This window comes from Lagenorhynchus albirostris, chromosome 9 (genome assembly GCF_949774975.1).
Source record: "Lagenorhynchus albirostris chromosome 9, mLagAlb1.1, whole genome shotgun sequence".
Taxonomy (NCBI): Eukaryota; Metazoa; Chordata; class Mammalia; order Artiodactyla; family Delphinidae; genus Lagenorhynchus; species Lagenorhynchus albirostris.
This window is the reverse complement of record NC_083103.1, coordinates 15905239-15977327: the sequence shown is the minus strand read 5'-3', so window position 1 is coordinate 15977327 and position 72089 is coordinate 15905239. Positions and strand designations below refer to the sequence as shown.

General features: G+C 41.3%; 2 protein-coding genes across 6 annotated transcripts in view; both read left to right on the top strand.

Moving 5' to 3' along the window:
- Positions 1-25971, top strand: part of HSD17B12 (hydroxysteroid 17-beta dehydrogenase 12) — a 179620-nt gene extending 153649 nt beyond the window's left edge. For 3 of the 5 annotated variants that reach the window (XM_060159367.1, XM_060159366.1, XM_060159368.1), the window contains 2 exons: positions 14354-14503; positions 14762-15798. In XM_060159367.1, the coding sequence (XP_060015350.1) occupies positions 14354-14503; positions 14762-14866 (255 nt within the window). In that variant the 3' untranslated portion in view covers positions 14867-15798. Of the gene's footprint in view, positions 1-14353; positions 14504-14761; positions 15799-25851 lie in introns of those variants that run through there. The other 2 variants (XM_060159370.1, XM_060159369.1) reach the window with 2 other exon arrangements.
- A 6432-nt stretch (positions 25972-32403) lies between these two features.
- On the top strand, positions 32404-68299 carry ALKBH3 (alkB homolog 3, alpha-ketoglutarate dependent dioxygenase). Its single transcript, XM_060159365.1, has 10 exons — positions 32404-32559; positions 34193-34341; positions 34583-34686; positions 35503-35537; positions 38245-38292; positions 40541-40644; positions 42239-42327; positions 49062-49271; positions 66029-66127; positions 66885-68299. Exons 2-10 carry the CDS (start codon positions 34263-34265, stop codon positions 66960-66962), a joined length of 846 nt encoding a protein of 281 aa, XP_060015348.1. The 5' UTR covers positions 32404-32559; positions 34193-34262; the 3' UTR covers positions 66963-68299.
- Positions 68300-72089: the final 3790 nt, after the last annotated feature.

The window sequence follows — 72089 nt, the reverse complement described above, 5'->3', positions numbered from 1 at the left end:
ATCACATCCAGAGACACATGATATCCATCTGCCCCTTATTGCTGATGTTGATTTCGACCCCTCAGTTAAGGGGTTACCCAGTTTCTCTGCTGTAGCGTTACTGTTTTTTTCCCTTGCACTAATAAGCAGTCTGTGGGGAGACACTTTGAAAACCACGCAGATGTCCTGCCCCCTCTCACAGTTTCCCCTAGATTTAGCATCCAGCAATGAATGACTCTTCACAAACCTGCCTTATGAAGAGCTTTTTGATGCTAAAGAATTCATGAAGCCCTGGATATTTACCCATTTCAAAGTAAGAAGTCTTAGCTCCCTCAGTCCAGGCTGTGGTTTTATGCAGACCACATTGATTACTGGTGTGCTTAGAGGTGGTGAGGAAAGGATGCTGAGCCTAGTCAGCAGACCAAGGTTTTAGTTCTGGTATCACCCCTCCGTGGTCTAACCCACAGAAAGCTGCTTCATTACCTTGAGACTCGGCCTCCCCCTGTAGCACGTGGGGACACGTGATAACGCATATATAAATAAAACATGGGAAACTCTGAAACATGAGCATGAAGTAAGGAAAGAAACTTGCATTTATTGACTATCTACAGTATGCCCCATGTCTTCACTTATTTTGTTATCTCATTTAAGATAGATGTTAACCTAGTCCCATTTTACAGACAGAAAGCCAAGAATCAATAGGAATCATGTAACTTGCCTAAGGTCAGTGAGTGCCTGCCACTGGCCAGCTCTTCAGCCAGGCAGGGAGGCAACGAGTGAGTAAGACATGGTTCTGACCTCAGGGCACCCACAGAGAGAGCCAGATATTTAAACACATTACATCGACAAGGGATAGTAAGTCCAAAACCAGAGGTGTATATTTTGTTCCACGTTTCTTCAGTCAAGAAATACTGAGCGGGGACTACTAGGGAGGTGGGGATGCAATAGCAAAAAGACAGACGAAGTCCCTGCTGTGTCAGAGTTTATATTTAGTGGGAAGGAGACAGACAATAGCAAGCAGACGAACACATGAATATGATTATTCTACATAGTGATCCGCTCTGTGAAGGACCTAAAGGAGGCTGCTGTGTTGGGTAATGTGGGGAGGTATGGGGAATTTAACCATCTGGATTGACCGTGAGGGTTTGAATAACGCCATGATCTGTGCTCTTTCTGCCATGCCCTCCTGCTTCTCCCTGGGGTGTTACTCTGCACCATAGTTTTCTTCCTTGGAGCTGCGAAGCCAGGTCTCTGGAAGTGCTGTCAACAAGGAGATCATTTGCTAACTGAAACCATCGCATGAGGTTTAGTTTGCCTGACCTTTTACCAGAGGAAAGGTGAGGACACAGGTGGAGACCCCCCCACCCCCAGACCCAGAGAAGGCGGGTGTAGGTTTCAGCCGGTCTGGCCTGAAAACGAAGGGGGCTTCTCACTCTTAGCACAAAGATTACAAAAGAATATTTACCATAATGGAGAAATTCTTTGGGCCCCGTTCTCTTAAAGTCCTATCTTCCAGTGCTTTGTTGCTTTTTGGTGATGAGAGTTGGTGGTTTTGCTAATTCGGTTAAAAATGTAGTTTTTAGTCAGAATAAATTTAGAAAACAAATCGGACAAATTGAGATGAGGGAGCAAGCAAAATTCCAGTTTATCTTGTTAATGAAAGAAGATATTCCTCGTTTGTATTTTGTTAAAACATTTTATCGCTTAGAGTAATCATACAGATCTACTGGGCTTCAAAGAGCTAGATAGCTAAACACAGAAAAATTCGCATCGGGACTGAAAACGTAAGTCCTCATCCATCTTTCTTGTTAATTGCCAAGGACAATAAAAGAAGGTAATGGCCTGTGTCTTTAGTGCAAATGGAGTCTAAATACAGAGAACTATAAAGCAACAGAAAGATTCTCACAGGAAATATTCATATCTAGTCAACTGCACCAACTTTGAGAAATGGCTGGAGAATAGTAAAATTAGTCCTGTTGGGATCATTGGACCCAGACCGCTTCCAACTAGGTGAATCCTCATTTTTGTCAGTGCTAATGGCTTTTTTCCTTGGCCTTTTACAGCAGTGTTATACCACAGGAACTAAAAACCTAAGATGTCCCTTAGTCCTTCAAAGCACATTAAATCTGTATCCAGAAAGGACTCAGATATCCAGCTGGTTACCACAGTCATTTTCTATAGAAAATGGTGTTCTTACCCCTCTTACAGGATATAAAAACTCAGCCAAGTTTTTTCTTTCTAAATCCATTCTGAAAATTATAAATATTAGAAAACTTAGAAAAGAATTCTAATACATACCAGAGTTTAAATCTCACACTCTTTAACTGACATTTTTTTTTTCAATCCTCATAGTAATAGAATAGGGAAGATGCTATATCCCCCAAGGAAGAAAATAAATCTCAGTATTTTGCTCACGATCTCACGACCAGTAAGTGGTCAAGTGGAATTTGAATCCAAGTCTGTGATTTCAAAGCTGAAGTTTTCTCCCCACCCCCCGTATCCAGCTTATTCTTTCTCTTACACCGCAGATTCAGTCCATCAGGGAATCTCACTGACTGTAGTTGACCCTTTAAACACATCCACTGTCTGACCGCTTCTCATGACTGCCACTGTGATCTCTTGCCCTGGACCTTTTGCAGCATCTTCCTATGTGGCCTCCCTACTCCCACCCTTGATAATAGCCCCACCCCCACCCCCCCACCCCAGTCTGTGATCTCTTTAAAGCATAATCCAGGTCATCTTACTCCTCTGCTGAAAACTCTTCTGTGGCTTTTCATCTCTTTCAGAGTAAAACCAAGAGTTCTTGTGACCCACCGTGTTCTGACTGCAGATGTTCCACATTAGCATGTGCCCCCCTACACACACCCCGCTATTTCTCTGGCCTCCTTGCAGTACTCAAACACTCTGAGCACACTCACACCTCAGGCCCTTTGCACTTGCTCTTCTTTCAGTCTAAGGCTCTTTATCCAGGTATCTTTTTGGCTTGCTCTCTCCCTTCATTGAGATCTTTGCTTATATGTGACCATATTACTTACATGTCACCGTTATCCCAGAGGCCTTTCTTGATCACCTGCAGGAACAGCCTCCATCACCTCCACCCTTTACTCAGGTTTATTTTTCTTCTTCCTTTTTATCATCACCTGCCAATATTGTAGACATTCTTTTAACCATTTGTTTGTAGGCTGTGTGCACCAGCCCCCCTTTCCCCCCACTAAAATGTAAGCTCAGTAAGATCAGGGACTTTATCCTTGTCCATAACTGTATTCTGAGTGCCTAAAACAGTGTTCTAGTAGGCGCTCAGGAAAGACTTGTTAAATACATGCTGTTTTGTGAGCTAACACTGTTTTCCCTTTTGTTCTTTGAATGTTAACATACGAATTCCACATATGTGGAGGCAGGTCATTTGTAAGATTATCAGCCAGCCAGTGTCGATCAAGGATTTTTTCGTGTAGAGCACAACATTTTAACTCCTTCATTTTGGGCTTAGGTGCTAAGGTTTATACCTAATGTTACTGTGGGGCCTTTGCTCATTGCCATGTTATCAGGGATCTCTGTTCCATCAGAATGATTCCTTTTTCCCAACATTTTCTAGTAAGGCCAAGGGTTTCTACCAATGAGATAATCAAGGGCCCTTTTGTGGAAATGCTCATCTTGTGGTCTGCAAGTGAAATAATACAAACTCCAAAACTAGGCTCTATGCATACAGTTATTCAGATCCTGAAATGGAGGATGAATATACAGACTGAAGGAGAAAAGATTCCCTGAAATGCTTCATAGGAGCCTCAGCCTCTGCCTTAAGAACACGTGCTGAGGCTTGTTCCGGGCAGCTTTCCCAACGACCTGAGTGCGGACTGATTGGGACCCGCCAGGTGGTGGGAAATGACAGGATAGAAATCCACTGAGGAGCTGATGACAGAGACTTCCGGGAAGATGGCGGAAGAGTAAGACGCGGAGATCACCTTCCTCACCACAGATACACCAGAAATACATCTACGCATGGAACAACTCCTACGGAGCACCTACTGAACACTGGCAGAAGACCTCAGACCTCCCAAAAGGCAAGGAACCCCCCACGTACCTGGTTAGGGCAAAAGAAAAAACTAAACAGAGACAATAGGATAGGGACGGGTCCTGCACCAGCGGGAGAGAGCTGTGAAGGAGGAAAAGTGTCCACACACTAGGAAGCCCCTTCGCGGGTGGAGACTTCGGGAGGTGGAGTTGGGGAGCTTGGGAGCCGCGGAGGAGAGCACAGCAACAGGGGTGCGGAGGGCAAAGCGGACAGATTCCAGCGCAGAGGATCGGGCCGACCGGCACTCACCAGCGGAGAGGCTTGTCTGCTCGCCCGCCGGGGCAGGCAGGACTGGGAGCTGAGGCTCCGGCTTTTGTCGGAGCGCCGGGAGAGGACTGAGGTTGCTGGCGTGAACACAGCCTGCAGGGCGTTGGTGCACCGCGGCTAGCCGGGAGAGAGTCCGGGGAGGGGTCTGGACCTGCCGAAGAGGCAAGAAACTTTTACGTCCCTCTTTGTTTCCTGATGCACGAGGAGAGGAGATTAAGAAAGCTGCTTGAGAGAGCTCCAGGGATGGGCGCGAGCTGCGGCTAAAAGTGCAGAGCCCAGAGACAGACATGAGACGCTAAGGCCGCTGCTGCCGCCACCAGGAGGCCTGTGTGCGAACACAGGTCACTGGCCACACGCCCTTCCGGGGAGCCTGTGCAGCCCGCCACTGCCAGGGTCCCGGGATCCAGGGACAACTCCCCCGGGAGAACGCACGGCGCGCCTCAGGCTGCAATGTCACGCCGGCCTCTGCCGCCCCACACTCCGTGACCCTCCCTACCCCCCGGCCTGAGTGAGCCAGAGCCTCCGAATTAGCGGCTCCTTTAACCCCGTCCTGTCTGAGCAAAGAACAGACGCCCTCCGGCGACCTACACGCACGGGCGGGGCCAAATCCAAAGCTGAGCCCCTGGGAACTGTGAGAACAAAGAAGAGAAAGGGAAATCTCTCCCAGCAGCCTCAGAAGCAGCGGATTAAAGCTCCACAATCAACTTGATATACCCTGCATCTGTGGAATACCTGAATAGACAACGAATCATCCCAAATTAAGGAGCCCTGTGGATGAAAGGCTCTTGGTGCTGCAGCCAGGAGTCAGTGCTGTGCCTCTGAGGTGGGAGAGCCAACTTCAGGACACTGGTCCACAAGAGGCCTCCCAGCTGCACATAATATCAAACAGCAAAAATCTCCGAGAGATCTCCATCTCAATGCTAGCACCCAGCTTCACTCAACGACCAGCAAGCTACAGTGCTGGACGTCCTATGCCAAACAACTAGCAAGACAGGAACACAACCCCACCCATTAGCAGAGAGGCTGCCCAAAATCATAATAAGTCTACAGACACCCCAAAACACACCACCAGACGTGGACCTGCCCACCAGAAAGACAAGATCCAGCCTCAGCCACCAGAACACAGGCACTAGTACCCTCCACCAGGAAGCCTACACAACCCACTGAACCAACCTTAGCCACTGGGGACAGACACAAAAAACAACAGGAACTACGAACCTTCAGGCTGCAAAAAAGGAGACCCCAAACACAGTAAGATAAGCAAAATGAAAAGACAGAAAAACACACAGCAGATGAAGGAGCAAGATAAAAACCCACCAGACCTAACAAATGAAGAGGAAATAGGCAGTCTACCTGAAAAAGAATTCAGAATAATGATAGTAAGGTTGATCCGAAATCTTGGAGATAGAATGGACAATAGAATGGACAAAATGCAAGAATCAGTTAACAAGGACCTAGAAGAACTAAAGATGAAACAAGCAACGATGAACAACACAATAAATGAAATTAAAAGTACTCTAGATGGGATCAATAGCAGAATAACTGAGGCAGAAGAACGGATAAGTGACCTGGAAGATAAAATAGCGGAAATAACTACTGCAGAGCAGAATAAAGAAAAAAGAATGAAAAGAACTGAGGACAGTCTCAGAGACCTCTGGGACAACATTAAACGCACCAACATTCGAATTATAGGGGTTCCAGAAGAAGAAGAGAACAAGAAAGGGACTGAGAAAATATTTGAAGAGATTATAGTTGAAAACTTCCCTAATATGGGAAAGGAAATAGTTAATCAAGTCCAGGAAGCACAGAGAGTCCCATACAGGATAAATCCAAGGAGAAATACTCCAAGACACATGTTAATCAAACTGTCAAAAATTAAATACAAAGAAAACATTAAGAGCAGCAAGGGAAAAACAACAAATAACACACAAGGGAATCCCCATAAGGTTAACAGCTGATCTTTCAGCAGAAACTCTGCAAGCCAGAAGGGAGTGGCAGGACACATTGAAAGTGTTGAAGGAGAAAAACCTGCAACCAAGATTACTCTACCCAGCAAGGATCTCATTCAGATTTGATGGAGAAATTAAAACCTTTACAGACAAGCAAAAGCTGAGAGAGTTCAGCACCACCAAACCAGCTCTACAACAACTGCTAAAGGAACTTCTCTAGGCAAGAAACACAAAAGAAGGAAAAGACCTACAATAACAAACCCAAAACAATTAAGAAAATGGGAATGGGATCACACATATCGATAATTACCTTAAATGTAAATGGACTAAATGCTCCCACCAAAAGACACAGATTGGCTGAATGGATACAAAAACAAGACCCATATATTTGCTGTCAACAAGAGACCCACTTCAGACCTAGAGACACATACAGACTGAATGTAAGGGGATGGAAATAAGTATTTCATGCAAATGGAAACCAAAAGAAAGCTGGAGTAGCAATTCTCATATCAGACAAAATAGACTTTAAAACAAAGACTATTAGAAGAGACAAAGAAGGACACTACATAATGATCAAGGGATCGATCCAAGAGGAAGATATAACAATTGTAAATATTTATGCACCCAACATAGGTGCACCTCAATACATAAGGCAAATACTGACAACCATAAAAGGGGAAATCGACAGTAACACATTCATAGTAGGGGACTTTAACACCCCACTTTCACCAATGGACAGATCATCCAAAATGAAAATAAATAAGGAAACACAAGCTTTAAATGATACATTAAACGAGATGGAGTTAATTGATATTTATAGGACATTCCATCCAAAAACAACAGAATACACATTTTTCTCAAGTGCTCATGGAACATTCTCCAGGATAGATCATATCTTGGGTCACAAATCAAGCCTTGGTAAATTTAAGAAAATTGAAATTGTATCAAGTATCTTTTCCGACCACAACGCTATGAGACTCGATATCAATTACAGGAGAAGATCTGTAAAAAATACAAACACATAGAGGCTAAACAATACACTACTTAATAACGAAGTGATCACTGAAGAAATCAAAGAGGAAATCAAAAAATACCTAGAAACAAATGACAATGGAGACACGATGACTCAAAATCTATGGGATGCAGCAAAAGCAGTTCTAAGAGGGAAGTTTATAGCAATACAATCTTACCTTAAGAAACAGGAAACATCTCGAATAAACAACCTAACCTTGCACCTAAAGCAATTAGAGAAAGAAGAACAAAAAAACCCCAAAGTTAGCAGAAGGAAAGAAATCATAAAAATCAGATCAGAAATAAATGAAAAAGAAATGAAGGAAACGATAGCAAAGATCAATAAAACTAAAAGCTGGTTCTTTGAAAGGATAAACAAAATTGATAAACCATTAGCCAGACTCATCAAGAAAAAAAGGGAGAAGACTCAAATCAATAGAATTAGAAATGAAAAAGGAGAAGTAACAACTGACACTGCAGAAATACAAAAGACCATGAGAGATTACTACAAGCAACTCTATGCCAATAAAATGGACAACCTGGAAGAAATGGACAAATTCTTAGAAAGGCACAACCTGCCAAGACTGAATCAGGAAGAAATAGAAAATATGAACAGACCAATCACAAGCACTGAAGTTGAAACTGTGATTAAAAATCTTCCAACAAGCAAATGCCCAGGACCAGATGGCTTCACAGGCGAATTCTATCAAACATTTAGAGAAGAGCTATCACCTATCCTTCTCAGACTCTTCCAAAATATAGCAGAGGGAGGAACACTCCCCAACTCATTCTACGAGGCCACCATCACCCTGATACCAAAACCAGACAAGGATATCATAAAGAAAGAAAACTACAGGCCAATATCACTGATGAACATAGATGCAAAGATCCTCAACAAAATACTAGCAAACAGAATCCAACAGCACATTAAAAGGATCATACACCATGATCAAGTGGGGTTTATTCCAGGAATGCAAGGATTCTTCAATATACGCAAATCAATCAACGTGATACACCATATTAACAAATTGAAGGAGAAAAACCATATGATCATCTCAATAGATGCAGAGAAAGCTTTTGACAAAATTCAACACCCATTTATGATAAAAACCCTGCAGAAAGTAGGCATAGAGGGAACTTTCCTCAACATAATAAAGGCCATATATGACAAACCCACAGCCAACATCGTCCTCAATGGTGAAAAACTGAAAGCATTTCCACTAAGATCAGGAACAAGACAAGGTTGCCCACTCTCACCACTCTTATTCAACATAGTTTTGGAAGTTTTAGCCACAGCAATCAGAGAAGAAAAGGAAATAAAAGGAATCCAAATTGGAAAAGAAGAAGTAAAGCTGTCACTGTTTGCAGATGACATGATACTATACATAGAGAATCCTAAAGATGCTACCAGAAAACTACTAGAGCTAATCAATGAATTCGGTAAAGTAGCAGGATACAAAATTAATGCACAGAAATCTCTGGCATTCCTATACACTAAGGATGAAAAATCTGAACGTGAAATCAAGAAAACACTCCCATTTACCATTGCAACAAAAAGAATAAAATACCTAGGAATAAACCTACCTAAGGAGACAAAAGACCTGTATGCAGAAAATTATAAGACACTGATGAAAGAAATTAAAGATGATACAAATAGATGGAAAGATATACCATGTTCTTGGATTGGAAGAATCAACATTGTGAAAATGACTCTACTACCCAAAGCAATCTACAGATTCAATGCAATCCCTATGAAACTACCACTGGCATTTTTCACAGAACTAGAACAAAAAATTTCACAATTTGGAAACACAAAAGACCCCGGACAGCCAAAGCAATCTTGAGAACGAAAAATGGAGCTGGAGGAATCAGGCTTCCTGACTTCAGACTATACTACAAAGCTACAGTAATCAAGACAGTATGGTACTGGCACAAAAACAGAAAGATAGATCAATGGAACAGGATAGAAAGCCCAGAGATAAACCCACGCACATATGGTCACCTTATCTTTGACAAAGGAGGCAGAAATGTACAGTGGAGAAAGGACAGCCTATTCAATAAGTGGTGCTGGGAAAACTGGACAGCTACATGTAAAAGTATGAGATTAGATCACTCCCTAACACCATACACAAAAATAAGCTCAAAATGGATTAAAGATCTAAATGTAAGGCCAGAAACTATCAAACTCTTAGAGGAAAACATAGGCAGAACACTCTATGACATAAATCACAGCAAGGTCCTTTTTGACCCACCTCCTAGAGAAATGGAAATAAAAACAGAAGTAAACAAATGGGACCTAATGAAACTTCAAAGCTTTTGCACAGCAAAGGAAACCATAAAGAAGACCAAAAGACAACCCTCAGAATGGGAGAAAATATTTGCAAATGAAGCAACTGACAAAGGATTAATCTCCAAAATTTATAAGCAGCTCATGCAGCTTAATAACAAAAAAACAAACAACCCAATCCAAAAATGGGCAGAAGACCTAAATAGACATTTCTCCAAAGAAGATATACAGAGTGCCAACAAACACATGAAAGAATGCTCAACATCACTAATCATTAGAGAAATGCAAATCAAAACTACAATGAGATATCATCTCACACCAGTCAGAATGGCCATCATCAAAAAATCTAGAAACAATAAATGCTGGAGAGGGTGTGGAGAAAAGGGAACCCTCTTACACTGTTGGTGGGAATGTAAATTGATACAGCCACTGTGGAGAACAGTATGGAGGTTCCTTAAAAAGCTACAAATAGAACTACCATATGACCCAGCAATCCCACTACTGGGCATATACCCTGAGAAAACCATAATTCAAAAAGAGTCATGTACCAAAATGTTCATTGCAGCTCTGTTTACAATAGCCCAGAGATGGAAACAACCTAAGTGTCCATCATCGGATGAATGGATAAAGAAGATGTGGCACATATATACAATGGAATATTACTCAGCCATAAAAAGAGACGAAATTGAGCTATTTGTAATGAGGTGGATAGACCTAGAGTCTGTCATACAGAGTGAAGTAAGTCAGAAAGAGAGAGACAAATACCGTATGCTAACACATATATATGGAATTTAAGAAAAAAAAATGTCATGAAAAACCTAGGGGTGAAACAGGAATAAAGACACAGACTTACTAGAGAACGGACTTGAGGCTATGGGGAGGGGCAAGGGTAAACGGTGACAAAGCGATAAAGAGGCATGGACATATATACACTACCAAACGTAAGGTAGATAGCTAGTGGGAAGCAGCCGCATAGCACAGGGAGATCAGCTCGGTGCTTTGTGACCGCCTGGAGGGGTGGGATAGGGAGGGTGGGAGGGAGGGAGACGCAAGCGGGAAGAGATATGGGAACATATGTATATATATAACTGATTCATTTTGTTGTGAAGCTGAAACTAACATACCATTGTAAAGCAATTATACTCCAATAAAGATGTTTAAAAAAAAAAAAAAGAACACGTGCTGACTTCACTGGTGAACTTAGCGCTCATAAAAGGCAGATTATACCCCGTCTTGAGAATTCCGTGTTGTGTAAATAGACTGGAGCCTGGCGTTCTCTGGACCCATGTTTCCCAAAGCATGGGTGTGAGTTGTCCTGGTCATTTTTAAATTTGAGAAGCCATATTTAGTACACAGATGACAGCATGAAGGATGTGCTACTACATGAAGTTAGAAGGGTCAGTGTTTGATTCTTGAATATCTGCCATGCAGCCCTGGGCATCCATCTTTCTCTTGTTCTGTGACATTAAGTTGTAATAACCTTCTTGTTCCTGAATCGAGGCCCCCTAAACTGTTCCCTAAAGACCAGATACCTCAGCAAGCTACTCAGTGGGTGAGAAAAAAGGATACCAAGTTTGTTTCCAGGGATCTTTTCAATAGGCTGAGCAAGGACAAAAAAGCTTTGCTTTATGGGCTGGTTAATTATTTTCAGTTTGGGATTCTAAGTGCAAAGACCAGGGCACTTGCCTGCATGGGCAGCTGTCAAGGTTCACGCTGTTTCCGAGCTGGCAGTATTTATAGTGGCAAATTGTTGAGCATAAGAAACTTTTAAAAATTTGTTCTGCCCAAAATACTCCCTACGAAAGTATGGGTATCTTCTTAACCTGTTCACTGTAATGTTTCCCTGAGTAGACCAGAAAAGTGGATTAATTATCATTTATTGGGTTTTTGTTTAACTGTTTAAGGATGTACCTAGATGACATTTTGACATATAAGATAAAGATATTTCTTTTAAAAAAAAAGATATTTCTTTATTTTTACATAACTTGAAATTCTCCTTCTTTTAAAATTCTGAGTAACTAAGACCTGTAAACTAAGACTTTGTTTAGATAGATAACCTTGCTTAAGCTCTAGAATATCTAAAATTGTGGTTTAAACTCTCATGCATTGTCAGCTTCCTCCTGTCATTAATTTTCTGGGCAGCAGCAGTAGAAAGGGACCCCAGTACTATATTCAGTGCTGTCCATAATGAAGTGTTCTGTTGCTAATTCATTCAGTAGATCGTCTTAGCACTCCTATTACATGCTAGGCAATGGCAGTGGCTAAGCATTGGCAACATAATGGTGAATAAGACTGTGTCGTCACAGAGCTTATGCTCTAGAAATCGATACTGTCGGTGATTGGATCTCGTTTTCTGTACTTAAGTTTAGCCTTCCTTCTGCCACTGCTTCACACATTTCCACTGTTTGAACCGTGCTGGCTGAACTACTGCCGTTCCATGAGAACATCCTGCTCTGTCTCCTTTTCTTTGCCCCTGCTGTTCCCATTACAAAATGTTCTTCCCTTATGTGTTTACCTGGCAAATTCCTCCACATTATTAAGACTTAGCTCAAAAGTTATTTCATCTCTGAATCCTTTCCATCCTCTGCTAGGCCATGTTAACTGCTTTGATTTTAAACCATTGTAGAGATAAATACCCTTTCCAGAATAGAATGTACATGCGTCTGTTGTCCCCACCTCAAGAGCCAGGACCTTCTCGACTAGCTGGATGGTTTAGCTGAATGATGAGTTTGTTAACTTGTGGCACCATCAAGTGGTTCAGCCAAGCAGTGCGACTTCGTTCTTCTGCAAAATCAGAACAGTCTGATTTATGCCACATAGAGAGGGAGGGGGGATTAGAATACCTACTTACGTAATTGGAAGGTATAATGAGTGGACCACCTTTATGTTGAGAAGCTCAATAATGTACAGTACTCTTGGCAGGCTTGTGATCAATATATGGGAAGGTTTTTGTTTTTGTTTTAATCTTTATTTTTTTTTGTAGCCAGGAAACCTGGGTCATAGAGGTGTGATGGGGTTTGCTTACGGCCCTTCACTGCCAGAGTCAGAGTATATGCAGACACTCTCTTTGCTTTGTTTGCTGCTCAGCTTGAACAAACTTTTCTTTCCCTACCCATTGGCAGAGCCTCATGAGCTCTGCATTTCATGTTGTACATTAATCTGGGATCTCTCTTTGGTTTGTGCTCTCATATACTGGATTCTTGCAGCAACGTGGGTTTAAAAATAAAGACCTGCTTGACCAAAAAAAAAAAAAATTGTTTAAGTGAGGAATAAGTGTAGAGTAATAATTCCAATATACAAATTCTCAAAACCAAAAGTCACCTAATCAAAGTTGGCCCAGGTATTGAAGTACTTTGGGGAAGTTACTTTACTTAGTGTGGGTTTGTGGCTGCAGGGACTAAGAAGGAGAAAGTTGGAGAGTAACAGTGGTTAGGCCCTTGGGTTCATGGTTCTAACAGGCGGGCTGAAGTTTCAGCTCACCTGTTAAGGAGGGTGACTCATACTTGGGAATGGGAAAAATACAAAATAAAACAAAAGAGATATGGGAACTCCCCAGCTCTTGGCAGGAAGAAAATCTATAGTTTGGAGTACATCTCAATTTTATTTCTGCCTTTAGTAATGAAGTTTTTGATTTTGACCACCATGTGTTGAAACAGATCCTCTTCCTTAATAGAAGTTTCATTGTAATTTATACCCCTTCCTTTCATACATGTCAGATAAACAGAATACATTCACTCCTTGGTGTACAACCATGCCCAAGTAATTTCAAACTACAGAAGGAACTGCTTGTGTCATGACTCAGGAGTCGTTGTAATAGGGTTTCCTTGCATTCTGTGTTGAAGCATATCCAAAATATAGCAAGCATAAGAAATAAAGAAACAGCTCCCCTAACCTAAAAGGTAGTGTCCAGCTTTGCATCCCACACCACTTCTGTGAAGCGTCTGTTAGTTACCCAAGCTGTTTCCATACTGTTATCCCGTCTCCCCCAACAAAGAAAAAAGAAAAGAGTGGTGGTCCTATCTTATCAATAGCAAAGTTTATAAAACTCAGAAGCAGAATGGTAAGAAACTAGGGAAGAAAAGTGGTAGCCCAAAGCTAAAATGAAATGTTTATTTTAGAGGGACCAAAACTGATAGAACAAGCTTAATAACCATAAAGTATGGAGGAAATTATTATTATCTCTTTAGGGGCATAAAATGTCAAAAATCTCCTATGTGGTGGTTCTGTAACTATATTGTTTAGTCAGAGTAGAAAGCACCCGGCCCCAAATCTCTGCTCTCTAGATTTGTTTAATGCCTTCTTTTTAAAGACTGAAAAAGGTATGTTTCTGCTTATCTTTAATACTTTCTCTAGTCTCAAACTCTGTTGTATTGACAGACTGTATTTTTTTGCGGTATGCAGGCCTCTCACTGTTGTGGCCTCTCCCGTTGCGGAGCACAGGCTCCGGACGCACAGGCTCACGGGCCCAGCCGCTCCGCGGCATGTGGGATCTTCCCAGACCGGGACGCGAACCCATGTCCCCTGCGTCAGCAGGCGGACTCTCAACCACTGCGCCACCAGGGAAGCCCAACAGATTGTTTTTATACAACTTGTTTTATGCTATCGTTTGTTCTATCAAGGTAGCTCTTAGATAGCTGCTTCTCTTTTGCTTCTCTCTCTCTAAAGATACAAACTTTAGAGTTTTTCAGAATGTTTCTGCCACTAAGAGCAATCAAACATCAGTGTGAATTGAGTTTGTGGCCTTCCTAATCAGTGGCATGTTTTTTTGGGGGGGGTATGTTGCCATTCTAGAGTGTCCTGCCCTACTTTGTAGCTACGAAACTGGCTAAAATTCGAAAGCCAACTTTGGATAAGCCCTCTTCAGAGACGTTTGTGAAGTCTGCCATTAAAACTGTTGGCGTGCAATCCCGAACCAACGGATACCTGATCCATTCTCTTATGGTATGTAGATTTTTAAGTTCCAGATCAGTACTTTGGTTTGGGGTTTTCTTTCCCATCGAGTCACAAAATAGTATGTGGTATATTAGCATATATACATTGTCTAGACTTACTAGCAAGGCATCTGTTTTCAACGTACACCCAAGAACTCTAAAATCTACCTATAAATAAAACAACAATATAGTAAAACATAAGATCATATGTTTCAAATGAGTTCAAATTGTAAGCCTTAATTGCATATCTCCCCATTTCTTTCCCTAGGCCTCAGTAATCTCAAGCCTGCCTTCCTGGTTGTATTTTAAATTGACCATGAATTTAGGCAACTCCACCCGGGCTCGCTATCTGAAGAAAATTAAGAAGAACTAAGCATTGGTAACTGTGTTGAGTAACTTGACCAGATGTTCCAGCCTAGGCATGTTTGCTGCAAGGTGCCCAGCATCTCCAAATCTTCAGTTGTCATGTTAATTAACAGTTACTGATAAAGCTAAATGTCATAATTGAGAGGAAAGCAGAGTTGCTTTCAGGAGTTCCTGACATATATTCTGGATGCTACCAGGAGTTATTTTGAAATGTAACATAAATGCCCCTATCAAATAGATACAGAACTAACATTAGCAAGAACTGCTTACTAGGAAGGAACAATTATAACAAATCACTGAATGATAGAGTCAGATGTAAGGCTTAAGATTTCATCTGGTCCAAAATGCCAGTGATGATTATGCTTGTATTTTCTCTGAAACATACTTTAAAAAGTAACGGCCAGCTATCCTTTTTTGTTTTGAACACTTTGAGGGAGTGGGGGTTAATTGATTTACTTATGGGAGGACACACTGCAATTTGCATAGCACTCTGTAAGGTTTTCTAAAAGTATGTCTTGGTTTGTACATTTATATGGAACTTTCCTTTCTCAAGGGTAGCTAATGACGTAAAAATAGTGATGAAACACAGAGTTATTTTTGACACATGCCCACTAAAATATGCTTTCCTCTAATACGTATGCCTTCTCAGTTTAAATGTATGTAAATACTGAATGCTATATGGTATGATTTATAAAGGTAAATGGGCCAAAATGTACATTGATGGGCAGCTCCATCAGTGCCACTAAAACTCTGACCCAGCAAGGTGGCCTGCTTGGACCCCAGCTTCTTTGTTTCTGCACTGCACCAATACTGCTCACATATGTGACACCAGGCTACTCTTAGAACAATGATGATATTAGAGTAGTGGCATTATACTTTTAAATAGGTACCCTATAGATATTGATACAATTAGTTTTAATAAAAGATGTTATAACCATGGTGTTGATTGAAAATATATTCCTTTGGTGCTTGAAATTAAGCCCATTTTTGCACTGGTTTAATATAAATTAAGACTTACTTTTATTCTGCTACATAACTTGTTTGGGAAACTTGCTAAGAAATTAATTCAATGTTGTGAAACATGCAACACAGAAGGTAGGTCTTTACCTAGGCTATGGTTCCCAGGCTCTGAGATTTAAGCATCAGGAAATCTGCAGATAAATAAATAAAATTTTTAATTGGGGTATTTAAGTGTTTCTAGCTTTTAAACTTGCCAGCTAAGGACATAAAACAAAAACAGAAAAACCCAAATTACCATCTGCTATTGGCATTATTATATAAAAGAAAAGACATTTTAGCATCCCCAAAATAGGAAGAACATAATCTCAGAATAAAGAATAAATTTAGCTTTACGAAAAACACATTGCCTTTCTCTCTCTCTCATTTTGTTGTAGAAATGGTGAAATCACAATGACCTGGGCAATATATTATTTGCTTTCACACATTTGTTGGTTAATTGTTGTGGTGGTGGTTTTTGCTGGACAGTTGGTAGAGAGGGGGAGGGATTGGTTTGCAAGTATACAAAATACTTCACCTTTTATCCCGTCTAGAAAATAGCTGTAATCTGGCTAGGAAATCCCTTAGCAATCTCAAAACTTGTGAGCTGTGGCTTTGACTGCTTCAGCTCAGCAAGTATCCTCTTGTATTCAACACTCAAGGTTGAAGATGATAACATGAAAATCTATGTTTCCAGGCACATGAAAGAAAAATTATACTAAAAGAGAAACCAATGTTCTCAAAAACCTTCAAAATAGTGAAGCATAATTTTTAGACTTAACTTTATATTGACTTGATTTTATAGTCTGATGTGTGCTAGATAAGGTTTGAACTCAAAGAGCAGAGTAGAAGATTAGTATTGATGATTACTGTAGAATCAGCTCTCCTCACAACATAGAAAACTGGGTTTTAATTTATTGTTCTTTCATTGTCCTTTCAGTACAATAGCATGGGGGAGGGAGGCCAGGAGAGGAATTGCCCTGCACACAGAATGATGTGTGCCATTTTGATTTGTCCTTATGTCAGGCCCATGTGCACTGGCAATAAATAAAGATGATATTGGTCTCTGTTTCCTCAAATGTGGTCCTGCCCCAAAGAGATGAATTCTGAGTTCTCACTTGATATTTATCGCATCAAAATACAATAGAAGTGAACTTTATATAGAGTGAACATCAATGCCAATACCAATACGAATGGTGCTGATTCAGTGTAAAAGAGGAGATTTACTGTGATAATAATACCTTATGAGAATGAAATGAGCTTAAGTAGTACTATAATTTCTGAAGTCTGTTGATACCAAAAATTACCTGATATTTTGGTGGTCCTGGATTTTGCTACTTTGCTCTGTAGTTTACCAGTATCAAAACAAATGATCAAAGCTTTTTATTTAATATGTTAGAAACTAATTAATTAAATTTTAAGGACTCACTACTTTGTGACATTCCAATATTTTTAGATTAGCATATTTGTTACTCCTGATGCAAAACATATAAGTATAGACAGAATTAAAGTTCCCTTGTGGAAATGTAATTCTTTCTATTGAGATTTATATGGAAACATCTAGAAATGGAACACTGTCTAGCATGAACACAAACTTAATAGATGAAAAAAATTTTAATGTGATAAACAGCATAGTACAACTTTGACCACTCTCCTTTACCTGTGTCACTGAAAAGCAAGCAAAATGGGTACTACAAAAGGTAATCCCAAAAGGATGTAAACCCAGCTTGTCTTCCCTGTTATAAAAGTTTCTAGACAAACTGTTGTGTGCGTTTATTGAATGCCAACCATGTCCATTTACGCTTCTGGATGCTGGAGAAACTACAATGAACAAAGCAGATAAAAAATTCTTAACCCCAGTTGAGCTTACACTTGCACAGGATGTGGGGTGGGGGAGGGACCTGGGGGGGGAGCAAATGAGGGACAGGTAATAAACAAAAGGAATAATAATAATATGCTGTGGGGAAAAATGAAACAGGGTAAGTAGGATGGGGAATCAATGTTTGTTGGGGTCGGGGTGGGAGGCTTGTGACATTAAATAAGGTACTCATGGCAGACCCAGAGAGAGGTGGCATTGAAGCCATCTTGCGCAAGACCTTTACCTCCCTGGGGGAAGAGCATTTCAGGCAGACCAGCCTGTGCAGAGAGCCCAAGGAGAGAGCATACCTGGTATGTTCCAAGAATAGCTAGGAGTACATACATATTGAAGCACATACTAGGTGAGCTATTTCTGGAAGAGTTCAGAGATCTTGCTTTAGTTTAGTTATGACTTTCTAGTATTAAATCACCTTTACATTCTTGATCTTATTTCACTATCTTTATTTACTGTGGAATTCAGTTTGCTGGTATTGTAGTTAGAATTTCTGCATCTATATTTAAGAAATGGGCTTGCAGTCTTTCTCATACTTGTCTGGTTTTCATATCAAGATTATAACTTCATTAAATGAGCTGGGGAGTGCTACCTGTTTTATTTACTGTGCTCTAGAAGAATCTGTAAAAGATTGGGGCAGACTTTCCTTTGAAAGCTTATAAAACAATCTGGTCCTAGTATTTATTTGTGGCAAGATTTTCAACTACTTATTATGTTGCTTTAAAAATAATAAGACTACTCAGCGTTTCTATTTTTTCTCGATTCAATTTTGAAAAAAAAGTTTTGTTCTAAGCATATACTCATTGTTTCCCCCAAATTTATGAGCATAAAGTAACTTGAGGAATTTTCTTATTTTTTAAACCTCTGCTAGATATATATACCTATTTCCTTTCCCAGTATTGTGTCTTCTCACTTTCTTTTCCTTGACCATTTTGCCAGAAGTTTGTCTATTTTATTAGTTTTTAAAAAACCAACTTTTGGCTTTGTTGAACCTCTCTGCCTTTTTCTTTTCATGCTCTCCTTCTTTCTGGAGGTTTATTCTGTTATTTTTCTTTCATAAATTGGACATTTAATTCATGTTCAATGTTTTTTTTTTACTCTGAAATAAACATCTAAGGCTCTAAGTTTATCTTTTACTACATCCCACAATTTGTGTGTTTGTGTGCACAAATATGTATGTACACAAATGTATTCTCAGTGCTAATATTAAAAATTTTAAATTGATTTCTATAAGCTATGAATTTTTTGTTTTTAAAAGCACAAATTTAAGTTTTTGTAAATGTATTTCCTTTAAAAAACATATTCGTGTCACCATTAATAAGACAACTTTATATTATGTGCATTCTGATATGATGGACTGAAGGTACAACGTCACTTACGTGGTATTCCTGGAAAAAATGTATAAACTGAACATAAGAAGAAATATTTTTTGGGCTTCCCTGGTGGTGCAGTGGTTAAGAATCCGCCTGCCAATGCAGGGGACATGGGTTTCAGCCCTGGTCTGGGAAGATCCCACATGCCGCACAGCAACTAAGCCCATGCGCCACAACTACTGAAGCCTGTGCGCCTAAAGCCCGTGCTCTGCAACAAGAGAAGCCCCTGCAGTGAGAAGCCCACGCACCGCAACAAAGAGTAGCCCCCACTCGCTGCAACTAGAGAAAGCCCGCGCACAGCAGTGAAGACCCAATGCAGCCAAAATAAATATAAATAAAATAAAATTTATTAAAAATATATTTAAAAAAAACTAAATTGAAGGATATTCTACAAAATAACCAGCTTATACTTGTCAAAAGTTTCAGATTAAAGAAGACTAAAGAAATGTGACAAATAATGCAAAACACATGATCTTGGATTGGATCCTGGTTAAGAAAAATTTTTTTTTGCTATGAAGGACAATTTTGAGCCAATTTGTGAGATTTGAGTATAGATTAGATAACAGCATTGTATCGATGGTAATTTCCTGAATTTGATCATTGTACTGTAATTACTTTTAAAAAAGTTGTTTTTAAGGAAATACACACTAGACTATTTAGGGATAATGAGACATATATGCAACTTAAATTCAAAAGTTTCAGAAGTATGTATACAGAAAATGATAAAGCAAATGTGTTAATATGTTAACATTTGGAGAATCTAGGTGAAGGGTACATGGGAATTTGTGCTGTTTTGCAAATTTCCTGTATTTCTGAAGTTATTTCAAAATAAAAAGTTAAATCTTTTGTTACTAATTTCTAAATAATTGCATTGTAGTCAAAGAACATGTGAATATGACATAGCTTGGGCAGGTTATAACCTTTCTCCACCTCAGTTTTACCTTCTGAAAATGGGAATAATAATAGCTCCTATCTCATAGATTGTTGAGAGCATAAATTAATATTTTAAAAGTGCTCAGAATCCAGCACAGCATAAGGTAAATATATATATATGATATATATGAGATAAACAATGGTCCCCAAAGGTATCAGGTCCTAATCCCTGTACCTGTAAATGTTAACTTATATGGAAAAAGGCCCTTGCAAATGTGATTAAGTTAGGGATCTTGAGATGAGATTTTCTTAGGTTATCCAGATGGGTCCTAAATGGAATCACAATATTCTTAATAAGAGTGAAACAGAGAAAGATTACAGCCGGAAGAGGAGAAAGCAATGTGACCACAGAGGCAGAGACTGGAGTATTGCAGCCATAAGCCAAGGAATGCCATCAGCCACCAAAAGCTGTTGGGGGCCAGGAATGGATTCTCCCCTAGAGGTTCTGGAGGGTGCAGGGCTCAGCCAGCCAACACTTTGATTTGGACTAGTAACTGAATTTGGACTTCTGGCCCCCTGAACTGTGAGAGCATAGCCTTATTTTAAGCCACTGGGTTTGTTACAGCAGCAATAGGAAACTTATACAAATGTAAGCTTTTTATTATTACCTTTTCTTAGAAGTATTATTACCTTTTCTTAGAAGTTTTTTTGTGACATTTTATGTCTTGGTACAGCCAATTTCTTTTCATGTGCCATATTTGCTTAAGAAGAATGTTTATTTTCTAATTGTTATTTTTCTATATATGTCCTTTAAGTCATTTGTTAATTGTATGCAGATCTTCCATCTCTTTATTAACTTTTGTCTGTCTGACCTGTCAATAATTGAGAGAAGTGTTTTGAATTCTCACTGTAATGACGGATTTGTCAAATTCCCCTGTTTTATCATTTTTACTTTATACATTTTGAGGCTGTCTTTTTAGGCAAATAAAGTTTAGAATTATTTCTTCCTGGTGAGTTGAACTTTTTTTTGTCATGTACTGACATCCTTATTGCTAATGGTTTTTGCCTTAAAATATGTTTTCTGTGGTATCAACTTAGCTACCTTTGCTTTATTTTGGTTAGTATTTAGCAGTATATATTTTTCAATTCTTTTCCCTTCTATCTTTCTACATATTTGTGTCTCGTAAGCCAAATAAACCTGGATTGGGGGTGGGGGATTGTTTTTCAATTTGGTAATCTCTGCTTTTTACAGGCAAGTTTATTCCATTTACATTTATTATGATTCTTAAAACATGAAGACTTCTATCATGCTATTTTGTGCTATTTGTTTCTTTTATGCTTCTTCTCACTTTTTGATTGGCTCAATTTTTCTTTTTTTAAACTCCATTTCCCCCCGTACTAGTTTGGAAGTTTTACACTATATTTTCCTTGTCTTTACTCCTGAACATTTTCAGTGCATATGCAGTACAACTGAAAGTTGTCTGGAATCATAACCCCTTCTTTAATAATATACGGTCTTTAGAACATTATTATTCTGATCAACCCTTTCCTGACTTAACATGTTTTTGTGGACCAGTATTTTAATTTGTTTTTTTAACTCTATAAATTGTGTTTTCATTATTTTATACAAATTTGTTGGCATAAAATAAATAACATGTTTATCACTTTGCACACCTCTTGCATCTCAGACCTTCCCTCTGGTGCATGTCATAGTTTAACTGGCACTATTTTTTCCCCTTTGTTGGTGGTATATTTAAAGTAATGGTGTGACTTAGAATTGATGGCATTTTAAAGTTCATGAAACACCTGATCATTCCACTGACTTCTGGCTTCCACTGTTAGTGTTCAGAAGTGTCAGTATGGCATTCTTCTGTAGGTGATACATCTCTGGCCAATTTAAAGACACCGTTTGACTTGTTCTTCAGTATTATGATAATGTATGCAAGTGTGGAATTTTGAAAATTTATCCTGCTTGGTTTATACTGTGCTTCCTGTATCTAAGAATTTATCTTTCTGAAAAATCCTCATTGTCTCCATCTGCCTCTCATGTGTCATATCTTTATTCTGTCTCTTAACCTCTCGTTCATATTTTCCATACTTCTTGTCTCCCTGAGCTGCATGCTGCATAATTTCTTTACATCTACATTCCAGTTCTCTAATTCTTTCTTCATATATGTTTATCTGCTGTTAAAGCTATTCACTGCTATTTTAATTTCAGTTATATTTTTCATTTTAAAAAGTTCTTTTTAATTCTTGTTTAAATTTGCCTGGTCATTCATAGTTTCTTAGTGTGTGCTTATTTTAAAAATTCAGTTTTAAAAGTTAATGAAAGTATTTCATACATTGGTTTTTTTTTTTTTTTTTTGCGTTATGTGGGCCTCTCACTGTCGTGGCCTCTCTCGTTGCGGAGCACAGGCTCCGGACATGCTGGCTCAGCGGCCATGGCTTATGGGCCTAGCCGCTCTGCGGCATGTGGGATCTTCCTGGACCAGGGCACGAACCCGTGTCCCCTGCATCGGCAGGTGGACTCTTAACCACTGCGCCACCAGGGAAGCCCCATACATTGGTTTTTTACATTCCACATCTGGTGATTCTTCCATCTGAAATTCTTAGGAGTCTAAATCTATTTTTTATATTTTCGCTCTTACCTGGATGTTTGTTTTCTTCTGTGTTTGATATTTTTATTTTGAAGTCTATTTGTTTGATTTTAATCTGGAGACGAATCCGGAGGGCTAAATTGGGATGTTCTGCAGAGATGAATGTTTTGTTTCTGTCTGTCAACGGCCTAGGCCCTCTACCGCGCGGCACCACTCTCTTTGAGGTACCTGACGATGCAGGAATCTCAGGCTTAGTTCTCTCACCTTGCAGTGATTCCAAGAGTTACTCTCCTCTTACTAATGCTGATTGGGCATTTCCCTCACTGATTTATTTTCCTTACTGCTCCCTGCTTCTAGCTCTGGTTTCAGTTTCTTACACTTTTTTCCCTTTTGGTTTGGTTTGTCTTCTGCCTTTAGAGATACCATTTTTATTTCTTGTGAGTCCAGCCTTGCATTAAAATGTAGAGTGGTTACAAATTAATTTTTAAAGAGTTCGCATAAACGTTCTTTTTTACATTTCTTCTAGTTGGGGATTCAGTATGATATAAGTTAATACATATATGACAGAACAACCCAGCGAAATTCAAATTTTCTGCAAAGAACAGAGGAGCCATACAGACAACTTACGACTAACATTCATAGGGATTTTGTGGTCACTCAGCATGTTTGTCCTAATTTAGCCAAAATCTAGTTGTATTAGTTAGCCGAACTGCCAGAATCCTCCATTAAGTTTTCCATTTTTTTCTTTCTCTCTGTGCTTGGATATCTTCTACTGACTGTCACTTTTTAAAATTAATAGACTGTATAGAGCAGTTTTATGTTTACAGAAAATGCGTGTGATATAACCACCATTATAGTATCATAAAGAATAGTTTCACTGCCCTAAAAATCCCGTGCTCCATTTATTAATCCCTTCCTTTCCCCCGACCTCCAAACCCTGGCATCAGTGGTCTTTTTGTTGCCTCTATAGTTTTGCCTTTTTCAGAATTCTATAGTTGGAATCATACAGTACATAGCCTTTTCAGACTGGCTTTTTTCACTTAATATGCATTTAAGTTTCCTCCATGACTTCTGAGGGCTTGAGAGCTCTATTCTTTTTATTGCTGAATAATATTCCATTGTACAGATGTACCACAGTTTGCTTATACTGAAGGGCATCTTGGTTGCTTCTAGTTTGGACAATAATGAATTAAGCTGCTATAAACATTTGCGTGCAGGGTTTTATGTGGACAAAAGTTTTCAGCTCATTTCGGGTAAATACCAAGGAGCGTGATTACTGGATTATATAGTAAGAGGGTTTAGGTTAGCTCAACTTAGCTTCTTTTCTGTTGACCATCTTTTTTTTTTTTTATTTTTGGTGGTACGCAGGCCTCTCACTGTTGTGCCCTCTCCCGTTGCGGAGCACAGGCTCCGGACGCGCAGGCTCAGTGGCCATGGCTCACGGGCCCAGCCGCTCCGCGGCATGTGGGCTCTTCCCGGACCGGGGCACGAACCCATGTCCCCTGCATCGGCAGGCGGACTCTCAACCACTGCGCCACCGGGGAAGCCCCTGACCATCTTTTAAGTTCACTAATCCTACCATACTGAGGATACATTCTGCTGTTAAATCCATGTAATATCAGGTATTAAACATTTCATGTCTGGAATGTTCATTGGATTCTTTCATGTAATTTCTAATCACCTATTTAAACACTCCCTTTTTCATATTTTGTCCGTTTCCTCTATTTTTATAAATATTCCAATCGTTGTTTTAAAGTCCTTGTCTGCTTACTCCTACATTTGGATTATCTGTTCATCTACTTGTTTTTTCTCTTGATGAGCAGTCACATTTTTCTGCCTCCTTGCACGTCCCATAATTTTTAAAAATTGTATGCCAGACATTCTATATAAAAGAACCATCAAGACTGAAGTCAATGTTATTTTTCTCCAGGGAGGGCTTGCCTCCTTGCTGGTAGATAGGGTGCGTATTGAGCTGAGCTAGGGTTAGGATGCCACTTTAATTAAATTCAGTGCCCCATAGTTTGAAATGTCAGCAGAATGAAACCTGTCATATGTTTCTTGTGGGCTCCTCTTTCTCAGAACTTGGTTTTTAAAGCATAGTAAGACTGAGAGGTTTTACCTTGTCTTTCCATCCCAGCCCTCTATCCTTCTGTGCTGCCCTAGTACTCAGCAAATGCCTTGTAGGGCAAACTGGTTATGCATTTGAGAAATCTTCTAGATTCCAATCTATCGTGCCATCCCAATGGCTGTCAAAAGGTCTGTTGGATTCTCTTTCCCCTTGTAGAGATGCCACTGTCTTTGGCAAACCCAATTCTCCATTGTCATGCTTGGAAAATGTCCCTGGGGAACACTCTTGCACTGCTGGTGGGAATGTGAATTGGTTCAGCCACTATGGAGAACAGTATGGAGGGTCCTTAAAAAACTACAAATAGAACTACCATATGACCCAGTAATCCCACTACTGGGCATATACCCTGAGAAAACCAAAATCCAAAAAGAGTCATGTACCAAAATGTTCATTGCAGCTCTATTTACAATAGCCCGGAGATAGAAACAACCTAAGTGCCCATCATCGGATGAATGGATAAAGAAGATGTGGCACATATATACAATGGAATATTACTCAGCCATAAAAAGAAACGAAATTGAGCTATTTGTAATGAGGTGGATAGACCTAGAGTCTGTCATACAGAGTGAAGTCAGAAAGAGAAAGACAAATACTGTATGCTGACACATATATATGGAATTTAAGAAAAAAAAATGTCATGAAGAACCTAGGGGTAAGACAGGAATAAAGACACAGACCTACTGGAGAACGGACTTGAGGATATGGGAAGGGGGAAGGGTGAGCTGTGACAGGGCGAGAGAGAGTCATGGACATATATACACTACCAAACGTAAGGTAGATAGCTAGTGGGAAGCAGCCGCATGGCACAGGGATATCGGCTCGGTGCTTTGCGACTGCCTGGAGGGGTGGGATAGGGAGGGTGGGAGGGAGGGAGACGCAAGAGGGAAGAGATATGGGAACATATGTATATGTATAACTGATTCACTTTGTTATAAAGCAGAAACTAACACACCATTGTAAAGCAATTATACCCCAATAAAGATGTTAAAAAAGAAAAGAAAAGAAAATGTCCCTGGGGAAGAACATAGCCAGCTCACCTAGCAAGGGTTCTTTCTTTAGAATTTTAGTTAAGCTAGTCCTCATTGCATCCCAAAATCTCCAGTGTCTTCAAAGAAAAACAAATTATAATTTACTTGTTTATTTTTTCCATTATAGTGACTGCTCACTACTACCACGTCCCACCCAGAAATAGAGGCTTCACTGAGCTTTTAATTTTAATTGTTACATTTGGTTCTTTTTAAAACCATCAAAAATTCAAAGCTATTTTAAAACTATACTTATGTTTTTCATTCTTTTATTTATTTCAACATATTAAACATCATTATGTTGTGTATCTAATAGTTCCAATAATTCAGTAGTTTTTGTAGATGTTTCTACTGTGTCTGCTGACTTTTGCTAATGGTGCTTCCTTTCCCGGTATTTTTCATGATTTGTGTGTGTGTTTGTTTATGTTCATTAGACCTATATTGGAAATTATTCAAAGTCTTACTGAGTATAAATTTTCCTGGCAGGATTTGTGTTTGTTTGCATCAGACATGAGGGCACTACCAATTTTCACCTGCCTTAAATTAAAATTCTCAGCCTATACAGTTGTTGGTTTTTGTTGGTCTTGGGTTTGGGGGAGTGGACAGGGGAATTGTATAAACGGTATTAATTCAGCCTTTAATCCTACGTAAAGTTAGGCTAGTGGCCATGAATTCTTAGGGAAGAGTTTTCCCTACCCTAAGTTAATGCCAAGACAAAAAAGTTTTCTTGCTGTTGGCCTCTGTGAGATTTCTTTTCTGCACCCCCTCCCGGTACGTACTCCCTTCCTAGGTCCCAGCTTTATGCAGAAGGTCTCTGCTATAACTCCCCTTCACGAACTTTGTCTCCGTCCCGTCCCAAGCCACCTACCCCCTCCCCCAGGAATATCCAAGCAGTTGGCCACCCAGGAATGTATATGTTCCAGCTTACTCATCTCTCTGGACTCATGTTCCCACATTACTCCTGGTCTCAGAGGAAATCTTTTTTGGACAGGCCAATTCATTATTGAAAAACATTTTATCTTTTATTTGTAGGTGTTTTATACCAGATACCCCTCGGGATCTCCAACCTAATTTCTAAAAATGGAAGCTCTATGTGCTTTCACTACATGGAGTCAGATTCTCCTACCTAGTGTACTATTGACTAGCTCATCTCTGCAAAGCCACTCTTCTGCCCCTGAGAGTACAATGGTGCAAGACCTGGAATAATCCTTTCAGACTCATACCTTATAAATGTGGTTTCTGCCCAGCAAGTGGTACTAGAAGTATGAAAGCTATAAGGCCACGTTTAACATGCCCAGTTTATCCAGAGTGTTATTCCATGCATAGGAATGATTTAGGCTTACTATGTTTTTTTATTCATGCACCCACCCTGATGCAGGTGTTGGCTGCATTTGACAAGTGGACAAACCAATGGTGGTTGCCAAGCACTACACAACCTATGGAAAAGCTGTAAGTGGAGCCTCAGATGAATACTCTGTTTAACAGCTATGTTGTCTTTCGTTCTTTCCGGGCAAAAGACAACCTAGGCACATCAATTTAGCTTTTATGCCTCTTTACATAATGGATTTGCTTCTACCAAGTGGATAATTTATTCCTAAGGCATTAGGGGACTTATTCCACTAATCGTTAACTTAATAATTTCCGGTACTTTTAACTTATTCAGTAATAAGTTTTTGTTGACTGTTTTCTGGCCAGCATCCTAATCACTTGAAAGAAAACAGTCCCTGCCTTAGGACACACCTAAGGACAAATGGACCAATACTCTGGTTTCTCTTTAGATCACATAAATCTTTCACCTTTTTAAAACAAATGGATTTGACAACCATTTCAGAGTATCCTATGAGATGGGAAGTAATGGAGAAAGGGCGAGTGAGTATTTAATGTTAATCATATACTTCATACCGTATATAAATTAACATTTAATGTTTATTATGCCTCTCAAGGCCTGCATGATCTGCCTCTTTTCTACCTCATCTCAAAAAACTCTTTCCCTGGGCTTCCCTGGTGGCGCAGTGGTTGAGAGTCCGCCTGCCAATGCAGGGGACACAGGTTCGTGCCCCGGTCCGGGAAGATCCCCACATGCCGCAGAGCGGCTGGACCCATGAGCCATGGCCGCTGAGCCTGCACGTCCGGAGCCTGTGCTCCGCAACGGGAGAGGCCACAACAGTGAGAGGCCCACGTACCGCTAAAAAGAAGGGAAAAAAACAAAGAAAAAAACCCAACAAAACTCTTTCCCTCACTCTCTATTCCTACAGGAACTGTTTCTCCGATACCCCCTATCAAGTAGTGTGGTGGAATGATTGCACAAATGGCCTCAATACTCTACTCCCCCCAGTATCCATACCCTTTGCAATGTGACTTTACAACAACTCCAATCAAGAGGTGAAGTCTATTTCCCCGCTCCTTGAAACTGAGCTGGCTTGCTTTGGCCAAGAGAGGTCTTGTGTGTTTGCACACACCTCCCCTGACACCACTATTAGAACATACCTGGTGAGCTTGTTCAAGGATGAGAGACCACATGGAGCTAAGGGCAGTCTAGAACAGCCAACCACCAGCTGCTAACCCACCATCTGAATTAGATCCAAATCAGAACTCCCAACCAACCTAGGACTCAACATACAATGGGGATATTACTCCACTAGTTCAGGTCTCCCAAGATAGAGTCTCATATAAAATACCACACCTGTAATATCTGTTTTTTAAATGTCTACCTTCCCTGCTAGACTATAACCTCCACGAGGGCAGGAACCAGGTCTGTCTTGATCACAACTTTGTCCCCAGCATCTAGCACAGTGCTAGCTACAGTCAGTACTCATTATTAGTTGATTAAATGTGTGTATCGGTGAATGTATGAGCAAATCTTCACACAATCCAACAGATGAGGAAAACTAAGGTTGGGAGGGCTTTAGTAAATTTTCTGAAGTCACCCACCAAGGAAGTAGTGAGGCTGAGACACAGTTCATACACTTGATATAATACAGTTCACACAGCTGTGAGGACTGGTTAACTCTAAAGCGGAATCTGCTAAGCCATCTAGATAAAGCCATTAAGAACGACCTATAACCCAGGGTCTGCTGGATTATATTGCTACCAACCCTTCACTTTTGAAGTCACTGAAAGAAACCAGCTATGAGGTCCCAGGAAATGGCTCCACGTATCATTCCAGGAATAGTCCTGCCTTTCTTAATTTGGCTTTCATTCTGCCATGTATTTGTAGAGTAGTGGCATGGTGGCATCATGAAGCATAGTGGTTCAGTTTTCTCCTTTGTAAATGGAACTAATATTTATATTACCTACAACACAAGGTTGCTCTAAAAATTACATTAGCGTAGGCATGTAAGTAATTGGAGCAGCACCTGGCATGCAAGAAGCTCTCAAGAAATGTTAACGAATAATATTACTTGCTACTATTTAGAAACAAGGACGTGGAAATGTAGCTTACTCTTTTCGGGGGTAATGTAACTATCAGAACATCTTTGAGCCATATGAATGCTACATACTTTAAAACCTTGACATAACTCCCTGTTTGCCATAAAGGTCTTCACTGATGCCCATAACCTCTAGTGGTCTCTCCTGTCCTGGATTTTTGTCTGCTCTCCACAATTTCACATCCAATTATACTGTTCTTTAATATCATTTACACTATGGTTCAATGGTAGATTTTATCTCTGGCAGCACCTGCAATCATGCTGGGCACTGAACAGGAGGAGTTCCTGTCTGGAGTCTGGGGAAGCATCCTTTCTCCCTCAACAATGTTTAAAGTTGACAGAGACTTGAAAACCTCCGCACAAACACCCTCCTCCTCCCTCAAGCCAGGAAATGCTAATAAGCCTTTGGCAGTTGAGACGTGAGCTGGGAATTTCTCTATGAAACCTTCACTGAGAACTGTTAGCGTGATGGTGGTTATTTGCCTTGGATTGGATTTTCTCAGGAATTCAGCAGCAGGTGATTGAATGTTTGGCAAGAGTCTGGTGTGAAAATCAGCAACTGAAAACAGGCTACATTTGTGTTGCCTCACCCAGAATCATTTCTAAGAGCTACCACCACGTAAAGTATCTATCAGTTTTGCCATCCAGGGGATGAGATAACTGTTGGGTGGAAAAGTAACCACCTGAATAAAGCAGGCAGCTGGAAAAGGTAAAGAGAACTCGTGAAGCTTCTTGCAAAATGAAACAAGGCACTGTTAAAAATGCAAATTGCTGGGCCCTGCCCCAGACCTACCGGCGGGGGGGGGCCTGGAATCTTCATATTTCCAAGCATCCCCTACGGACTCCAGTGCAGATGGTCTTCTGACTACATGCTGAGAAACGCTGATTTCAGCTTCCAGATTTGTGCCTACTGGGACTTCAGGAGGGTTGTCTCAGGTGAAGAGAATCAAGAAGGTAGTGCAAAAGTAAAGGGCCAGAGATAATAAGGGTCCAAATCAGAGGCAACCCCACTACTTACAGTTTAAGGCCCGCCCTGGAGTCAGCCATTTGCTACCCATTGCTCCCATCCCAATCACACTGTAACAGTCAGGACTTAAACAGGAGACAGAAACCATATAGTAATTTGAACAAGGAAAAAAAAATATTAAGTTACCTACAAGGGGAAAAAGAAAACTCTGATATACAGAAACAGCAGATATAGGGAGCAGCCACTACCTACCTCTATGTCGAGGCAGAACATGAAGGAAGGCACAAATCTGGAAGACTCCCACTCATCAGGAAGCACAGACCTGTGCTGTACTTTTTAAGTCGTCTGCTCCAGGTGAGGGTTTCACAGGGTTTTCAAGCAAAGGATGACCAGTCTCCTCAGACACAGGAGGGCAAGCTGCTTCCACTGCCAAGGGAGGCTCAGGGTGACTTGGATGTTCAAGATGGTCAATTTCACCTGGGTCCAAGCAGATGTTCCCTATTTCAAGTTTTGGGATCCCATTCCTTCCCAGATGATGTCTCAACTTCACAACAGATGTTAACAAGGCTGTAAATTCAACTAATTCAGCACACAGAGAGGTGCCAATCACAGCAGGCCACCATGCACTGCAGAGCCAGCTGAGAGAAGCACACTGGAGTGAGGGGAAAGAGCTCCTTCTCTCTAACATTTCTCCCTCTAATGTCCCTCCAGCATCCTCTACTGATGAAGCTTAACACCGAGCCAAATGGCAAGAGAGAAATGTTCTAGTATTGCAAGCAGAGCAGAGAAGTATGGGGCTGGGGCTGAGAATCAGGCTGGTGACTGGTAACGCACCCCACCTTCATTGTCTCTCCCATGGTCTCTGCTACCACCCCCTAACAAAAACACAAATACTGCAAATAGAAATGAGGAAACCCAGGATGCCAACACCCATCAAGAACACCTTTCGAAAACTATATACTCACGTGTATCTAGGGTGACCAACCATCTCAGTTTGCCCAGGGCCGTTCCAGCTTTAGCACTTAAAGTCCTGCATCCTGGGAAACCCCTCAGTCCCAGAAAAACCGGAACCATTTGTCACCCTACATGCCTCCCAAAGGTTTTCAAACATTGTGTGCATCAGAATCACCTTGGGCACTTGGTAAAAATACAGGTGACTCTGTTAAAACTGTTAAAGGTGATGCAGTTATTTTGGGTGCAAGCAGACCATGGATTGATTTTTAAGAAATGTTCTACTTGGAGGACAATCCAGGACTTCTTTGTTCCCGTTCACAAACCATAATCATTGAAAAGAAAGAAATGACATCCTTTGGAAGATACATACAAGGTTCCTGAACCAGAAGCAGACACTGACAAATTATTAGTTGATAGTAACAACAACATAGGGTCATTGATGGGGTATACTGAGCTTCTTGCAGGTAAGCATTATATAATACAAGGTTTATTTTAAAGACTTTCACAGAATAACTTGCACAGACATAGTTAATTTAGTGCTACTTTTGCTATTTTCACACTGTAAGGTACATGATTTACCATGGCCACTTTAAAGATGTTTCTCAAGAACTCAGATGGGTTGAAGAGAAGACACTCTTAACATTTACAGAGTTTCTACTGCATTCCAGGCATTGTGCTAAATTCTTTAAATATATTATCTCATTTAATCCTCCCAACAGAAGCTGTGCCCATTTTATAAAGAAGCAGGGTACGCGACCTAGATTATACACCTAGTAAATGATGGTGTATAGACGGAAACCCAGGTCTCTTCTCTCACGCAAAATTTGTTAGCACTGTAGAGCCATAACGAATAAGGCGTGGTCCCATGCCCTGGTCTAAGTGCTATGATCGAGGTATGCACAGGCTGCAGTGGCAACACAATGGAGGTGCATCTTAGACTCTGAATGGCTTTCGGGATAAAAGTCAAATCCTTTTGCTCAGTACATCAGAACCAGGTTCCCCCAACGCCTTCGCCCTTCTGCCAGGCCCGCTGGGTCTCAGTCGCTCTTTCCGCACAGACCAAAGAAGCGGGCTCTTGGACGTCTCTAGTTAGGGGTGTGCGGGGAATGTCCAGAGGGACTTCGGCCTAGTTAATACGTCTTCATTCCCACCTTCGCCATATCCCGGCCCCGCACGGCGCCCCACCGCACGCTCAATCTCTGTGCTCCCCTCGAACCCCGGCCCTACCACCTGCACCTTCAGCGAGTCGGCCCTCCAGGCGCGGGGAACGCAGAGCTGCCCGGATTCCAGGAGGTGGCGCCGGAAGCGGCGGCCGCGGCACGTGACGTCAGAGGAAGTGCCTGACGCCGCGGCCTGTGGTTGAGAGTTGCTGGAGTCGGTACCCGGCGCTCAAGGTTCGCCGGACCGCGGGCGGCGGAGCAGGTCGGGGGCAGCGGAGTTTACTTTAGGACGAGCGGCTTTGAACCTCTGCGCCCGTCTCCGCCGGCAGGTGAGGGTTCCAGGCCTATCGCTGGGTGCCCGGGGCTCCGAGTGTGGGGACCGCCCTGAGGTCCCTTCCCGAGCGACCTCCGGGACCTCGTTCAGGGCCTCCCAGGAAAGAAGGGTCTAAAATAGAGAAAGTTGCTAACCCTTATCGTCGGGACTAGGCTCTCTTACCTTCGGGGAGCGCTTAACCCGCACTTGGACCGTGAGAGAAGTATTGGTTCTTCTGTTTACAGAGGAAGAAACAGGCTCAGAAATGTTAAGTCGTTTGCCTCAGGCCATGCAGCTGGGACGTGTCAGATCTGGCTGGCTCCAGAACCCTTGCTGTTTGCACTGCAGCAGGGTTCTCACACTTAACTCGAGTAAAGAATCTCAGCATGGAAGGTGGGGTTAGTTAACCGTGTCTGGGACTGCAAATTCAGTAGGTCTGGGATGGGGTTCTGGAATCTGTATTTTCAACAGCCGTACTGTGCATATAATAGTAACACATCGCTCCCCTGTGAACATAGCAAGAACGGTAGCTAATTGTTGTGTTAAGGTTTTAAGGCCTCACTTGAGAGAAAATGTCACATGAGGGCTTACTCTGCAAATCATGTGAGACTGGAGAGTTGGTATTTGGTTCTGCCATTAACTTTTTGGGCAGATGACAGCCTCTGTCCTCTCCCCACCTATTAAATAAGAAGACTTACAGACTTATCATTTGGGGGAATTTGTTAAACATACAGATTCCCGGGACCAGCTTTATTCTACTGAATCAGAAGGTCTGGAGGTGGAGCTGGGAATCTGTAGGCTAAATAAGCTATCAAATGAGCCTGTTACCTTTGAGAACTTGAGATGGAAATGGATTATAGGGTTGGAATACTCCCCCGCCTTCCCATTTTTGTTTTTTTTGTAGCTGTGCATGCTCCTGTATTTGCTGTGGGCTAGACTTTTATTGTCAAAAATGTCAAATTAGTATTACTGGCCATGACGAGGTGGATTTTTTACTTAGCTGAAGACTGGAACGTAATAAAATTTGAATGTTAGTCTACCTACTGTTGATTTCCTGAGTGACACTGGGTGAGCTGCTTAACTTTGTGGGCCTTACATACCTGTTTATCATCATCTCCTACAATGCTTGTTATAAAGACAAACACCTGTGTCTATCCTACATCACATCCTGAGACAGGCCATAGGTGTTTTTAACAAGCTTCCGTGGAAGTTTGATGCAGCCTGTGATAATGGAATATGGCAATGCCCTGGGAAACTGTGTCTTAGCCTATTTCTGAATGTTCATAGGTGGAGTTTTACAGTTTCTCTGTGTTCTGCTCTTGGGGGACTAATAAGAGTAATGTGGTTTTTGATAGGTCCTGGTTTTAGAATTTCTTAACATCTCCTTTTTTGCGAATGAAGTGAAAGTACTGTGATAACATAAACATTAAAAGATAAACATTGCAAAAGATAAACATTAAAAGCAGCATCCCCAAGTGACTTAGTAGGCTCCTTGACTGAGATGTTGTGATGTCAGATGTTGATTTCATGTAGAAGCTCTGATTGCTATTGAACCATCTCGTCTGCTTGAAAGGATTATAATTACCCCTTGATAGTCCAAGCTCTCACAACCCCAACTAAAACATCTTTTTTTTTTTTTCTTTAAACAGATACCATTGTGTAGTTTGAATCAGGAATGAAATATTCTGAAAGCTGAGAGCAGAAACCTTCTCGATCAACATGGAGGACAAAAGACGGCGAGCCCGAGTGCAGGGAGCCTGGGCTGGCCCTGCTAAGAGCCAGGCCATTGCTCAGCCAGGCAAGAACCTGTGGGGATCTCGTGTGTGTGTGTGTGTGTGTGTGTGTGTGTGTGTGTGTGTGTGTGTGTGTGTGTGTGTGTGTGTGTGTGTGTGTGTGTGTGTGTGTGTGTGTGTGTGTGTGTGTGTGTGTGTGTGTGTCTGGACAAGTATCATCCTATTTTATGTATATCCTTTTGGTTTATAGTGGACTTCCATTTCAATTGATGTTAAGGTTTGAGTCTCTTCTCTCTCTTGCTTCAGCTCCCACTGCTGAGAACCATCTCCAACAGAGACCTGGCCAAACCTGGATGAACAAGGAGCATCGTCTGTCTGACAGACAGTTTGTGTTCAAAGAACCCCAGGAGGTAAATTCTTGTTTCTTCTTCAACAGTAACAAAGATTTATTTATAAAAGCAACAGTCACATAGTAGACACTCAAATAAATAGTGACAGAATAAACTCACTAATAAAAAGAGAGTTGAAAGTATTATAATAATAATGAAATATGGAGTATCAGTTTCTTAGTATGTCTGAGGATTCTTTGTAGTCTTCCCCCAATTTGTAGGCATATATAGTTCCCATTTTTTTTGGCAAGGACGTGTACCATGACTAGAGGTTAGAGGTTATACCATGACTAGAGCTTGCATTAGTTATCTAAGTTCTAATGGTCCTAAAAATTGCTAGTATAACACATATCTCTGGAATTGGATTGAAATTTCAGCTACTACAATGCCTGATCTTTTTAGCTTTTTCTTCCACTGGGAAGGATGTAAGAAAGGGTGAAGAGTCACTTTTTAATAACATGGGGAAAAAGAGCTAAAAATCAGGCATTTTGCTGTAGTAATAATTATATAAGTAATATTAAAACCCCTTATTTCCTAGTATATCTTCTATTTTAAAAAATCCCTTGGAAAGATGGTTTTTCCAGAGCTGCTGACTGCTAGGAAAATGTATTAATTCTAATTTTGTCATCTTTTACTGCCCACTAGTAACTGTGACGTAGTTCTAAGAAGAATAGAAACAAGAGTTTCTGGTGGGATAGTGAGAGCTTAGGATAAAAAAGGGAGAGGTTTAAACCTGATTTATTTTGACTAGAAATGAGAGGATACAGTAATCCTGCAAGTAAGCCTTCCTGAGGATTAGGAATCATTCAGAAATCAGACCTGGCTTTTTCCTTGCAGGTGGTACGCAGAGCCCCAGAGCCACAAGTGATCGAGTAAGTAAATTGCTGCCCTCCTGTAACTATTGCCCACAGTGAAAGGGAGAGTCCAGGATCTTTCCCTCACCCTGGTTTTTCCATCTGGAAAAGATAATGGCCAATGTGTGTAAATTTTAGGCTGGGATACTCCTGTCTCAGATGTCTTTAAACTTGGTCTTTTGAGAAGCCTTTCTGAATTTGCAGATGGTGTGGGAAATGCAACCAGATATCTGTACATTAAACTCTTGGCTCTGGTGTAGATTTCCAGACCCTATTTCACTAATATGTCTGCAGATAGTAGTTAAAACATCTCCTAGGTAAAGACAGAGAGGGATTTTTTCCTGAGTCATTGAAACATGGCTCTTTGAAAAACCTGTAAGTATCATTTTACTAGCAATGCTTAAGAAAACTGCTAGAAATTTAGATGCTCTTACAGTTCATTTCTTAAAACCACATAACTCTTCCAGAGCAATTAAATGATAGTAAACATTTCTCTTATAGTGATCTGTGTCTAAAATACTCTTTTCCAAAATGATGAAAGATGCTTTGATTCCTCTTTTCCTGCTTCTCAGTTTCCATCTGATGCAGATAAATTATCAGTAGAAAGCATCCTTTTATTTTAGCAAATTAGCATTATGTGTATGCTATTGCTCGTGAACAACTGTTAAGCTGTTTGGCTGTTTGCAGATTGACTTGTATATCTTAAAAAAATTTAAAATGAACACAGATGTCATCATACTTTCAAAGAGGGTATGTAGTTGTGACCTTGCCATTAGTTAGATATGGTAACTTACCTAGTCCTTAGGTAAGTTATTGCTATCTCTCTGGACTTTTGTTTCCTTGTCTGTAGTATTAAGGGTTTGGACTGTATAATCACTTAAGACCCAGTATGGTAGCTCTAACAGTCTTTGTTTTGCAAACACAAATGTGATACTGCCTCCATTTGGTGGTAAAAAGAAGAAACAAAACCATGAAACCTGTTACAGATAGGACATTCAGGTTGAAAAAATGGACAATTGTGAATTTCCAAGTCAGAAGAAAATGACAGTACTCATTCCTCGTTGACCATAGGGTTTGTTAATTCTGTTTATCTGAAGCTAACTATGCTAGAATTTTTTTTTTGGCCTCACTGGGTCTTCGATGCTGCGCACGGGCTTTCTCTAGTTGTGGTGAGAGGGGACTATTTTTCATTGCGGTGCATGGGCTTCTTACTGCGGTGGCTTCTCTTGTTGTGGAGCACGGACTCTAGGCACGTGGGCTTCAGTAGTTGTGGCTCACGGGCCCTAGAGGGCAAGCTCAGTAGTTGTGGCGCACGGGCTTAGTTGCTCCGTGGCATGTGGGATCTTCCCGGATCAGGGATTGATCCCGTGTCCCCTGCATTGGCAGGCGGATTCTTGACCACCGTGCCAGGAAGTGGAAGGGAATCTAGGGAAGTCTCTAGATTTTTTTTTTTAATAGCCAGAAATGTCCCTCACATTTGAAGTGAGTGTTTCTAAATGTGGCCCAAAATATATCACACTGAAATATTATATTCACACTCTAGGAAGCTTTATAGGCAGCTCATTTTGAAATGTGCTAAATGTTTACGATAATAACTCTGCCTACATTTTGGCTCAGAGTGGCTCACACATCTACCTAAGAGCCCAGCTCAAAGATCATGAACTGCTAACTCACGTGGAAAAGGGTGATGGAAATACTGTCCCTTTATGTTATTCTCTATAACTTATCTCTGTGAGAAGAATCTGACACAGTTATCTTGACAGAGGTACCTCTCCAGTCTGGGTCACTTTTCTCACCATGGTGGGTTATAGACCTCACTACCCTGCCCATCTGTAACAGTTTTGTACTGTTGCACATTTGATTAAGTTCAGTAAGCTTTTTACTGCTCATCTGTTATGTGCCAGGCACTAGGAAACAGAAAAATAACCCATTCCAGCCCTTCAGGAGCCCATAGTCTAGTAAATGAAATAGACATGTAGTCAGATAAGGTGTAATCCTAGATATCTTGGAAGTGTAGACTTGTAGGTAATGTGGTGTGGTGACAGAGGATGAGATAGCTAACAGTATTTGCCTGGATTACAGGTCAGGAAAGGTTTAGAGAAGGTGATGCTGAGCTGAGATTTTGAGGGATGAATTAGAATTTTCCGCTGGACCAAAGCTGGGGGTGGTGGATTGGGGGTGCTAGATGGCGGGGAGGCATGCCAGCATGTAGAAAAGCATGGGGTTAGACATGTGGTGTGTTCAGAAGATTCCCAGCAGTAATTACTGTGGAAGCTGATGCGTCTGTGGGAACTGTCAGGAGGTGGAGCTAGCTCATGGGGACCTTGTACTTGCTTCTGTTCAATGTATCTCTATTCCAGAGTCTCCAAGGGGGTACTCTGTTTGCCACCCCTTTGTGTGATAGATTCCTGCACCGCATCAGCCTGAATTATGGGTGAAATATAAAGGGATAGCACTAGAATTTATATGGTCTTGGTTTTTGCCTCCATGGCCTGATTTTGTCAGGATTCCAATCCCAGTGCCATTAATGATTACCACACTGTTGCCCCTTACCTAAGTGTTAGAAGAAGGTGGGGCTGTACTTCCCTCGTAGTGCGCCTTCGTCGTGAAGTGATTTTGGTGAGCTAGGACTTTGTGAACTCTGCAGGACAACCCTTCCTTCTGCTACGTGCAGTATATTGCTTTGCTAGACACTAACAAGTGTTTGTTTTCTTTGTTTCTTTAGTAAAGAGGGTGTGTATGAAATCAGCCTGTCACCCACAGGCGTATCTAGGTAAGTGAATCCTCACTAGAAAGGGACTATAATTATCACTGAGTTACAGTCTCTTAAAATATTCTACTCCCTTGATTAAAGTAATTAATGTGGTAATATCTCCTTTTATACTAGCTTCAAAACATTTTCAAAGCCTCTCAGGTATAGTAGCTTACTTTTCCAGTTTTTCAGGTGAGGAAATGAGGTCCAGGGAGATTGAGTACTTTTTCGTAGGCTACAGAGTAATTTAATATTAGAGTTGGGTTTGGCCTCAACTTCTGTGCTGTTTGTGTTACATTATTATTATTATTGTTAGATTACATTGTATGTATTGGGTTGGCAAAAAGATTGTTCGGTTAGTGAATACGTTGTTCAATAAAGTTCTTGGTGAAAGTGGAAAATGTGTCTTTTATTTTTATTTAAAACTGAACGAACTTTTTGGCCAATCGAATATTATTACATATTATGTTAATCATACATTATTATATATAATATATATTAAGTTATGTCATATTGCTATATAAAGGTAGATTTCAATAAAATTAAAGCATATATGATTTAGGGTATATTAGGCATTAGTCATTGTTTCAGAACATTTTGAAAGCATCACCTTAATGCATGTCACTATAAAATAATGAGACATTTAAATAAATCAGAACTTATCTATCTAAATGAATTGCTTAGAAAGAGTTGCTGTTGGACTTGGAAGCCTCTATAATTAGTCCGCTGGCACTGCTATTGTTATAGCCTTTTTCAGAACTTCCCTTTTAAAGCAAGTTTAATAGTCACACAAGAAAACCAGTTGCATTATTTTGGTCACATCTCATTGTTAACCTGGTATGGCTTCAGGTGAGCTTTGGCTCTTTCACAAAATCATTTCACAATATGTGTAAGCCAAATCATTAGGCTGTACACTGTAAACTTACACAGTGCTGTATGTCAATTATATCTTAGTAAAACTGGAAAAAAGTAATAATTCAGATCCAAACATCTTAAATTGGACAACAGGTTAAAATTAATTAATAAATTACTTGTTAAAAAAAAAATGTACCTTTAAAGAGTGAAAATTTACTACCAACAAGGCTGTTGAAGAGAGTGTTCCATGGGCTTTCAGAACATTTCTTAAGAAAGGTATCCAAAAAAGCCAAATGCATTGTTAAAATGAAATAGTATATTAGGGACACAGAAATCAAAACCACAATGAAATACCACTTTATATTCACTAGAATTTCCATAATCAAAAAGACAATAATAAGTGTTATTATAAATGAGGATGTGGAAAAATTAGAGCCTTCCTGTATTGCTGGTGGGAATGTAAAATAGTACAACCCTTTTAGAAAAAAGTTTGATGGTTTCTTAAAAAGTTAAGCATACATTTACCATATGACCCAGCAACTTCACTCCTAGGTGTCTTACCCAAGAGAAATGAAAACATACATCCACACAAAGACTTGCATGTGAGTGTCCATAGCAGCGTTCATAGTAGGCAAAAGTAGAAACAACTCAAATGTCCATCCGTTGGTGAATGGATAAAGAAAATGCAGTATGTCTATATAATGAAATATTTTATTCTACCGTAAAAAGAAATGTTCTGATAATGTGCTACAACATGGATAAACCTTGAAGACATTATTCTTTGTTGAATTTTACAGCATGTAAATTATACCTCAATAAAGCTGTTTAAAGGAGAAAAAAAAAAAGATAGCCAAAACAATTTTGAGCTGGCTTGGCACTGTTGAAATAAGTGTATATTCAATGAGAGAAAGAACCCTCATTTGGATATGTTTATTTTGATAGTTATAAATGATTGCTTTCCCTACAATTAGCATAGTCTTAGAAGACTACCAATTGTTAAAGCAACACAGGGCCAAGCATTTTATTAGTTATTCTACATTTCACAGTGATGCTATAAGGTGGAGATCATCTTTGTGTTACAGATGAGAAAAACCAAGGTTCAGAGAGGTTAAGTAACTTGTCCAAGGTTTCACAGCTAAGCAGTGCTTGGGTAATATTTGAACCATAGCTATGAAAGCTGTCATGTACCTCTTTATCCTTCGTTGCCTCTTTTATTTGTCTTAACTTGAAAGAGGTTTATTTTACATCTGGAGCATCGTGATCTGGGTGATATTAAGCTCTGGAGGTGTGGTAAGATGATTTCATCTCCCCACGAAAGGAAGCATCATCCAGATTAATTTATTCTGCTAATGATTAGAGTCTAACTCATCTTTTTCTGTGTTCTTTAGTTAATAACTGTTCTTTCTGCATCAAGGGTGTGTTTGTATCCTGGCTTTGTTGACTTAAAAGAAGCCGACTCAGTATTTGCACAGCTTTGTCAGGATGTTCCCTGGAAACAGAGGACTGGCATCAGAGAGGGTAAGTAGATCTCTGAGATCACAGTTGTTGATGTTTGGTCTTCCTTTCCGGAATGTATTCCAATACCGTTGCTTCTTTGCACCGTTGCTTCTTTGCACCACAGCCAGATTTAAACAGAGATTCAAAACCTGACTGGAAGCCTCAGGATGAGTGAGAATTAGCCTGTCAAAGGGGACAGAGAAGAGTGTACCTGGCAGAAGAAACAGCAAGTGGTTCTCAGAACATGGCAGAAGATGGGCGTTCAGGGAAGCAAAGGACGTTTGGTTTGACTGAACTGTGGTTGATATGCTTATCTCCTTTTGTGTTTGTTCACTATTTATTACTGCAAATGGTGCCAGCTTTCCTCTTTCTTCATAGAAACTTCCAGAACTTTTTTTCCTGATTCTATTTGGCATATATTCTTTTGTGATCCTTTTTATCAGCTTTTTATTCTCATTTTAGTTTCACTAGAAGAGTCCAGTCTCCCTTAGCTTCAGCATCTGTAGTGTTCTACTGAGCTTGTTGAGATTACCTGACTTGGAACAGGCTCCTCTGTGGTCATCCACAAGCAACAGTACCTGCTATACCAGAGGCGGTCACTGGGGAGCGCCTGTGCTCTAGCATAGAATTTCCTTTGTGGCACATTGAGTGAATTTAAATTTTCTGTGGAGAAAGAGGCAAAGTATACTGGCATCATTTTTGTAACTCAGGTGTCAGAATGAGAGTCAGCTCTTTCAGGGCAGCCTTCTAATTCCCAGCAGTTTCTACAGCAGGGCTTTTGGTGACGGACTTGGCTTTGATTGCTGGCTCTGTCTTTCAAAATAATTGTTAATTTTAAACAAATTACAGTTAAATAATTTTCTGATTTTCTGATCTGTAAAATAGAGTGAATAATAATATTGATACCTATCTTACATGGTTGTTGTGATAATTAAATGAGATAGTGCATGATAAGTACTTAACAGAATGCCTGCTACATAGTAAGCCTTCAGTGAATGTTAGCTGCTTTTATTATTGTTGTTTTTATTGTTGTAGTGGTTGAAATCAATTGTAGGAAAAATAGCAGATCTATGGGTAACTCCCTCTCTAAATAAATTGGACATCAAAACCTTCTGACTAAAATTAGCTACATGCTATGATTGGTCAGAGCACTTTTTTCTTCATTTGGAATCAAAAGGGCTTACACAAGGGTGGCACATGGGTGAACAGTTTGTCTTGTTTTTTGTATGGACGTTGGTGCCACAAGTTCCTACCTACAAGGATTCAGACTCCATAGCCTGCATTTTAGACCCTCCCTAATCTGCGCTGTGTCTCCTTCACTCTTGTTTATGTCATCACTGACACAAATAAGTCACACACATTCTCCCCTCAGAGCTTCACCCATACTGTTTCTGCCAGTGTACCTTCTCTTGTCGTCCTCCTTTTAGCTGTCACCATTCTACTCCTGAAATCCCACGCTCTCTGTGAAGGTGGAACCTTGGGTCAGGGCCCGTCCTTACTCTTCCTTTGTATTTCTCATAGCTTCTTATACATTGCAAGGCATGGTGTTGGCACTCAGTAGGTACACCTTAAATAGCATCAAACCATTTCAAAGGCCCTATATTTTCTTTCTTAGATGTAACTTACCAGCAACCAAGACTTACAGCATGGTATGGAGAACTTCCTTACACTTATTCAAGAATCACTTTGGAACCAAATCCTCACGTATGTTGGAATGTTGTTGTTGGTTTGGTTTTATAGATTGTATACTATAAATGTAGAGTACTATAAAATAACAGTAAGAGCTTGCAGAGCTGCATGGTGATTCCTAGTTCAAAAAATCCTCTGGGTTCACACGCTGAGTTTTTGGGCTTATTACGCTTGATGTGCTTTTGATCCATAGATAAAGACAGAGGATGAGAAAAAAACTGGAACTAGAGTGAACTAGAACCAGACTCTAGGATTTCAGAGAAATGAATCATTATTTTCCTAATCTCCCCTTCCCCAGGCTTTTCCGGCCGTAGCCCTCTGTGTGCCTCCTGATACATATTTGCTGTGGGGTCTAAGCCTTATGACTGACCAGTGAGGTCAGAATGTTTCTTCCCACTTCTCAGGCTCTTTTGCCATTTGTGAAAAAATCCGTGCTTTTCTTGTTGACTTTGCATTCATTCTGTGGTTGCAGTTCTCATACTTCTAACTTACCATTGCTTTGGCTTGTCTCTGCTGCTTCTTTTGTTTTTAAAAATTTCCATGACAGACAGAGAGATTCTAGTATATAAATTAAGCTTGCCCAGATGATGGAATTAAGATCCAAGAAACAGCACTCTGTTTAGTCCCTGGAATCTTGCCTTTGGCAAATAATATTATGTTTTTATTGAAAGAGACTTTGAAGAAAATGGAGTTTTGCTTATGGCATTGGAATAAAGAGAAATATGACACATTTAGAGCGTCTAGTAATTTGTTATCATAAACTACCATTTTACTAAAATGTTCAGGGATAAAATATTGACTGAAGGGAACATGGCTTTTTCACATAAAGAGATAGCTGTATGCTCTGGTTTCTACAGCTGCATTTAGAATGTGATCCGGGGAAGCATTGAGACCCTCTATATCTGAAGTTGACTTGGAAACGTGAAGAGAATCGAATTAGGCCAATCCAGCATAGACTGCTGGCCGTGTTTCTGTCAGAATTAGTTTATCTTCTTGTCAACAGTCATAGCAGAGAAGCTGAGGATTAAACAGCCTGTGGGGAAGAAGTTCTTATTCATTCTAGTTAATCTTTCAGAACAGGATTTCTCAACCTCGGTATTACTGACATTTCAAGCTGGATAATTCTTTGTTTTTAGGGTTATCCTGTGCATTGTAGGATGTCTAGCAATATCCATGACTTCTGCCCACGAGCTGCCGTAAGCACCCCTCACTCATTCGTGACAGCCAAAAATGGCTCTAGACATTGCCAGACATCTGCCAGGGGTCAGAATTGACCTTGGTTGAGAACTACTGCTTTAGAATAAACATAAGGCACAAAGATCTGCTCAGTTGAGTGTCCACTTATGCTTGGAGACATTTTGACAACTCTTCAAAAGTATTTTTTAAATGATAATCCTTTTCTTATAATGGAAGTAATATGTGTCTGTTATTGAAAATCTAGAAGCTACAGATAAATATGAAGAATATTAAAATTTTGGATAATAGTTCCACCTGATATTTTGGTTCCAGTCTTTTTTTTCTTTTTTTTTAGGCAAATATATGTAGAGGATTTTTCTATAAAATCAATTATTTATATACTACATTTCATTTTACTGTATCATTAACATATTTTAGTATCATTAAATATTCTTCTACAACATTGTATTAATAGGTACATAGTATTCCATAATCTATGTGTAGCATAATTTATTCAAGCAAGCCTCTTTTGTTGGATATTAAGGTTGTCAAATTAGAGTTTTTTAATTTGAATTTGGCTGGCTTATAACTTTGCATTTATTGCTAATTTAGTTTGTATACCATCTGGAACAAAGTCAAAAGTGATGCCTCAGATTTTTTTTAAGGGGGGATTCCCTAATGTGTATATATGTGTTGGGGGTACTAGTTTAAAGTTGTTATTATCTCAAGTTTAGTATCCTATAGCACAGGAAGAGATTCAACCATAGGTAATTAAACTCCTTTTAGTCTTTTTTCAAACTAAATCTTGTATGAACCCAATGTATGAAAATAAAAGAGTATCTCGACTGACTGGCAGTCCTACCAGCTTGACCTCTCCTTTCTCCTGCTGTGATCCCAGAGACATCTCTGTGGTACCTACGTCTCTACAAAACACTGTTTGAAATCCACTGAATAGGTCCTTTTACATTTGTGATTCATATTTTCTCATACTCATTTCCTCAAATGTCTTTTAAGGATAGAATGTATTCACTGAACAGTGAGATGACTCTGAATTTTAATATAGACGTTCACTTCTGAGGGATCTGTATATAGAGTATTGGTTGGAGAGTCTAAGTTAATCCTCTAGTTCATTATTTCCTTTTTTTCTCCTTTTCTCCTTCACCACCAAAAATAACCAAGAAAAAATGTATATCCACTTAGAAACATAATGCAGACTTGGTGTTATCACAGTGCTCAGTCCCTAAGCAAGGCAAGGAAGTGCTAATTAGTTTCTCAGTCACATTGCCGAAAAGCTCTCATCCTCCTCCTTTACATTCTTGTGTTTCTTGTTAAGTGTATAATTCTAGCATCTGATCTTTATCGCCATGAAGATAAGCTTAAGTCATAAAATAAATAGGAAATACAGCTTGCTAACATTATTATGGAATTTTACTTTGAAACTTATTCTCTTGAACTAACCTGTGTTAGTTTAATAACATTTGTTTTCTTGTTCTAAGTTTTGTCTGTTATTATTGCTGTTTATTTTTTAAAATCCTCTTCTCAGAGGAGCTGAAGAGACATTTTTCCAAAGAAGACATACAAATGGACAACATGAAAAGATGCTCAGCATCACTAATTATTAGGGGAATGCAAATCAAAACCACAATGAGATATCACCTCATACCTGCTAGAATGGCTGTTATCAAAAAGGCAAGAAATAACAAGTGCTGGTAAGGCTATGGAGAAAAGGGAACCTTCTTACACTGTTGATGGGAATTGTGCAGCCACTATGGAAAACAGTATGAAGATTCCTCAAAAAATTAACAGTAGAGCTACCATATGATCCAGCTATCCTACTTCTGGTTATGTATACAAAGAATATGAAAACACTAATATGTACACCCCTGTGTTCATCACAGCATTATTCACAATAGCCAAGATATGGAAACAACCTAAGTGCCCATCAACAGATGAATGAATAAAGAAGATATGGTATATATATACTACTCAGCCATTTAAAAAACGATGAACTCTTACCATTTGTGAGACCATGGATGGACCTTGTGGGTATTATGTTAAATAAGTCAGGTGGAGAAGGACAAATACCGTATGATTTCATTCATATGTGGAATATAAAAAACTAATAAAATAAATGAACAACCAAACGTAGATACAAGGAACAGAGTGGTGGTTACCAGAGGGGAAGGGGCAGAATGGAGGGCAAAATGGATGAAGGAGATCAGCTGTATGGAGATGGATGGAAACTAAATTTTTGGTGTTGAGCATGCAGTATGGTATATAGAAACAGAAATTTTGGAAGAACCCGGACGAACTTTTTGGCCAACTCATATAATGTTGTACACATTAAACTTATATAATGTTATAAACCAGTGTTACTTCAATAAAATAAATAAATAAAATCCTCTGCTTAGAATAAAATGCTAATATCCATAACAAGGAATGCCAGCTTTTTTTTTTTTACATCTTTATTGGAGTATAATTGCTTTACAATGGTGTGTTAGTTTCTGCTTTATAACAAAGTGAATCAGTTATACATATACACATGTTCCCATATCTCTTCCCTCTTGTGTCTCCCTCCCTCCCACCTGGAATGCCAGCTTTTACCATGATTTCCATGTGACAGGGAAGCTGAGTGATTTCCACATATACTCCCTGGAAGTGTTACCTGACAATAGTCACGGGATATACCTTATAAGGACATTATGCTTTCCTTTGCTGAACATCCATTTCTTTGCTTTCAAACATAGAACGTGGACTTTGAAGGGGTTCCTTATTTTCATTTTTTAAATTTATTTTTTTAATTTATTTATTTATATTTTTGGCTGCATTGGGTCTTCGTTGCTGCGTTCAGGCTTTCTCTAGTTGCGGCGAGCGGGGGCTGCTCTTCGTTGCGGTGCGCGGGCTTCTCGTTGCAGTGGCTTCTCTTGTTGCGGAGCATGGGCTCTAGGCATGCGGGCTTCAGTAGTTGTGGCACACGGGCTCTAGAGCACAGGCTCAGTAGTTGTGGCTCACGGGCTCTAGAGCGCAGGCTCAGTAGTTGTGGCTCACGGGCTGTAGAACGCAGGCTCAGTAGTTGTGACTCACAGGCTCTAGAGTGCAGGCTCGGTAGTTGTGGCACATGGGCTTAGTTGCTCCACAGCATGTGGAATCCTCCTGGACCAAGGATGGAACCCATGTCCCCTGCATTGGCAGGCGGATTCTTAACCACTGTGCCACCAGGGAAGTCCTTGAAGGGCTTCTTTAAAGTGGTAGTTCTTAAAGTAGAGTCTGTAGATCCCTGGAGGAAGTCCCCGAAATTCTTCCTGGGAATCCACAAGGTCAAAGATATTTTTATGGTAATGCTAAGACTAGGTGACATTTTTCACTGTGTTGAATTTGCACTAGTGATACAAAAGTAATGGTGAATAAAATTGCCGGTGCCTTAGCATGAATCAAGACACTGCTACCAAACTGTACTAGTAATCATTGTTTTCTTTACTACCTGCACTTCCAGTAAAAACAAAAACAAGAAAAAATGCTGATTTCCTTTAAGGATGTCCCTTGATGAAGGAGTAAGCACTATTAGTTTTATTAAGTCTTGATCTTTTTTAATTGTTTGATGAAATGGAAATTATGCATAAGGCATTCCTACAAACCAAGTATGATGGTTGTCGAGGAAAAACACTTGTGTGATTGTTTAAGCTGTAAGCTGAGCGAGCTACCTTTGTCATGGACCATTTTACTTGGAAGAGCAGCTGGCACACAAACTAGTTATTCAGACTTGAGTGTTCAGCAGACATTTTCTCAAAAATGAATGAAGTGTCACTGCCAGGAAAATAATGGACAAGATTTGTCACTAATGATAAAACTTGAAGTTTCAAGGAAATATTAGGAATTCTGGAAAAACTCATATCCACCACCTTGAGCCTGACCTCTTCCCTTTACTTAGCTTTTTCTGAAGAGATCAGTGGTTTTTTGATTTTTTGATATTGGAGATGTTTTTTTGTTATTGTATAACGAAATAGGTCAGTATTAAAAGGGTCTGCATAACTCAGCCAATATTTTCCAAATGACCAATGCTTGATGTTACAGAATCATGCAAGATTAAAACATCCATTCAAAGTGCACTCTAGACCAGTGGATTTAGATGTAACAACATGAAACGTTTGTTGATATAGTTTCAGATTCCCCATTGCATCTAACCTTTAAGAAATCAGTTCAGTTGAGTTTTGGTGTAATGCCAAAGAATATTTACAATTATTTGAAAAGGCTATAAAAGATTCTTCCTTTTTCTAACTACATACCTGTGTGAAGGCAGTTTTCTTCGTATGCTTCAACAGAAACAACATATTGTAACAGATTAAATGCAGAAGCAGATATTAGAATCAACTATTAAGTCAGACATTAAAGAGATTTGCAAAACAGTGCCACTCTTCTCACCAATTTTTTGTATTGGAAAATAGTTAATTTTCATAAAATAATACGTTAACATGTAATGAGATTATTTTTTAAATGAATTAACCAAAAATTAAAATTTTTTTTAGTCTTAATTTTTAATATGGTAACTGTTGTAGCTGTAACCCATACATACAGAAGTTCTTTGGGGCCGTCAGTAATTATTATTTTTTTGGCCGTGCCTCATGGCTTGCGGGATTGAACCTGGGCCCTCAGCAGTGAAAGCACGGAGTCCTAACCACTGGACCTCCAGGGAATTCCCACCTCAATAATCTTTGCTAGTGGTGTGAGAACTCCTGTTCTCCAGGAAGCTCTGTAAAGCACTTGAGGTTTCCTGGAGGCAGGACATAGAGTTCTAACAAGAACCACAACCAGAGCTGTGCTCATTGTAGCCCCCCAACTACAACCCAAGCTTAGAGGTCATAGCTTCCTAAAGTATGTGTGGCAAGATGCTGAGCTCCGCATACAAACAGGGGTGAACTCGGTGCTCAGCAGGCAGGGCTGTGGTCTCTGTTTAAATCTTCTGTAGAGCACAGCCATGTTATGATTCCATTCTGTAGAATGTTTTTCCCCTCTAGGTTCTGTTTTTAGGAAGTTTGCCACTCTGGAAATATTAAATACCCTTTTTAAAGAGCAGTTCTGCCATTCCTGATAAAATAGGAATGGAACAGAGGGCCACCCAGCAGGAGAGTTGTTTCACTCCTCAGGCCTCAGTCTGCATCTGCTAACTCTTGGTGGCCCGTCAGCTGTGGTGACAAACCAGGCTTACTGCTCCACACGATACCTCAGTGACTTACTGAGGTGACTGCCCTGAGTGTATTGACAGTTGCTTCTCTGCGAGCGTCATATATTTAACATGGAAAGGATGAGATGGGTGGATAGGCCTGGTCTTCATGACATTCTATACCAAATTTAATACCTTAATAAAAGTGTAGAGGTCAGCTTGCTTCAAAATAGAAATAACAGGAGAGAATTAAACTACTCTTCTAGCCTTATGTTTATTACGTTTCCGCTGGTTTGCTTATTTCATGCCCCTGTTTATAACATGACTGATTTTGCCCTTCCTGTTTTTCCACGTGGCTGCCACCTCGTGTCTTAGTGAACTGTCTCTGCCCCTTTTCTTGGCCTGTTGATTGCAGTGGCATCCTGTGCTGCTCATGCTGAAGAACCAAATTGAAGAGAACACTGGCCACACCTTCAACTCCTTGCTTTGCAATCTTTACCGAAATGAGAAGGACAGCGTGGACTGGCATAGTGATGACGAACCTTCGTTGGGGAGGTGCCCCATCATTGCTTCACTCAGTTTTGGTGCCACACGCATGTTTGAGATGAGAAAGAAGCCCCCACCAGTGAGTAGTCTATTTATTTTATGTTCCTCCTGCCATCTAATATTCTGTGAAAAAAACTGAGCTCTAAAAGGCTCCTATTTTCGGATTTAGGGGATTGGAGTATGTGTTTTGTTGATGAAACATTTTCAACTGATTGCTTACCCCATGGTTAACTTTTGACTTCCAGAGAAGCCATTCGTTCATTTACTTATGCAACAGAAACTGCCTGCCGCGTGCCACATGCTAGAGGCTTATTTGCATTGGTGGAAAGGACAGACATGGTCCCTGTCCACATGGAAACGGGGGTATACAGATACTACTAATTACTCAAGTAATTGGAATTATGATAAATGCTAGGAAGGAGGGCTTATAAAGGCAAGGTTCAAGTTAGTGGGGGCAAGGAGGCAAAGGAAGGGAGTCTCAAGGAAGATACCCCTGAAATTTTAAGTAAGTGTTCTTCATGGCAGTGTTGCCTCTCTTTTGTGAGAGAGCATCACATGCATCCTCATTGCCTTCTTAGCCTGTTCCTGAAATCCAGATGGCTCTGTAACTCTTTCAGAGAGGAAATTCAAGCCAGATTATCAGACAAGCAGTGGCTAAACTGTAGAATAACTTTAGTTGTCCAGCCCAGCTCTTACCTATATTACAAGACATTTGAGGGATACGAGGGCTGTTAGTGTTTTTAAATCAAAAAGTATAGAACTTTAGGACTAAGGTAGATAGAAGGATAGTAGAAACACTAAGAAAAGAGCAAATCTCTACCAAATTATCTTATTTCCAGGATTTGTGGTTTTTTTCTAACCAAGGTTCCCAGTCATTTTGTTTATAACATTAAACCAGACCCAGTCAGTGTGGAAGGCCTACAAGGCTGTGTTTTGAGTATGACCTAATCCAGACCACATAATTATCAGGCAGTCAGTGCTTGTGTCTGTTCTGCATCAGATATACTTCTTTGGGCTGTTTTTCTGACACGTATTTGGGTTTCCAAGCATGGAATTTTGAAGCATATTGTGTTGTTTTGCATTTATGCCATTAAGCACCCTTCATTGGTATATTTTCTGTTGACTGGGTTTTCTTTGCTTTTGTTTGCACAGAAACTTTAGTCTGTGTTAGTGAGGGATTGTCAGTTGCCAGTGACTTACTGAGGGAACTTGCTCCCTGAGCACTTTGAATACCTTCACGGTTTCACTGGCAGGCAGCCTTCTCATGTACCAGGGAGTACCACCTGAGAAGCAAGGTATGGTTATGCTTTCGTATGTAGGCTTCCACTCAGTTAAATCCCAGGTTCACACATGTGAAGAATTCATCCTGCCCTTAGTAAGTCTCCTGTTGTATGAATAGTGGAGAAACACCACGTGTCTCATTTTAAAGTTCAGACCCTCTTCTCAAGCCAGGCATACAGAACGCAAACTTTTTGCCAGGCATGGTCCTGGGAGCTGGGGCTATAGCAATGGATAAGTAAGGTGAAGTCATCTTTCCCCTCCTGGAGCTCCTGATCTGTCCCGTGCTAGTGCTCTGCCCCCCTCCCGGAGTTATCCGTCCAGCTTTCTGATTGGAAAACAAGCTGTAGTGTGTCCAATATAATCTTTGGTGTAATCCGAGTCTCCAAGTCTTTGCTGTTATTTTCTTTGTTGCCAATATTTAAGTATTCAGTTACTGCTTCTCTGTACACGTACATTCACCACCACCACCATCATCCCTTTTTAAAAACATTTTTGGCCTGTTTATAGATTTTAAGCTTAAAAATTCCCAAAGCATGCTTTCTGGATAATTAATTTTGCTGTACCAGCAGTTTCCAACTATTAAGCGTTAACAGTGTTCCGGTGCCCAGAATACCACTATTCTTTTTCCCCTCTAGGCAGCTGAAGGTCTTCATTTTCTCATATAAAAACGTATTCATGGTGATCAAGAGCTATTTCTTGGTAATATAATTCAGTTATGTTATAGGTTCGTGTGTGGATGGAAAATGTAACTACCACTTAGCATTGTTTCTGAAGGCAACCATTTGGAACAAAATCTCTGTGACCATACTTACTGAAACATTGTCTTCTCAAGGCTTCTTAGAGTCTATTTTGGTGAACATGAGTGAAAGCACAGGCCATGAAACACTGAAAATGTGGTTAAGTCCCTTTAATTGTCCACTAGTAGCAGGGGAATCTGCACTATAACTATGGTAGCTGATTTGATGAAAATACAGATCTGATAAGTAAGAAAATTTGTCTGAAACAAAGTTGACTGAGGAAACAGATTTGGGAAGAAATATAAATGTGTCAGTATGTCAGGTTACTGACTCTAGTAAGTTTTGGCTTCCAGCATAGTCTTAACTATGATTGAATTTGATGCAGTTGTGTATTCCTTCAAATCTGGCTTTTGTTTAAGATGGGGATATTATAATCATGCATTAATGAATACAGTTTAAAAATTACTTTTTTCCTCCAGAACCCATAAAGTCCATTCTTGGATAATCAAAACCCAAGTTTGAACTTTTGGAAGGATTTCTTCAAGTTTCTTTAACAGATTTTACAAATCATGGGCTCCACAAATCTAGCTAAACTTAAAGTGCAGAAGCCTTTCTTTGAGTTGACATCCTTGGAAATGTATCTTAGAGTACATCATCTTTATCACAGGATAATGATCCCTTTTCTGAAGGATTGAAAGGAAAAGTTTATTGCAAATCAGTCTACTTTTCTTTCTCAACTGTGGTGATAGCTTTGAGAACATGGCTCATGATTCATATTGTACAACTCAAAGTAAAAGCATAAAATAGAAAGTATAAATTAGTCTTCTGTGTGGAATTTGTAGGAATCTTGACTTTCTGTAGCTCCTAGGAACCTGTCTCGCTATGCTACTATAGATTGTAATTTTCATGTCTGTCATCAAGACATTTGGAGTGTGCTAGAGGTTGTGGGAGGGCATCTCTTTCAAAATCCAGTTCGTTTTAAACTATCAGAGGAGAAGAAGGTAATACCTGCTTGACTTGAGTCAAAGTTTCTCACCTAAAGCTGACACAGAGGAATCGTGAGATTGCCTGTACCTCATTCAAGTATGCAGTTTTGAGACAGAAAAGCATCTGTTTGGGGCCACTTTCAAACAGAATTAGCCTTTTTTTTTTTTTTTTTTTTTTTTTTAACATTCAAACTCCTCCACCCCTGCAGCAGCTGTTTGTTTTGCATTCTGGCACCTTAAGTAGTAGTTCTCTATAGCTGCTGATCTTCTGAAAGCTGCCCCAGTTCCATACACTGCATTCCTAACAATTTCTCGCTGTCCTGAGATGGTAAGGAGATCTTTGTTTCCTAAGCATCAGTGCCCCTCTGGTTCATGCAGATGGCTCAGGCAGCTTCATGCATGCGTCACCCCTAGGATTAACATTCACTCCACTCCAAGATGCTGATCCTCGTTTCACTGTCCTCTGGTCCAAGTTTGTCAACTCCTGCTCATTCATTTTGATTTTAGAGTCAATTACCACTTCCTTTAATGATAATAAGGTACTTGGGGGCATAGTAGACTTGCTCTTGCATTCACCCCATCCCTTCTTTTGTTAATTCAGTTCAACCTGAATGAATAGCATCATATCCATCTTCAGGCCAATGTCAGGATACACTGTCTTAAGACAAAAATAAAGCTTTCCAAATATACCTCAGTAGACATTTTTTAGAAACTAAGAACCTTTTATTTTTTGTAAATTTATTTATTTATTGGCTGCATTGGGTCTTCGTTGCTGCGCAGAGGCTTCCTCTAGTTGCAGCGAGCGGGGGATACTCCTCGTTGCGGTGCGTGGGCTTCTCACTGTGGTGGCTTCTCTTGTTGCGGAGCACAGGCTGTAGGCATGCGGGCCTCAGTAGTTGTGGCTCACGGGCTCTAGAGCGCAGGCTCAGTAGTTGTGGCGCACGGGCTTAGTTGCTCCGTGGCATGTGGGTTCTTCCTGGACCAGGGCTCGAACCCATGTCCCCTGCATTGGCAGGTGAGTTCTTAACCACTGTGCCACCAGGGAAGCCCCAAGAACTTTTTTTTATTCTCCCAAGCTGGGCTCGTTAAAGCTTTTCTACGCTCGTGTCCCAAACCCAGTTGTACTTTTCAAACTGCATCGTGTCCCTGTTGTAAAGAGTAGTCTGGTCCTTTTCCCAGTATAGTTTTAATTCTATACTGAAAAACAAGCTGGAAAAGGAACTACAAAAGCCATTTGGCAGGCTGCTGTTTCTCTGTCGGTTACCATAGAAACAGTGATGGCTGAGTTGGGGGGTGTGGGTATTAGATAATAGGAAGTTTGTGATGCACTGAAGGTTTGGATGCCAAAAGCCTTGTTTTCTAGAAAATTACCCGTTCGTAAGCTCTGTCCTTCAGCTGAATCCTGAAAACGTGAGGGGCTTCTATCCATCTCGAGGTGATTGAGTTGAGGCCAGTTGGACGTTTCTCTAACCGTTCCTCTTTCTAGCACTTTCTGAAGGATGTGAACTCTGTTCATATCACCAAAAGAGATGGTTGTAAAACTACTTGTAACGGTAGGGGTTCTGAGAGTTCCCAGTGCGTTTGGGTTCCTAGTACCTCCCTTGCTAATTGGTTTTTTACACACTACTGGGAAGAGTGGAGTATGAAAAGGTCAGTTTGATCATAAATACCAATATTTTTCCAGGACTGTGGAAGAAGTGAGGATATTGGAATCCAAAATAATATAAACTGACTAGCTTACATTTGAAAATTGGATGAACTGGACTGTGTAGTATTTCATGGAGTGGTGCTCAGCCAGAACCCCCGCTGCGGCTCTTCCGGGCATCCACACTTCTCATTAGTCCATCTTCTGATTACAGCATCTGTTCTGAGAAATTACAAGACCTACTTGAAAGAAATTGTTGATAACCATCATCTTTTTAATACATTCCTTAATGAAATTTAGAAAATCAGGTTTTGTTTCCTATTTACTGACGTTTGTAAAAAGCACTTATCCGCCTCATTTATACTTACTCCTTTTTTGTAAATGGGGATGATAATTGGTAGGTACTTTATGGGAGTAACAGAGAAGTTTTCCTGTGAAAGGCACTATGAAAGTCGTTGCAGTAATCAGTGAATTTTTAAGCTGTTATAAATGGTGGATGCTACGGTGACTTTTCATATGTGGAAATCGAAAAAGAAAAAGCCAACCTCCAAGTTTGCCTTGGACTGTGAATGGCATTCACTGAGGGAGTACAAAGGAGACTCTGAGAGGGTAAAGTGGCCTGTGGGTCAGGAATGGTGGCTGAGTTTTTGAGCTCCTATCTGTAGGGTCATGCAGTGGTTTGGAGAGCATAAGTGAGTGAGTGGGAAATTAATTTGTGCATGTTTAAGCAGATAAAGATAAATAGTCCTGGTAGGACCTGAATTCTCTACCGACACAACACCTTTTGGGAGTTGGAATCATCATTTGCTTCCTTGGGGCCTTGTCTCAGGCTAGAATCCATGTCCTGACTGCCACTGGGAATAATTAATTTTTGCAGAGAGCCTCCCAGTTTCGTATTGCCACTGATAGTACTTTTCGTCTTGGGAGAACAACCTTTTCCAAAGTGATTCGTCAGGTTTCTGTGTGCCCCAATTAGGTATGGGTTCTGCTTGCAAACTTTTTTTTAAACGTTGTCTCAATGGTAGAATTTTTTTCCCTCCACTTTGCCATACTCTAAAAAACTGTTTCTAAGCCTTCTGGTAATTTTTCCATCTTTCATAAGCCACATTTTCATGGTGGATGACTGCTTAGCTGAGGCAGAAAAGAGCTTAGTGAGTTTGAGGAAGGAGGAGAAGGCCCCACAGTGGAGCAGAGTGAGCAAGCGAGCAGAGTAGCAAGTGATGAGATAGGAGGAGTGGGGCAGGGCCAGATCACGCTGAGACTCCTGAGCCTCAGGAAGGAGCGGATTTTATTTTAAGTACATCAAGAAGCTATTGAAATGTTTTAAGCAGAAGAGTGACATGTTCCGATTGAAATTTTACAAGGTCAGTTGCTACTGCGTGGAGCTCGGGCTAGATAGGAGCAAGAGTGGAAGCCAGGAGACCAATTAGGAGGTTGTTATACTTCCTGGGACCAAGGCAGAGAAGAAGGGAGGTGGACAGCTTTAACGACAGGAGCTCAGAGGAGCAGGTATTTTTAAGAGAGGCATGGGAATAATGGTCTGAAAGTGTTAATAAGGAGTATCCCCTGACTCTGTAGATATGAGAGACGTGATCAGCTTCCACAGGAGAGAGAGTTTCAGGGAATTTGAAATCTTCTGGAGAGACCTAGTTCTTGATTAGGACAAGGAAGTAGAGGGAACCTTCAGAGCACATGAGGTTGCGGATCTAGGGGGGTGTTTGCTCATCATTGAATGAGAATTCCAGCAGACACAGTGGAAGGGCGCAGGGGTGGGTGTGGGAGATTATGTCTGATCAGGTTATGTCCCGGAATGGTTTGGGAATGAATGTTCTGATTTAATGGATGACTGGAGAACCCTGCACTTTTGCTGGTGACTGGGGTCAGCTGAATGTCAGGCTTCGTGGAATTTGTTCTGTACGCTCTTTGAGGAAGGAGAGTGTTTATTTCTGGTGCTACAGTGTTGAGTGGAAGCTCTTTCAAAATAGCAGTTCCTTTAAGTTGCATTGCTTGGAAACATTATATCACCAAGAATGGCATCTTCATTACATTAAGGCACATTCAGTGTGGCTAGAATGACCGTAACAGTCAGTGTAAAGCCAAGCTTGTTTTTGCTTAAATTCAGTAACTTCTGACCCACACCCCACCACTGATACTATATCAACAACAAATCTGAACAACAAACACTGTCAGCAGGTGTTTCACTGTAAACTGCATTTGCCTTTTACAATCACTGGGTTCGCCCGGTATAGGATGATTGATTGCACGTGCCAGTCCCTCGTACTTAGTATTCTCACTCACCTCGCTAGAACCTTCCATGCCAAATCCATGTCAAAAGTCAGGAAAAGAGTTTGATAAAAACCCAAAGATTTGTGTGTGGCAAGCGAGTTCAAAGCTGTTTTGAACAGATAACCTCGGTCATTTCAAATCTATGCTTTTCCAGTTAGCCTCTTCCTTTAGCAGATCTTATTTCAGAAACAGCTGCTTCTTTTTCTAAAGTAATGTTTTCCAGATAGATACCGAGGATGCCATCTTTGCAAGCGTGGTTTGAGTCAGCAGACTAACTGTAGAGATGACTTTGTGAGGTCCTAGCTTTATTCTGTCTCCATAATTTCCGTAACTAATATGTTTTGTTTATGTCAGATTTAAAAGATACATTACCACTATGAACAAAAAGTCCAGCTGTGTTCTTACATCAGTGCTGTAGGAACAACTTTTCTGTCCAAATATAGCTGCAAGCTTTGATGATCGATGAAGCTGTCTAGAAGCCAGCCAGGTTCTCAAGGGCAGAGCAACACCACAATTTGATTGGGAAAACAAGCTGGAAAGAAATGATTAAAAAAGAGGAGAGGGGAGCATTTTGGCATGGCCATAAGTTGGGAGGTAGGGTAAGTAAAGGGACACTTGGCTCCAGCAGGCTAAGTAGCTGTAGCACATGCTGGCATTTAGTTTTCAAATATCATTTCAGTCTGCAAAAAAGCCTTGACCATCCTTGTCAAGCAGCTCTACCATGTATCTGATTCTTGGGCTGGAGAGCTAGGGAAATTCCTATTCTATCTCTTACCATCTTGAGAAAACCCTTTGCTTGATTCTGCAGGCGCTCTAACATCTTGGTTTTTTCTTGATTTTGAAGCACGGATTCTGGGATAAGTTGTCTCTATCTGCAGTTTACCTTTCCTACAACTTAACTTACTTTTGGAACACCTGCTCTCTAGCTCCATCCCACCACAGTGCTAATATACTATACCACTGTCCTAAAGAGCGAATACTCTGGCCTTTTCTCAATCATCATTCTCCTCTTCTTTGTAACGTTGGTCACCAGTGTCCAGCACCTCTCTGCCTGAAACTTAGCCATCTGTTAGCTGTCTTTTCTTTCTCTTAATTGGCTTCTGAAATATTGTATTATCTTAGCTATTCTCACACTTTTCTCATTGCTACTTCTCTGCCTCCTTTGAGGTTTTTTTCCCTTTACACCCCTTAAATATGGATATTCAAGGTTGTCTTCGATTCTGTTATCTTTGTCTACATTACTTTTTAGGAAAGTATGAGCTAGCAGTAGATTGTAAATGCTGTATAGGCAAGGTTGACTTCTGTCTTGTTTATCATTACGTCCCAGCCTTTAGCAGTGTGTGTGTGTGTGTGTGTGTGTGTGTGTGTGTGTGTGTATTTTATTTAAAAATAAAATAAAATAAAAAGGTTGTTTCTGTATTTTTATATTTTTATTTTGTTTTTTGTGTTTTTGCGGTACGTGGGCCTCTCACTGCTGCGGCCCCTCCCGCCGCAGAGCACAGGCCCCGGACGCACAGGCCCAGCGGCCACGGCTCACGGGCCCAGCCGCTCCACGGCACGCGGGATCCTCCCGGACCGGGGCACGAACCCGCGTCCCCTGCATCGGCAGGCGGACCCTCAACCACTGCGCCTTTAGCAGATCTTATTTGGGAAGCCCTGTTTCCGTATTTTTAGTGGGAGACTGCTGATTTGGACTCAGGTGGTGGCAGTGGGGAAGAACAAAGTGAATGAATTTGAGGTATGTTCTAGAGGGTGAACCAGGTTTCTGGCTTGAGCAGTTGGTGGATGGAGGTGCTGTTTACTCAGAGGGAGAAGGAGCAGGGGGTTTTGCTTTTTATTTTGCTCTTATTTAGGGAGGGTCTGTAGAGGGAATCAAGAGTTCCTTCTTCTACATGGTATGTTCGAGATACTTGAGACTTCCAAATGTAAAGTAGGACATTGTCTATGAAGTTTGGGCTTCACATGACAGGTCTGTGCTAGAGGTATCATTTGGGAATTGTCAGGATAACAACAGCAATAACAACAGTAAAGGGATGGTGATCAATAACAAGTGTATAGTACTGACTCTGTGCCTGGCTTTGTTCTAAGTGCTTTACATGCAGCCTCCAGTAATCTTGTCAGGTTGATAGTGCTGTTATCCCCATGGTCCAGGTGAGGTGGCTGAGGCACCGTGTTCTGTCGCTTGCTGCACATTGCACAGACAACTATTTGTTGAACTGAATTGAAACTAATAATCTAGATAATATGTAAAGCTATGGAATTGCACCATTGTCAATTCAGGGCAAAAGAAGAGAGAAAGAGGCACAGAGAGCCAGGATTGAGCTCACTGCTTTCATCACTTTGTTTTCCAACTCAAAAGTCTTTATTTGCTCCTACTGGAACAAATCGTAAATGTAAACTCCTCAGCCAGACTGTCAAATCTTTACATAATCTATGCCCCACCGACTTTGGTGTCTCACTGTTCCCTGTGTGATTGCACTATTCTGCTGAACTATCTCTTTGCTCCTTAGGCATGCTCTCCACCTTCTCATTAACTTAAGTCTTCTCCAGGCTTCAAGGGACCACTGTAGCCTCGAAGCCTTTCCTGATGCCTCCAATGAAGAAACTAATAATAGTTAGTGTATGTCGGGTGCTTCTTGTGAGTTTGGGAAATGAGAAACAGGTAGAGGGCTTCTACTTTGTTTTGTTTGACCTTTCTACTCGTGTTTTGTTTTTATAAGCATCTTCTTAGTAAGAAGATGGAAAAATTTCTAGTAAGTAGCTCACCTAGGAGATCAGAGATGACTTGGAAAACCAAATGTCTCACTGTTGACTAAGGTCATTAATTTGGAAGCATATTTTGCATCCATGGCCTTTTCTGATTGCGTTGGGATCACTGAGATTAAGAATATGATACTTGAAGCAGCATATCTGTCCTGAGCTTTGTTTCAGGCACTACCATGTGGAATGGCAAAGGGGCATCAAAGAAGCGTGGCAGATAACGTGTGGCCTTGCTTGGGAGCTTACATACGATGATAAGACATGGGCATAAAAGAAGGAGTCATGTGAGGGGTCCACCAGCGGCTCAGTTGGGTAGCTCTTAAGCGGAAACTGGTCCTCAGACTTGTTTTGTTTATATACTTCCCAGGGTTTTTAAAGAAACTGAGTTAGTTGCCAAAATTTATAACTCAGGAGATTTCATATAAAAATCCCGTTATCAGTTTCCCTGGAAAACCCAGAAGGTCGGGCAACTCCAGGGGAACGGTGAGGGAGCTGCAGAGCGGCTCCCACCTGTGTGCGGCCCTGTGCTCTCCACTTCTCCTGGTCCCCGCTCCCCACTGGGTTGTGCCTGGCCCATGCCCCTTGTTCATGCTGCTTGCTGATGTTTGTGACCCTTACAGTGTAGTCGGGGTGCCATATAATTCAGATAGGAAATAGTTACAGGATGTCAGAAGAAAGAGAGAGAACTTTGGAGAGCACAGCACGGTGGAGAAAACACAGGCTTTAGAGCCAGGCAGATCTAAGTTCAAATACTTGCCTACATGCCTCTAGCCAGCCTTTTGCCTTAGCCTTTTGCCTCCAGCTTCCTTTGCTTATAATACAAAGGAGAGTATCATGTCCCTTACAGGCTTGTGGTGAGAATTAGCAGTACTGGGTGCAAATGGTCCCTAACATGCCTGGTACTTTAGCAGCGTACACCATGGTTGATCATGTCCAGAAAGCCTAGCAGGATGCCTTGGTTTAAGTACCTGGAAATTGTTATGAAAAGACACTTGGGGCAGGAAAGTGGGGAGCCAACTCTCGGTGGATTAAAGAGTTAAATCTAAAAAGTATACTTTTTTTTTTAACTGAAAGGAATTGCAGTTGTATATTTAAGTTTCTTGAAGACGGGAAAAAACCATGAAGGAGAGCCAAAGAAAGATCAGTAGAGTTGACTGTAAAAATTTTTGAGCTATTCTGTGTTAAATATCATAAATGCAGTTAAAACGCAAATAGCAAATGAGAAAAATATTTATAGAAAGTATAACAAAGGGAAAATATCTTACTGTACATGGTTACAGATCAATAAGAAAAACATTAACACCCCATAGAACGACGGACAAAAGACACGAACAGAGTTTACAGTAGAAGCAATGCAAACAGCAAATAGCCATGTGAAAAAACGGTGGACTTGGTTAGTAATTAAAGAACTCTAGGTTTGAAGAATGAATTGCCATTTTTTCCCTAATTTTTTTTGCCAGTTGATAATGTTCCAGTACCGGTGATGCGCTCAGAAGGCAGGTGCTGTCACATTTTCTTGCTGGAATTATAAATTGCCACAGTTTGATGTATAAATCAAAGTGCCTTCAAGTTCATACCCTTAGATCCAGTTATTCCACTTTAAAGAATATATCCTAGAAATATATTCAGAGATGTTTAGTCCAAGATCTACTTGCAGTAGGTTTTTCTTTCCTTTCTTTTTTTTTTTTTTAGAGTGTTACCGGTATATTAAAATCTCTGTTTCCAACCATGTGTACCTAACTGCTATGTCCTTAGCACTAGCGTAGTGCCTAACATATGTAGGTGGTCAAAAAATAATTTGTGAGTTTAAAGGAGGAAGGATGTGTTCATACAAAGGAATATTATACAGCCATATTTTTAAAATACAGTACATCTAAGATGTAGAAAATGCTCACAGTACAATGTTAAAAATGAGTGCACGATTGTATGTGTAGAATATTCCCTGTGTATGTGTTGTATGAATTCTGGATGACGGGATTAAAGGTGATTTCTATATTTTCTTGGTGCTTTTCCTCAGTCATTCAGGACATATTTATTGATATGTGTGTTAGGCATTGAGTGTATTTCAAAAGGGAAAGACAGCATAGCCCTCCCCTCATGGAGTTTATTATCAGAGATCAAGAAGGCAGACATTGAACAGGTAATTACAAGTGTGTCAGTTACTCTAGTGAACTTATGTTACTTTTATAGTAGGAAAAAAAACTATGCCAATGATGATTTTCAAGCACTGATGTTTGTATTGGCTTGGTCAAAAGGTTCGTTCGTTTTTTTCCATAAGATGGCTCTAGTAGCGCTTAGTTGTCTTTAACTTCATTTGAAACAATTTTGTTAGATTGTATTGTGACAGCTGTCATGTCAGTGTGCATTAAAAAAAAATCAAAATTGGTGAATTTTTGTGTAGCCATTTTAATATTAATGATGGGGGAAAGCAACATTTTCAGCATATTATGCTTTATTATTTTAAGAAAGATAAAAACACAACTGAAACACAAAAAAATATTCATGCAGTGTATGGAGAAGGTGCTGTGACTGATCGAACGTGTCAAAAGTGGTTTTCGAAGTTTCATGCTGGAGATTTCTTGCTGGACGATGCTCCACAGTTGGGTAGACCAGTTGAAGTTAATAGCGATCAAATCGAGATGTTAATTGAGAACAATCAACATTATACCATGTGGGAGATAGCCGACATACTCAAAATATCCAAATCAAGCATTGAAAATCATTTGCACCAGCTTGGTTATGTTCATCGCTTCGATGTTTGGGTTCTACATAAGTTAAGCGAAAAAAACCCTGACCGTATTTCCGCGTGCAATTCTCTACTTAAACATATGGAAATGTTCCATTTTTAAAATAAATTGTGATGGGCAGTGAAAAGTGGATACTGTACAATAATGTGGAACAGAAGAGATCGTGGGGCGAGCAAAATGAACCCCTGCCAACCACACCAAAGGCTGGTCCAAAGGTGATGTTGTGTATATGGTGGGATTGGAAGGGAGTCCTCTATTATGAGCTCCCCAGAAAACCAAGTGATTAATTCCAACAAATACTGCTCCCAGTTAGACCAACTGAAAGCAGCACTCGACGAAAAGTGTCCAGAATTAGTCAACAGAGAACGCATAATCTTCCATCAAGATAGTGCAAGACCACATGTTTCTTTGATGACCAGGCGAAAACTGTTACAGCTTGGCTAGGAAGTTCTGATTCATCTGCTGTATTCATCAGACATTGCACCTTCAGATTTCCATTTATTTCGGTCTTTACAAAATTCTCTTAATGGAAAAAATTTCAATTCCCTGGAAGACTGTAAAAGGCACCTGGAACAGTTCTTTGCCCAAAAAGATTAAAAGTTTTGGGAAGATGGAATTATGAAGTTGCCTGGAAAATGGCAGAAGGTAGTGGAACAAAAGGTTGAATACGTTGTTCAATAAAGTTCTTGGTGAAAATGAAAAGTGTCTTTTATTTTTACTTAAAAACCAAAGGAACTTTTTGGCCAACGCTATAATTTCTAAGACACCTTTTTTAGGACAAGAAAGGCGCAATTACATGAAAAATCTACATAGATCTCATACAGTGTGACGTTTCCTTTCCAGTGAAAAGAAAAATGTTTAGATTTCTTATCTGTTGGGTGGTTTGTAATGATATAACAATATACACCCAGGCTTTTTTTTTCCTAAATAGCATTTTTAAAAAAATTATTTATTTGGCTGTGCCAGGTCTTAGTTGTGGCACGCGGGATTTTTATTTGCGGCGTGTGGGCTCCTAGTTGCGGCATGTCGCATCTAGTTCCCTGACCAGGGATTGAACCCTAGCCCCTTGCATTGGGAGTGCGGAGTCTTAACCACTGGACCACCAGGGAAGTCCCTAAATAACATTTTTCTAAAAGAAACTGAATAGGCTGAGATCTTCGTGAAAGTTATGGAACTTTGGAAAACCCCAGTATTCACTGGAAATTATAATTAAGCATTCAGATGAATTGGCTCTGGTTGAGGAGGGAGTGAGAATGTTAACATTAATATAAAAAATTTTTTTTTTGCTTTTTCCATCTACTTGTGAGGTTTCAAGTGTGTGGAAAACCAAGAATATCAACAACAAAACCCACCCTGTAGACTGACTGTGACCCTAAAAGTTTCTTTTATCTGGGATCAGGAATGGAAAATTTTATCCTAAGCCATGGCTTTTTAATGGGTGTGTTTTGTTTTGTTTTGAAGAAAGACCTGAGTAAATCAAAAGGGTTACAGAGCAGTGTTTGGGTAACTTAACCATGCTTAATGGCCGTGAGTGCATTCCTCTAAACAGTCTGAACTGTGCTTCCACTGTCGCTTATCCATTTATCAACTGAGCCCTTATGCTGAGCCTCATGAGCTCCTCTGGCCTTTTACCTGCTTCCTCAGTGGAAAAAGTCTCTGTGTATCTTGGTTAAGTTAAAGCGTGGCTCTTTGGTCTGTTGCTGCTCTGGTCTCGGGAAGGAAGTATTCGTGAGCTCTGTGTTGCCTTGATAGAATCCCCTGCCCTCCCTTCTGTCTCCTTCTGTGAATTGGGAATGTACTTCCTAAGCCAAGGGTGTTGGAAGGAACGAATAACAAGCAGCAAAGTAGTGACATCACCTCTCGCTGTAAGTGTGCTGGTATCACTGTCTCCTTCAGGGACTGATGAGAGTAGCCCCCTGCCAAGTGAAGGCTCACCCTCTTTTGCCCTTTGGTACAACTAATGGTTATACTGGATGTAATGTGTTTCAAACCAACCTGAGGCTTTCTCTCATTTGAAAACCTCAGATCTTAGGAATAGTGAGGGAAATGTGGCTCTGTTGACCATCACTTTCCGTCCATGCTGATGTTTCCCTCTTGCATTTGGAATTCTCTTTCACTTGCTGGGTCTACTCCTGCTTCATGTTTCCAGGTAGAGTTACAGTGCTCCCCTCTTCTCTTCCACTGGCCTTAGCGCTCCCTCCTCCCCAATAATGGTTTTTTTTTTTTTTCATGTTTGGAAAACTGTAAGTAGTTCCATTCATTTGGAGCACAGCGTGCCCGTGAGAGAGATGTAGGAGCTGAAACTAAAGAGAAGGAGCATGCAAGTCATCAGGAGCCTTGGGTGCCAAGCTAATGGATTTGAACTTCATCCTGAAACCTTTGGGATGTCATTAAAGTATTTTAAGCAAGGGAGAGGAATTCTGAGATCAAATTTGCATTTTATTACAGTGGCTTTGGCAGAGCAACACTGGATGAGAAAATGCTGGCTCTTAACTTTTCTAACTTCTCCAAATTACTCCTTACACGTGCTCCCTGGTCTCACAGACCTGTGTACACAGGATGGGGCTTGGTTTCTTGGCCTCTGGGCTGTTGCATATACAATTCCTTCTTCCTAGAACATGCTTTTCCTCCGTAGTGTATTTTTTTTCTTTTTTTAAATTGAAGTGTAGTTGAGGTACAGTTATCCCAATAATGTTTTAATGTTCTAAGAGATCTTCATCTCAGGATTCTCTTCCTGTTGTGTTAAGTGTCTTTCCTGTCCACTGCACTCTCCTGTTTTAGTGTCTGTGCTTGGTTTATAGATTAAGGCCCCGTTGTACTTCTGGAGTATATAGAGGGCAGCAACAGTTCTGTTTCTAGCTGTGTTGAACCTTGATCTGGTAACTGACTTTACAGCCTAAATCAAGGAGCCTTGGACCCTCTGATTTCATGAACGATGCACTCCCTTCTGATATCTTTTCTTCAGTAGAACATACATCTCCTCTGTCTGGAATACTTTTTTCAGAGAGCAACCTTTTGCTTTTCTGAGATGGAGCTGGGCTACCTGAGGACAGGGTCACCTTCCCACTGGTTGGCTGAGGGGTCAGAGGTAAATGTTTTGGTGCTTACTTATTACTGGAAGGCAAAAGGTGGCAGACACAAAATCAGTCACTGAGACCAAAAGTTATTTCAAACATTGTGTATATCTTCTGCTTATAAAGGTATGACAGTGCTTGACAAAGTCACTGCCAAGGGCTGGGGGCAGGAACCTAGACTGTTTATGGAAGTTCATTTTGTTTTGATTTTGATTTTCCTGGGAGAAATCATTGTAAACAGTTACATTCTCAGAAGCACCCCTACGATAATAAACATAAACACAGCATTGCAGTGAAATTAATCCTGTAGTAACCCAAATGTAATCTCATGCGTTGGAAGTGAAGCAGATGAATGGACGAATCTGCCCGGAATGGACGAATCTGCCCGGAATGGAGGTGAAGAAGTCAGGAAACTTGGGTCTGTCCCTGTCTCAGTTCTTGACGTGCTCTTTGTTGCTCTGAGCAAGGAAGTTGTTTAATGTGCCCCTGTGACAGCGGTGGAGGAGGAGTGACACCACCTGTTGGCCATATTGCAGCCCACCCTGGGAGGCTTCATTATGGTGTTGGACGTGAATTGACTTTGAGCTCTGGAAGAAAGGGGCAATGTAAATACAGGCATTTGTATCCTGGGTGCTCCGGAGTTGCAATCCATTCTCAAAGGCTTACACAGCCAGTCTCAGTTTAGCAACACTGTTCTGGTCACAGCAGAGCTCCCTTCTTTGAAAAAATCTTGTTGTTGACTGTTCTGGAAAGAAACAAGAATATATCTCCAAAATACCAAAATAGCTATCGGAAGAGTTGTGGCTAGTTTTAACATAGGTACCAATTAGTGAATTAGCATAAATTATGAGAAGGGGGTCAAAACTCATCACACCATGTCTTGTTTGAAAGCCTATTCTCCTAACACTATGTCAAAACACAGGGCACAGAATAAGGCAGATGTAAAGAATTATTGTATACATGACTTTGAATTCCTTCATAGGCCAGAATGTGCTTTTCTGCATTTTGAATGCTGATAATACTAATACTAATAGCTGTTATGCTGTACCTAATACATACCAGTCTGCAAGTAATTCTCACATATGTAAGTTGAGGCTCACAGCAGCCCTGTGTGGCAGGTACTCTCGTCATCCTCATTTTACAAGTGAGTAAATTCAGGAACAGAGAGGTGAAGTAACCTGCCTAAGGCCAGTCAGCACCAAGTGACAGAGCCAGTCTGGCTGAGTGGAGGCTGGCATCTCTTCGACCAGTGTCGTGTTCTGTTGCAGCATCTTGATCACACAAGCAAAAACAATCAGTGCAATGAATGCTGTTTTCTAGGAAGAGAATGGGGACTACACATATGTGGACAGAGTGAAGTTACCCTTGGCTCACGGAACCTTGTTACTCATGGAAGGAGCCACCCAAGCAGACTGGCAGGTGAGAACATGCAAGTAACGTGGATTTGCTGTCATGTAGAGGCTGTTTCCTGACTGGCTTGCGGTTATTAATTTCTGTATTAGACTTGGTGAAAAGCAAGTGGCTTTTATAATGAGCAAGAGGCAATAAACTGACATCATTTCCAAGGGGTTTTGATTGTACTGACAGTCAAAATGGCCCTCTACAGCAGCGGTGTCCACTAGAAATTCCTGTGAGGATGGAAATACTCTGTATCTGTGTAGCCCAATGTGGTAGCCACTATACACATGACTGTTGATCTCTTGAGATATGGCTAGTGTGCTAAAGAACTGAATTTTTAATTAATTTAGAGCTTCAGGCAGCCAGTGGCTAGCATATGGGGCTGCACAGCTCCATAGCTTAGGCCAGGCCATTTTTAAGGTGTGCAAATTAAGAACACTTAGCATGAGAGGGGAATCTCATGCCTGTCTGTGATCTCAGCCATTTATGTGTTTTCTTTTGAGCTTTGGAAAAATGGCAGGAGGCTGAGAGGAAGAGCAACACTTAGAAAAAATGAAACTGTCTCCCTGTGAGGGTGCTGACATATCACAGTGAGGGTGGTGGTGGAGATTTGTTTCAGAGAAGGAGACCTTTCTCCACAAGACTTAAAAGAGCTATTGCTGCTTATTGACGGGAGATAAAATTGAAACATGTCTATGTCCTCATAAATAAGTTTTAAATTGCTTTGGAATAAAAGTGTAAGTGTGTGTATGTCAGAGTTATTCATATTTCCATTTAGCATCGAGTGCCCAAGGAGTACCATTCTAGAGAACCAAGAATAAACTTGACCTTTCGGACAGTTTATCCTGACCCTTGAGGGGCGCACTGGTGATGTGAGGTCTTGGAGAGGGAAGCTGTGCTGAGACTGAGCAAACCTTCCACCATGAAGAAACTTCCGGAGACTGGTCCAGCTGCTCTCATGGTGTGGCTGTTTGGAAGATGTGGATGGGATTTGCTTCCCAGCTTGGAGTCCTATTAAACGACAGCCTACAGTTCATGTTTGTAATATGTTTACTGTGGGAACAGTAATCCCTAATCATGTTTTGAAATCACATATTTTCTTTAGGCAAGTTAAAAACTGCTGTGGCTGTGTTCACAGATGATTTTGTCCATAAGCAGTTATTTTTCTGCCCTCTCCCGCTTCATTTGAAGAAATATGAATGTACTTTGCCTCCGGGGTAAATCCACACATGTTTGTTCCTTGTGCCTTCAGCAAAGTGGAGATACAAACATGAGTCAGTGACTCTGGAGCCTTGCGTAGGCAGACAGCTGCTAAAACCCAAACAGAGCTTTGTTGAAGTCTGCCTTGACTCCTGAACATCTTGGCTTGTGTGCTATTGTAATGCAAAGCTGCATATTCTGGGAGCACTTTATTTAACTGAGTCTCCTTGCCTGTCCATCTTCCCAGGATATGCTCAGACAGGTTACAGGCCTCTGAATAAAGAGCAGAGGTGGTATTCTCCAGTGCATCTCCAAGTAGCCACCTGGACTACTTGAAATACAAGAGAAAACTGTCCCCTCAGAGGGAGGAAGAATTGAGTGATGTCATGAGACATTTCGGCTGAAGAGCAGCAAATGCCCTGCTAGTGGCAGCTGTTCTACATAGATTATTTCCCCCTGGAGAATGACTTGAGTCATTTAAACCCTAGCCAGATAGGAGCGGGAGCAGTCCTACAGGGAACAGACTCAGTTACCTAAGAGTCCTGTTCACTTTAGATTTCAGTAGCCCTATGACTAAGGCTTTCTTCTGACTCAGTGTTTTCTTCTACACATGTTCCCGAGATGAAAGCCTTAGTCTCTGATGTCACCAGGGTTCCCAAAGCAGACAGAGCGACTGCCCCTTGTTGCATCATAAAAGCACGTGTCTTCCTGACCCCTTGACTTAGGAGCCGCATGCCAATTCCGAACCAAGGCAGGGAAAACTGGAGAGAAAGAGAACGGATTTAAATGGATGAAAGTAGGGCGAGAGAGTTGGAGTTTCCCTTAGCTCCCTGTGGGGAAAATTTACCGAGCCTTCTTGCTTTTGATCTTGTTTTCATTCTGTGCTGTAAGATTGATGATCTCCATGATCACAATAAAATGCCAAAGGCTGGGCAGGCTCTTCCCCAGAAGGCAGATGAATGCCATGCCTGGCCAGGCGCTGTTCTCTGACAAGCTCTGTAGCTTCTTGAACCAGAGTCTCTTAAATGTTGTTGCCTGTGTGTTGTTCCTTTCTCTAAGAAATGCTAAATGCTTTATGAAATCTGAACATCGTACTGACTGAGCCTTCCTGTGAGGGAGGTACAAATCACCATAACTATAAAATGAAACCTACTCAATCCCTAGCTTTCCTCCAATTCAAACAAACACAACCTGGCCAGGGTGGTGCAGCCAGCTTTGGCTATGAGCTGGCTGCATGACCTGGGGAAATTCCTCTTCTGTTCCCACAAGTGACAGGGCTGGCCGATGACTCCAGGTCTTAACCACATCCCTCCTGACCCGGGGTCATGCTCTCCCCTCGCATCAGCTCCGATTTCACCTCTTCCCTCATCACTGCCATGTCTGTCAGGGAAACTAACTCCTACTCTTCAGCAGACAGCCTGGACCACCACCTGGGTTTCTTCACCTGAGAGCAGCAGTCTTAGGTTTTGTTTCTTGCTGTCAAATGCCGGAACTGCCATTCTTTCTACCACTAAGATAATGTCCCTTCTGAAATGTCAAGTAGGTACTTGCCATAGAATAAAAGTACAGGGTTAGGACCGGACAGGAATTCCAGACCCCAGCAAAGGAGGCCCATGCTCAGTGACTGCACCAACCTGTTGCTGTGTTTTACTGGTGGTAGATCTTAACTAGGAGTTAAGGGCGAAGCTATTTTTGCCAACATTACTTGTAAAGCAGCGGGAGCAAATATAACGGCTGTCGCATGAAGAAAAACAGGTCTAGCTTTTTAGTTGCCCGTTTTTTGAGCTTTAATAACCTGCCAGAACAATTTAAGAACCGTCCTAGGAGCTTTTCATACATAATTCCTAATCCTCCCGGAAGCCCTGCCAAAACAAGATGCTGTTCCCACTGTAGGGACGAGGCAGCTGAGCCTCCAGGAGGCGAAGTCATTTCCTAGGACCTATGAACGGCAGAACCAGCACATACAGCACCGGCTAATGCCTAGACTGTGCTTTTCCCTCTGCCATGCAGGATTTAGGCAGAATAGTGGGCACCCCCAGGCCCATGAGCCTCAGGGCTTGCTCATGCAGAGCGGGCAACCCAAGCTCACCCTAGTGCCCTGCTGGCCAGGCTGACTGCCAGGCCACTCTGTTTGTCCCCTGGCTTTCCTGTGAACCAGTGCAGGTATCTGCACCTCATCTCTCCTTAATCAACATGAGCATCTCCTAGTCAGAAACTCTGCTGCCAACTGGACTAGAACTGTCCAGTTTACTGGGTGGGGGAAGCTCATTTTGGGGGGACACAGTCCAATTTATGACAAATTAGACAAATTCTCATCTAACCTTCCTGGCAAGTGACTGAGACCATGTTTCCTGACCATATCCAAGCCAACTTTCAGAGGTAGACAGGTGGTCCCTTCCTCCCCTCACTCTTACCTGTGAGTACATTTGGGGACCCTGATGCCCAGACTCAGCGTCAGGCTTGCTCACGATGCTTACCAACACCACGACTCCGACCAGCAGACAGCCCGAGAAGCAGGGTAAGCTCTGCACACTAACAACATGTTGACAACAGGCACCTTGCCTCAAAGCATGGGTCGGAGCAGTCTGACACAACATCAGCTTGTATCCTCAGTCTACAGCTAACCACTAACTCACATGGCATCGATGATTCCTAATAAGTTTGGGTCACAGCCCATAAACCTGCCGTTTTCCTGTGACACTCCCTCCCTGCTGCCTCCATGGCTGGTATGACCTGCCCTCGCGAGTGGCAGGTCTGTCGGGACCTGGTCAGTAAGTGGCACTGCCTCCTGAATTGTGTCATGGCAACCCCAGAAGAGTTCAGTGGGCACTGCAGTGAGCAGAGCGCTCCAGCTGGGCGGCTTCAGAGGAAGCCCTGACACGTGGGTCCCTGCCCTGCTGGGAATAGTTCTTTCTTGAGTTCTGGCAGCTTTCACTTGGCTGCAGAATATCTAAGACCCACTTTGCCTTTTCTGGTCATAAACACTTGTAGTGTTGAATCTGAAGTCTTGATTGCTTTATGTTCTTAACCAGGCCTTTGAAAAAGCTGAATGTTTCCATAGTGATGCATTCTGTTTGTTTAAATCTTTACATATATGTGGTTCCACCCACGCTCTCCTCAGAGGGATTTAGTTCACAACTGTCTCCTTACCCCCTCCCAGCTTCCCTTTGCAAGGAACCCCAGTATGAGACCCCTGTCAGTTTTGTGCTGCTGGAATCCATTCTTAGATATGATGACTCCTGTGTCTCGGGGTCAGCAGGGAAATTATTTTGATGTTTACTAATGAGGGTGGAACACAGGCTAATGGTGCCTTTTCCAGCTGGCTTAGTACTGCTGTGATAAATCAGAAAAGCCTTCCCCAGCCTGTGACCAGAGCCCCATGCTGGGCTGGGCTTTCAGCTGGGCGCGTAGGAAAACAGGATAAATTAGGTAGTATTTTTGTAGCTAATGTTACCCAAAAGATCGTTTTCTCAGATGAGCCAACTTGGAGATGACCAAGGCATGTGTGACACTGTTATCATTACAGTTATTTGAATGCTATCACTTCCCCTCCATGTAATGGTGATGTCACACTCCCTGGACACCAGGGACAGTCCCTATTCTCATGTGGCCTCCACGAGCGTGGACGTGCTCAGGCAGGATCCTGGCCTCTGACCCTACTAGCTTTTAACTCTGGACACAAAGTCTAGGTTTCTAAAAGGGAAGGAAAGGTGAAAGCCAGGAGGAAGTGTAGAGTATTTACTGGACCTGTTACATACATAATCTGACTTATTCTTAAAAGCAAACCTATGAGGCGGTTGGTTGGTTTTTTAAACAGCTGAGGAAACTGAGGTACCTAGAGGATAGATTAGATCCTGAGACTGGGTGTCCCTGGTGGGCAGGCTCCTGCGTGGTTACTTGTCTGCAGGCATTTAGTGCGATCTCTGGGCCTCCCCCGGCCCTGGCGTAGGGGGGATGGGGGAAGCGGCAGCCTGAGTCTCCTGGGGCTGGAGGGACTGTGCTTTTCTCATCCCCTTTAGCAGCCGGCAAAACCTCGGGTCCTTGCCTGGGAGCCTGGAAGCTTCTCCCCAGGGGGCGGGAAGCAGGAGGAAGTGGTGGGCCAGGCGTGGGGCTCTCGAGGGCTGCGTGATCAGGTTGCAGTTAGCCGCCCACTGCAGGAAGGGTGTGGGCGAGCGCTGTGGCCAGCGCCTGCCGCACAGCGGCTGTGATGCTCCAGACGCCCCCGAGAAGGCGAGCGCGAGCCTGCAGGGCAGCATTAGCCGCGGAGACAGGACGGCAGCCTCGCCTTCCCAGGAGGCTGCAGCGGGGAGGCCCTCCCCCGGGCCGCCCTGTCGCTCTGAGGACTGAGTCGGAGCCTCTGCCACCAGGTCCCTCCCTGCCCCCACCCTTGTCTGCATGAGGATGGGACCATCTAGGAAGGGAATCCACACCCTCCAAAAAGCGATTCTGGGTTGCGGGCTGTGTCCTCCCTGCCTAAAGAAAGTTTGTGGGATGGGTGGACGAAGGATGCCGTGAGGGCCTCCCAGACTTGGGCCTGGGGTATTCAGGCTGCTGCCCACCCGGTCGGGACTCAGGAGAGTCCAGGAGAGGAGGAGGGCCCCGCAGAAGTGTCTCCCCCATGCCCCTGTTGGTTAGAGAAAACTTTTCTGTAATGTTTTCTCTGAAAAATATATCAAGGGATTAGCCACTAATTTCTTCCCTGAACCCTGTCTCTGATGTTAGCTGTGAGCCTCTATTCACCCCGTGTGAAGGGGAAAGGAGGACAGTTAGCCTAGAGGCAAAA

Coding starts and splice junctions, on each gene's coding strand:
- ALKBH3 (XM_060159365.1), top strand. CDS start 34,263: ATGGAGGACAAAAGACGGCGAGCCCGAGTGCAGGGAGCCTGGGCTGGC. Junction 35,538..38,244: donor CCAGAGCCACAAGTGATCGA/GTAAGTAAATTG, acceptor TTGTTTCTTTAG/TAAAGAGGGTGTGTATGAAA. Junction 40,645..42,238: donor GAGGACTGGCATCAGAGAGG/GTAAGTAGATCT, acceptor TTTCTTTCTTAG/ATGTAACTTACCAGCAACCA.